We start from the raw sequence: 62,380 nt of genomic DNA, 5'->3' as shown, positions 1-62,380 counted from the left end.
TGTGGGTGTTAATAAAAGTTACAAAGTTACAAGTGGTTGATATCACAATATTGCAAAAAGTCATCCTGGCATCCTTGTCAAACCTCCTCTTCGCGTTGACAATTGTCTAAATATCTATAAGTAGAAAACTATACAAGTCATGTGTAAGGATATTCTTGAATTGAAGTATGAGGTTAGATGAGTATATTTTCTCTTACAATTGTATTATCTTTAGCTATTTACGTTTCAGAATCGTATCCACTCTGCGGTGTAATAACCTCGCCATAAATAACGGCGTAACAATTTATTTTCTGTTATGTTTACGAATGGCCTTTCATGTCACAAACTTTATTCACAGTGCATGTGCATTTATATCACAGTATTAGTTCTCTGTTAGTTTTACGATTTCCTTAGAAAGATCTTAAGGATATTCTGGCCGCTTAAGATCACCAACAAAGACCTCCATGAAACAACATGGAGACTCTACTGAAGCGAAAAAGATGGAGATGGATCATTGGCCATGTTCTAAGAAAACCATTAGAGGACTTAACCAGGGTCGCCTTAAGATGGACACAAGAGGGGAAAAGAAAGAAAGGACGCTAAACATAACTTGGAGAAGAACAGTTGAAGCTGAAATGAAAGAACATGAAATCAGCTTGAGCGAAATAGAAAAGAAAGCAAGGACAGAGATAAGTGGAAAGATCTAGGCCTTGCCCTATGTGCCTCTGGGCATAGTAAGGACTAGGCAGGTAGATAGGTAGGTTTACGATTGGGCATTTGTGTCACAGACTTTATTCACTGTTAGGTTTACGATTGGGTATTTGCGTCACAGATTTTTTTGTCGGTTAGGTTTACGATTGGGTATATGCGTCACAGACTTTTTTTTCGGTTAGGTTTACGATTGGGCATTTGTGTCACACGGTTTATCATCTTTTAGGTTTAAGATTGGGCATTTGTGTCATAGTCTTCATTGATTGCTAGGTTTACGATAGGGGCATTTGTGAGTTTCACATACTTTATTTTCTGTTAGGTTCCAATTTAACTTCTGTGTCTCAGACTTTGTTCTCTGTTAAGTTTACGAATGGACATTTTCGTTACAGTCTTTATTCTCTGTTAGGTTTACGATTTTTCATTTGTTTCACAGACTTTAATCACTGTTAGGCTACGATTGGGCATTTGTGTCACAGTCTTTATTCACTGTTAGGTTTACGATTGGGCATTTTTGTCACAGACTCTCTTCTCTGTTAGGTTAACGTGTGGGCATTTGTGTCACAGATTTTTATTCTCTGTTAGGTTTAAGATTGGCCATTTGTGTCACAGACTTTATTCTCTGTAGGGTTTTCGATTTAGCATTTTGTCTCAGACTTTAAAAGTGAAGAACGAATAACATAGCTGTTTAATTGCATGTCAATATTATATAGTAAAAAGCCAACAATGTAATTGAGCTAATTGCGTTTAATTTAAAAAGTACTTACACTGTCATTTTATATAAATTTGAAAATGGATCTGTTAAAAAATGTTCAAAAAGTTCTTTTCATGAAAATTTACTTCTGAAATTTCACCCCCGATATACAAAAATAGATGAAAATTGATACATGTGATATATAATTACAAGTCATAAAAAGTATGATTACGATGAAATAAAAACTACATTTAGAATGTGACGGTCGCTATGGCATGTATCATCCGTCCGCCATTATGTCAGAATGACACACAGTTATATATACGATCAATAATTTTACGAATCATTTCTCTATTTTGTAATTAAGATACAGGTCACAGATTTGAAAACAAATATGTTTTGTAGTGTAAGAAATCTACTGTTGACAATCTGATCGTGGTCCTGATTAATGAAATGAACATATCGAGCGCCCAGGTAATGTGATAAATTGGTAGAATGATGTAAAGTATCCAACGGTTGATTTCTCGCTGGAAAATAATCACTTTATACCTAATGGATGAGAAAGGTAAGTGTGTTTATCAATTATTATTTTACGCATTAAAATAATAAATTAATTAAAATGTATGTTATTGTACAATTCTCTATCTTCTGTGAAAAGTTTATGAAAAAATGAAAAATAATAATAAAAAAAAATGTATGAGATAGTGTCAAAGAACTGAATATTTGTTAAAAAAAAATTAAATGATTTGTAAAAGCAAGATGGACCATCATCATTAAAATTGTTAAAGCTCTGTTTGTGTGTAAGCGCGATTCATATTTTTTTCACATTACAACTATGTGCTTTATGCTGTTACTTTGAGTACAAAGGTGAAAAAGGAACTATACCCAAGTACACTCGTCCAAAAATATTTGCCACTGAACGTTAAGCAAACAACAATAAATCAATCTAGTCTTTCATGGTCCAGCTAATGATAGGGTTGGTGACATGCATGTACTTATTTTAAATGAAGAAAAATAGGTATGCATTGACCTTAAAAAAACTACGAAAATTAAATTTTAAAGAGTGTAATTTAAGTAGCATACAATACTGAGCTTTTCATTTTTGATTTTTTCTTCATATCATTGAAAAAAGCACCTTAAGTTTATAGCAAATAGCAGCAAAGTTTTTGGAAGTATGAAAAACGAACTGTACATGCAATGTCAGAAATGTACATCTCAACATCACCGAAGACACGCTAATTAATAATACGTTCATAATTCTGAGCATAGCATGCTATCCTTTCTGTACCAATTATAATGTGCTCTCTTCATAATTTATACGATCTTAGAATGTTTGTTACTTCTAATTACGTGAATTAAGACGCTGTTGTTTGTATAAAAATAAGAGAGACGTGGCATTTTTGCCAATAACTATCCACCAGAGACCAGAATATAAACAATAATAGGTCACCGCACGGACTTCAACGACCAGTCAACCCCATACCGTGTAGTAAACTATATAATTACAAGTACTAGACGATATTTTTTAAATATATGTATATATTATAGTGAATACACGAGTTAATTAGTTAGTGTATTTGGTAATATATACATATATTAAAAAATCTCGTCTTGTAACTGCGTATAAAATGAATCAGTAAATGTAAAAGAGAAAATCAACGGTCTTGTTGAAATCTAAAGATTAGGGAATAATGCTAAAAATATAAAGAATATAGATAAATCAACCTATAAAAGGTAAAGATTACAGAAATGAAGGACTCCCCTTTTTAGCCCACCTGGCCCGAACTTTTCTCATCACTTGGCGTCCGTCGTCCGTCGTCGTTAACTTTTACAAAAATCTTCTCCTCTGAAACTGCTAGGCCAAATTTAACCAAACATGGCCAAAATCATCATTGGGGTATCTAGTTAAAAAATGTGTCCGGTGACCCGCCCAACCAACTAAGATGGCCGCCATGGCTAAAAAATAGAAATAGGGGTATAATGCAGTTTTTGGCTTATAACTCAAAAACCAAAGCATTTAGAGCAAATCTGACATGAGTAAAATTGTTCATCAGGTCAAGATCTATCTGCCCTGAAATTTTCAGATGAATCGGACAACCAGTTGTTGGGTTGCTGCCCCTGAATTGGTAATTTTATGGAAATTTTGCTGTTTTTGGTTATTATCTTGAATATTATTATAGATAGAGATAAACTGTAAACAGCAATAATGTTCAGCAAAGTAAGATTTACAAATAAGTCGTCAACATGACCGAAATGGTCAGTTGACCCTTTAAGGAGTTATTGCCCTTTATAGTCAATTTTTAACCATTTTTCGTAAATCTTAGTTATCTTTTACAAAAATCTTCTCCTCTGAAACTACTAGGCCAAATTAAACCAAACTTGGCCACAATCATCATTGGGGTATCTTGTTTAAAAAGTGTCCGGTGACCTGGCCAACCAACCAAGATGGCCGCCATGGCTAAAAATAGAACATTGGGGTAAAATGCAGTTTTTGGCTTATATCTCAAAAACCAAAGCGTTTAGAGCAATCTGAAATGGAGTAAAATTGTTAATCAGGTCAAGATCTATCTGCCCTTAATTTTTCAGATGATTCGGACAACCCATTGTTAGGTTGCTGTCCCTGAAATGGTAATTTTAAGGAAATTTTGCCGTTTTTGGTTATTATCTTGAATATTATTATAGATAGAGATAAACTTTAAACAGCAATAATGTACAGCAAAGTATGACCTTAAAATAAGCAAGGAGTTATTGCCCTTTATAGTCAATTTTTAACAATTTTCATAAAATTTGTAAATTTTTACTAACTTTTTCCATTGACGCTGTAACTACTGGGCCAAGTTTATTATAGATAGAGATAACTGTAAGCAGCAAGAATGTTCAGTAAAGTGAGATCTACAAACACATCACCATCACCAAAACCCGTTTTCGTCATGAATCAATATGTGTCCTTTGTTTAATATTCACATAGACCAAGGTGAGTGACACAGGCTCTTTAGAGCCTCTAGTTTTATACCCTTCTACATGGAACAGTGATGTAATAGTAGAATGTGAGAAGGAAGTCTAAAATCAGTTTGAAAGGGCTTGAGTTGTCAGATTGTTACTAAGCACAAAAACTAACAAAAGGACAAAAGGGACAAAAACCATATCCAAGAGTACCCGCAAATACTTCATCATGTTTTGACAGATAATTGTAATATCTGCCTTCGATATGCACATCTGGTGTAATCACATTTTTTCTGTTTAAGTTATTCCACGAGTCTTAATAAACTGAAAAGCGCGTTTGGAGTACTAAACAAAAAGCAAAATAAAAATAAATACTGAACTCCGAGGAAAATTCAAAACGGAAAGTTACTGATCAAATGGCAAAATCAAACGTTCAAACACATCAAATGAATGGATAACAACTGTCATATTCTTGACTTGGTACAGGCATTCTCTAGATTCTGTAGAAAATGGTGGATCGAACCTGGTTTTATAGCGCTAAACATCTCACTTGTATGACAGTTGCATCAATTAAATTATATTGACGCGGGACAAAAATGTCGTAAATAGGGGTACATAAACAACACGAACCCTACAAAAACTGGGGGCGATTTCAGGTGCTGCTCCACATGTGGCACCCTTCGTTTTGCTCATGCTATTACAAAGCCGGTAAATAGTCTAATTCGGTGGGTCCCATTCGTGGAAAGGGAACGGGATTTTAGTTACGACAGAAGGAACATATCTGATAGCATCTGTAAAACGGATATTCCAAAACGGTCAACCAACTCGTGATGGCGTCTGTAAATTCTCTTTTGTCGTAAAGTTTTGTTTTAACCGACCCCCATACAAATGCATAGTCAATTTCTTGTTATCAGTTCTAATCAAATGGCAAAATCAAAAGCTCAAACACATCAAACGAATGGATAACAACTGTCATATATTCCTGACTTGGAACAGGCATTTTCTCATGTAGACAAAAAAAAAAACACACTGTATTTTTTATGATACTGAGTATGCCTGAGCCAATGCGTTCTTGCTTAATGTTCTGTCAAATTAAACCAGGAGATGTGGTAAGAGATTGTTTAACCATCCGTTAAACAGTCATATAATCACGGATCAATATGACATTTAGTTTCAATTAGATAAATGAAGACCGAATCAAATGAATGATACCTATTTCTGTGCTTTCTCAATGTGTAAATGGTAGATGTATAATACATAAACAAACAACGGACATCTAATGAGGATGGTCAAGTCCAAATAGCAAATTGCGAACAGCATCTGTATGCAATAATCTATTATAAACAAATTAACAAATGAACAAATAAACTAAATGGTAGGTGAATGAACCGAAGGTGATACAGTACACTATAATATGAAAATAATAATGCAGCTTAGAGAATTTTGTATTTGTAATTCAGTGGTTGTCGCTGTTTCATATTTGTTTTTGTTTATTGTTTTGTCATTGATCAAGCCGTTGTTTATTTCGTTTGATTTTTTTTCACATTTTGTTTTGATAGGACCTTTTATATCTGACTATACACAGTGGGTTTTGCTCGTTGTTGCCTGCTTAAGGCCAAACGGTGACCTATAATACTTAAATCCGCTCCAATTGACCTATAATACTTAAATCCGCTCCAATTGGACTCTTTTATATAGTTGTTCCCTTGGTTATCATACTACATCTAAATTTTTTGTATTCCCTTAAAGCTCGGCTTTCCTTCTGAAATATAATAGAAGTGTTTATATATATAGCCGGAATAACAGCAGGAGTTTTTCTGTGCAAATAAGCGCGAGTTGTCATCAAAATGCGCAGTTTTGAGACTAGGGCTACAAGCGCTAAAGCATGCAGTTTGACGTCGGAACCTAATTAGTCTGCAGCACTGGAAAAGTGCAAAGTTAAAGACTTCAACCATATCTAAATGGCAATATATGCATCAACTGTCTAAATAACGTTTACCGCTTATCTCATTTCAATTGTACAGTACAAAAAGGTACACATATTACATCAAGTACTTTTTTTCTTGCACAAAACATAGACTTTATTCGCAAACAAATGAACTGTCATATTAATATGAAAAATATGTATATTACATTTCTACTTTGTCAAGTGAAATATTTTAAATTGTTCTTTTTGCTTATTCATTGCATATTAAATTAATTTAAACAAATACCGACATATCTTATCTCAAAATACAATCTCCATCTTATACATTAGAAAGCAAATAAAGTAAGGCTTTGTTTGGTAATAAACATGCGCTTGTTTTAAATGGAAATACGCGACCCCTCCCAATATATGATATACAGATGATTTAGATCAAAAGGTTTATGCATTGTGTAACAAATAAGGTTGTTATGTTACCATAAACAGAAACTTTTTTTTAATTCAATATACTGAAATTGATTTCGACAATCAAAAAGGTCAAACAAACACAAATAAACTGTGACAAACTGTTGAGTTTAAGCCACGAATCATTCAGTGCGCGATCAACGCCCGATCCGAACAGTGTTAAATTGTTTTTGATAATATTTTGTTTTATAATTTTCACAGCAATTTACATTTGACTGTGCCTTTATTATTTCTAATTCAATCTACGAAAATGTGTGTATCCCATATCTGAAAATTTAAGATTTTTAACATATATAAATAGATATTGGGTAGGTGTTTCAACGTCAGCAAGCAAGCAACATATTATAAGAACACAAAAGACGTCTATTAGTAGAAGATATGCTGACTTTAATACTTTGAACAGGGTATCGAGGGTAATGTTTTCAGAGGACGATCTATGAGTGTTGACTCAAAGGTGAACGGTATACGGGGACAACATTGAACCGTTTGATATTCTGGGGGAGGCAAAGAGAGTTTTTGCGAATTGACTATCCGTATTCGGTTTCATCTGGTGCTATGCTTACTTATGTTTTGTTTTAATTTGTTTTGGTTTTTTTGTTGCTGTGGGAATATTTATTTTCAGTTTTGTACATATTAGCATCTCGTGTTTTGTGTAGCAGGATATTATTTGCATCCTGCCTTGTGAGCAACGTTATTCGTTTCAACCTTTACCAGGCCAGGATATTCATTTTCAAAATCCCCTCCCCAATCTCAGAAAATTACATCGTCCGATAACAAAGACAGACGCATACGAATGACAAACAAGAAGTAGTATTAGATTCCACAGAACGGCTAGCACGTAGGAAGTATTACTTTAGGAGCCACAGAACAGCTAGCTAATGCATTATTGAACTAAATTAAAGTGAACGTTCAGTTAAAGACCGTCAAAATTAAGGGATAGTAAATAACACAACAAGCAGTATTATATGTTTACCAAACACTTCCTGCAATGTTTACTCAGAATTGTGAACCATCTGTCCATTGGGCACTCAGTTATTTTCTGGTGACTTCGATAAATTAATGATATTGGATTTTGTTTTTAGACGCTAACATTGATTATTCATTCATAGAGTATTGTAATCGTTCCATGAGATAACTATCACTATTCATTCATAAATAATTGTAAATGTTGTATTAGAAAAATATCACCACAAGTACATGCGAAAAAAGTGATGTTTCAATTGTACAAAGTCCAACGACAATCTTTCATTGATATGCAGGACAATATCATGATAAACAATTAATTGGTCTATAAAATTCTGAAAAATGGGTCGCAAAAGACGGATGAAAGAAAAATTTGTACTGCTGATGGAAAGAACGATCATTTTATGATGCCATCGACGTAGCGTAGGGGGGGGGGGGCATAAAGTTTTATCCTTGTTCGACTGTACGTCCGTCCCAAAGACGGTTTCCATTCTCTAACTTTACAAATGGTAGCGTCACTTTCACCGTTCCTCAGTTGGTTCCCTTTATAACAAAATAAAGCAGAGACATACTGATCATCTATGTCCCATAGACATATTCCCAAATTTATTTTACAATTATAGATCCGTCAAAATTCTTGCAAAGGTGCATTTACGTACAGTTAGTCTGCTATCTATATCGTCCCTATTACGACCAGACATGACAGTGTATTTATAGATTATGATGCCAACATCGCCAGTAAGTGTCACTGCCGGACGGAAGAAGTGCTGAACTGTGTGTCAAAAAGAAAATATTACGACTAAAATTAAATGTAAAAATTTATGATCAACAAGAATTTTTTGTAAAACGCAGACTAGGTGACAATTTTATACTTTGCACTCAACAAATTGGATTTGACTAGTGGTAATGCAAATTCTATTTTATTTGCAATGTCGAATTCGCGGAACTTTATGTTATCGATGTACACCATTTATTGCACTCAAACATAACTGCATATAATAGATGTCTTTTTAAATTTTGTTGGTTTGCTGTCTCATTGCCGTATAACCTACTTCCTGTTTCATTTTACATGTATCTAAATATTTCGACGATTTCGGTCTTTTGGGTATCCTCTCATATTTCTTTTTAAACTTTTGTCTTTGATACAGTGTGTTTTATACGTAATAGTAGACTGAGGCGTATGGTGATATTGTATTATAGTGTTATTGGCTGTTTCTGTTTCTGTATTGGTATAAATTCAAGGCCCAGAAACAGCCAGTTCATAACACTTTTATGGTCTTTTATTAAATGATTATATAAGAAAATTAAAAACCGTAATCAATACAGGGCCAATACGGCTTCCCCCCCCCCCCCCCCCCCCGCTTTTTCTGTATTGTCCCTGTTTTTCTTTGGAAGAAGTATGATGTATGACCTAGAAGCAGTTGTATTGTTTTTGTTATTTATACTTTGTCATTGATGGTTCTGTGTCTTTTTAAACTAACCAATATATTTAATTAAGATAGTTTAAACAAATTGAAAACAACACGTTTAATAATTTCTTTCGTCCGAAGCGCTTTTCTGGATTAATCTTCATCAGGAACGCTCAAAGCCAAACATTTGAAATCCGAAGATGAATAAGGACCGCCGTTGAAGAGCTTTATGTAAAAAAAACTGAAATAAATAGCCAAATTCATCTAAAGCCAACTTTGCCTGAGGGAGTTGAAACCTTAGTTTCTTAATAATTTCAAAATTTATAAACGGACAATTTTAGTTAAGTTTGTTAAATCATGTCAGTACCGAAGTACTAACTACTGAGCTGATGATAACCCCGGGGACTGATAGTCCACCAGCAGAGGTATCGACCCAGTGATTTAAAAAAAATGAAAACAACACGTTTAATAATTTCTTGCGTCCGAAGCGCTTTTCTTTTAAACAAACGTCATAAAGAGATATTGTAGACTTACTTTGTACTACCATTATTGAACTACAAATCTTAAGAATTATCTAGCATATCTCAAAAATAAAACTAATCGATCCTGTTTAATTTTCAGTTCTTAAATAAATATTGTTTTCATAATTATTTGCCTTCTGGTTTAAAATCTGTTTTCCTGGTTGGTAGTTTCATTGTATTTGCCGTTAAACTTTTCCAATTGATCTGGACGTGCCTGTTTATATCCATGAACTCAAAGAGAAACAAATTTAAAGCAAACGAAAGAATTTGGCTATAGGACCACATCCCCTTTGCACTAAATGGACTGAATATTTATCAATTTTTCCACTTAATACAATAAAGTTCGTAATAAAACACCATTAGCTTTTACTGTTATACTTTACCATGTTGACAACCTGAAAATGCATAGTGTACTAGTATTACATTTGATATATATTGTAGTGTGTGCCGAGTTTCGCGATGAAATGGTTAAATCCCATAATACACTGCGAAATCACCATGGAAGTAAACAACTGAGAATATCTGAGGACCTGAACAGGGATACTCAGATGTGGGCGAATATCATCGCAGACAAAGGATATGTTCAGTTTAGTGAATTTCCAGGTATACTACTTTTTAATGAACTACTTATCTAAAGAAGTAACTAGCCATCTCAAAGGACAGCAGGAAATGGATTGTAAACTCTGTTATAGCTATCAATCTACATACATCTCCTTAATCTTTACTATCAGACGTCACAGTATAATTGAAAAAAATCAAAAAATCTATTGGCTGATTAAAGGTGGTGTGCATTAATTCGTCATTTACAATATCAATTCGAGATAATAAAATCACGACCCTATGAGTTGGGGATATCCAAATAAATTATCAACCCTAAAGAGGCTGACAATTTTGTATACAATGTACCTTCTCCTTAGACGGCCGTATTGTATAATGTTTGTGAAAAGCGGTATACTCGTAATATTTGTGTTTTTTTGTTTTTAATTTCGAAATTTTTCGTTCTGTCACCATACTAGGAAAACTTTACAATTCTATGTAGATATCCAATATTCATCTAAATGATATCATGATTTTCACACATTTTGAGAAACAATGTTGTTTGATTTTCTTGCATATTTATAAATTTAAAAGGTAATAATAGTCGAATAGTATTAGAGCGGGAACTTTCAGATTATTTGTCACTGGAAGTAAGGGTGACAGAAAATTTGGGTTGTAGCAGAGAAAGTATTCACAACCTTTAATAAAGTTGTTGCAAGGGATCTTTAAGGTGTAGTAAACTATACATTTTTCTATACAAAGCATCGGTATTTTAACTTACCAATTTCGAACAAACGTGTTTGTATATTTATACATCCCGCAGAATCAAAAGTACAAACATTCATAGTGCTGGATTCACTCTTAGTCCAGGTCTCATGCTTTTTCCATGAACTGGAAAGTGAAACCCCAAAAATAATGACAAAAAGGAGGCGCATAATGGCATTCATTGGATGATGAGGATTCTTTGAAAGTTTCAATAAATTCCTATAAGAGATTTAGGAAATTTGCGGATAAAAAGAAATTGGTACATTGTACCTCTAGTGCAAATTATGCAACATTAATGAAATTAAGAATGGAAATGGGGAATGTGTCAAAGAGACAACAACCCGACAAAAGTTAGTCTATATGATTTGCTAAGTCAAACCCAAAAATTTTATCGGTTCAAAACCAAAAGGGAAGTGCAAAATATTCTATATGATTAGGATTCACAGAAAAGGGTCAATACGTTATAATACAGGATTAAGGGTCAGTTGATGTTACAAACGAGTGGTCCCAGATAAAGCAATTGGCAAAGTCCTTTATTTGCAAAAGAACACCCCAAATTGATTTGGATCAAGTTAAGAATAAACACTATGTTTCTTGAGTACATTTCAATATTGTCATATAATGGTAGTTCATCATCCACGCAGTAACATTGTACACAATAATATATATACAATGAAATCTGGTGAAGAGAAATTCAAGCAACTTAAAGACGATGATGCCAATCAAATTGAATTTTCAAAACATTTAAAACGCGCACTGCAAATTTACTACATGTAATTGTCTGATTTGATCAACTTATTTTGTCATTTCATGTTGAAATAGAAGACATCTCTTAACTTTATATACACATTTACATCATTAGCTCCGTCTTTCAGTCCTTCAGGAGTCTAGAACCTTTTAAAACTACACATTTTTATGCGAGATTGGTTTTAACCATTAAGTTTTCAATTCGTGTTTGCTGCATTTCAAAACGTTTGATTTGGAAAGCACGATATAACAAATTGATTTGAATATGATAGCTTTTTATACTCAAGTGAGTAAATTTACATAACATAAAACTGAGTACATAAGCTCCATTTTACAAACACCATTGAAACAAGTGGTCATCCGAGATAAAATAGCAATGGACTAATTAAAAGGCTACCTCCATGTGTCATCACATTTTCAATAACCTAGTTAGGTTTTGTGTGCAATTTTTGTCCGGTCTTTAATAATCACTTTTTCCAATGTTCATTGAGCAAACAACAACCAATAAAAATACATGTAGTCTATTCTCTTCGTCGTGTTCTATAAATCTTAATCACACAACAACTGTACAACATCGTCCAATACCCGATTAATCTTTTTTTGAACATTTTTCAATACAAAATCTCCTTGCCTTAGGTAGAGGTGAAAATGTGATATTTGTGGAAACGAATGGACAAAGGCCGAGTGGAGATACCGTCACAGAATTATGGTATAAGGAAATTGAAAACTATGATCACCTACATCCTAAATGGAATAAAGGTAACAGGCCGTTTCAGAATCTAAAGCACTATGGGTAATTTCATTGTTCGTACCCCAAAATGAAAATAACGTCACGTCATTGGCTGAATTTTTTTGTTTGGGACATTTTAAACCAATCACCACGTTTTGGTGTACACTTTTGAAAATATTACCCAGAATGTATTAGATTCTGAAACGGCGAATTGTAGGCACTTATTTACTTATAGTTATGCTTGATTGATTGGTTGGTTGATGTTACACGTCAAGGACTATGTCGCTGTGAAAACTAATTGTGTCAAAGATGAACTTTAACTAGTGGCACAGGAACAGTTTCTTTAACTGCTGATCCTTCCGAAGCACCTAATTCTGTTTTCATGATGGGCTCGAGTTGCCGTCGGTGTTTTTGATTGCACCCTTATTAGTGATACTGTTCCCAGATAATACATAATCGAGAAGATGTGGAATTATTGTCAATGAGACAACTCTCAACCAGAGACTAAATGAAAAAGAATTAACAACTTTAGGTCACCATACGGCCTTCAGTGAAAAGAAAAACCAACTCACCGCATAGTAAGCTATAAAAAGTCCCGAAATGACAAATTTAAAACAATTCAAGCGAGAAAAACTAACGGCCTGACCTATGTACAAACAATTATAAAAAAAAATGATATATAGCAACAATCGACAACCAATGATGCACATGCTTTTGGATTAAGACAGTCGCATTTAGAATACGGCTGGGTAAAGCGTGTTTGCTTGACACCAACCTTCCCCTTACTTGGACAGTGGTGTTACAGTACAACATAAGAAAGAAAAAAAACCATAAAAATCGATAACTATAAGCGCGTAAGGGCGTCACTCATCAGACCTTCATAAAGCATATACCAAACGCTATTTGAAGTTCTACAGTTATTATAGAGACACGTGTGTTATCACAAAAACTCATGCAAGTATCTTAGTTGAAGATTCACTGCTTTAAAATAAGGTGTTAAACGCTAACCATCTTTCAAATACCTGCAAATACCAGGAATGTATACTAGTACAACATTGGTCCTACGCCTGAGAATTTTTATTACAAATCAAGGAATATCCATTTAACTGCAAGATGTATAAGTACGCAGCCACGTCCGACAGTTTGTCTCTCGTGACGCAAAAAGATACGTATATTTGAATATAAAAGAAACCACGAAAAAATCACAATAAAAGAGCGGCAACTAGAGTTTAATTGTTGTATTCCGTTTTAGCTTGTCACATGTTGCAGGTCTTTTTAAACATTACATGCAAATTTATGCTAATTTATTTTCTTAATTTTAAAGGTGTAATCCTAATATTATAATTTGCGTTGTTGATGCTACACACCAAGCCACTGAAAGCCGCAATATATATTCATGTCAATCCATATACTGTCCAAAATGTGTGTCTTGTGTCTACACATGTCAGTTTTACGATGTTTTTTCACTACATTATATATATATATGTGTAAAATACTGTTCCCAATATCTTATTTTGGTTAATCACAGATATGTTTGGGAGTGCCCAAGAAATATGTGCCTATGGACCATTGCATACCCCACCCCTTACCTATCGACGCGAATTATTTCAATTACAGGTTTATATAGGGAAATATTCATTTATATATTTATTGGTCCTAGTCGTAATTTCTTTTCTAGATTCTATGAACTTTACACAGATGATATGGAAATCTTCTAACGAGATTGGTATCGGCATCTCTAAAGTTAAAGGACAGAACAAATATGTTATTGTTGCTCATTACAAACCTTCCGGTAATATCAATACTCCAGGAGAGTTCCGTAAGAATGTATTACCGCCAAATTCTTAAAGTAATACAATTGAAAAGTCGAACGAAAGGTACCCAATGCAATGTAGAAAAATTTGAAAGGACTTCACTGAAGGTAATTTAGAAGTGGACATGCAATTATTGCAATATAAAGGCAAAGTTGACCAATCAAGAAAATATCGCCATCATATGTAGGTTTTGTGAAAATGCTTCCATGCATATATGATATGTAATTAACGAGTGTATTGTTTTTTAATTGTCGTTCATTGTGTATTTGAACACATATATGTAATAAAAATAAATATACAAGCCATTTAAGCATATATAGGTATTCTAGAGCTTGTAGCTGCTACTCAGACTGAAAAATATCACATGTGTCTGAGAAGAAAGTCGATGAACTAGGGGTATGTCAAAGAACATGATAAATATTCCGTATCAGCTTCACAAATGATACACCATGGTCTTGATGTATAGATTCAGTGTACTGACGTTGATTATCAAGTTAATAACGTGTTATGACATTGGTGTTCTCTTATTTGTCGTTATAAATATTACTTATACTGTTTAGTCTGTATTTGGTGATATTGTGACAATAATGCAGAATAAGTATAAGACAATAACAATCAAAACCAACGAGTAAACAAAGACTCACAAAACCAAGGGACATTTACATCATCAGTTATAAATAATAAATAAGAAACAACACGAACTCCACTAAAAACCGTGAGTGAAATCAGGTGCTCCGGAAGAGTAAGCATTTCCTGCACCGTATACGGCACCCGTCGTGTTATTTTTTTTTTCTCAGTTCGGTAATGATGGAAGGTTATTATGACTGAGGAAGAATATCAGATATGATTTCTGACACACTTTTGTCATAATGGCCAATCAGCTCATGATGGCGACCGTAAAATTTCTTGAGTGATGACCTTAATTTGATTGATTCATAGCCCTGTTTTAGCAACTTTTGAGAAAGCAGTATTCCTCGTTCAACAAAATCAAGGTACTTTGAGCTAGCTCTAGAGTAACGTATCAATTGAGACACATATACGTCATATGCTGGTGCGGCTGGGATGTTGCTACACAGAAGTGGAAAATTGACTATAGGAAAATTAAAATCATCGCGTTTGTCATAATTTTTGGTATTCAACCTACAATCAGTAGTCATTTCGAGAAAAAGGTCTCAATATGAAGAAATTTTTCTGTGTCGGTAGTATCTTTAATTTCAAGTTCACTTGGATATATTAAATGTAAGTGATCACTGAATCTATTATTATTAATTAAGAAACAGTACATCATCATTATACCGAAAGGTGAAATTAAAAGACTGGGATAAATTCTGCTTCATAGGAATACAAAAACAAACCTGCAAGTAGAGGAGCGCAATTGGTACCCATTAGGATTCCAATAGTACCAAGCCTCCACATTCAACAAATATGTTGTCAATTAAAAAGTCCAGCATGGCAGTGATATCCTCTTCGGTGTATTTTTTCAGTTTTTGTAGTTCATTGTTGAATTGCTATTGATATATATACACAGATTCATAGTGCAAGTTCGCTCATTTGTTATTTGGCTGTTGATGGATAAGCATCGGAAAGTGAATACCAGCAAATAAAGAAGGTAGAATTATGAAGTTTTTTATACCTAGTTCGAGTTGAAAGTTTGTGGTTTTGAAGCAAGTGGTTTAGAAGTCTTTACGATTGTTACAAGCTACTGGGTTGTTCTGAAACTGTAATGTCCTACGGGGTTTGTCGCAGTCCCTCGAACAGGTATTTTGTAAAATTCTGGTGACTTCGGTTTTTCGGAGATAAGTTGTCTCAGGAACTAGGTGCTTCAAAAACTAGCTGTTTCAGAACTAGTTGCCTCAGGACCTATGGCTTTGAAGCTTGTCTTCTTATAATTTTTGAAAGGTTATAAGAGTTGAGCAAATCAGTTGGAACCTCGGAGTAAGTGAAAGGATTAAAGACAAATTGAGGTTATAGTTTTTAAACTACTTTTTAAGTTAATTGTGTAAATATTGTTGTTTCTTTATTAAGTTTCAAAGTTTAAAGGTTGGTCTCGTAGTTTTTTAGTAAAGTCTTCAAGTTGCAATTAGGTTTTGAGTTAATTGAAAAATTGATATTTGAGTATCTCAGATTTTGTAAAAACGGATACGAACAGATGTATAATCCAAACACGTTACAATATCCAGTTGACGTGGATCGGTACTTAAACATCCCTTCATTGTGTAATTGTAATATGATACATTTTTGTATTCTTTTTTATTCATTCTTAGCTCACATGGACCACAGGGCCAAGTGAACCTTCTTAACACTTGGCCCAAACGAGTTTTTCTTATCACTTGGCGTCCGTCGTCGTCTGTTACATTTGGAAAAAACCTTCTCCCCTTAAACTACTGGGCCAAATTTGGCCACAATCATCATTCGGGTATCTTGTTTATAAATTGTGTCCGATGACCCGGACAACCGAACAAGATGGCTGTCATGGCTAAACATAGAACATATAGGTTAAAATGTAGATTTCGGCTACAAAAAATGTATATCTCTGAAACGAAAGCATTTAGGGCAACTCTGATACGGTGTAAAATTGTTTATCATGTCACGATATATCTGTCTTGAATTTTCCAGACGAATCGGACTACACGTTGTTGTGTTGCCCCTAAATTGGTGATTTTAAGAAAATTTTGCAGTTTTTGGTTATTATCCTTAAAATGTTTATAGAAGGAGATAAACTGTAAACAGCAATAATGTTCAGCAAAGAAAGATCTACAAATAAGTAAAACATGACCAAAATTTCCAATTGACCCCATAAGGAGTTATTACCCTTTAAAGTCAAATTAAATAATTTTTCGTAATTTTTTGTAATCTTTTACAAAAGTCTTCTCCTGAAACAACTGATACAAATTTAACCAAACTCGGCCACAAATAAGCTTTAGGGAATTTAGTTTTTAAAAATGTGTCCGAGGACCCTGCCTGCCAACCAACATGGCAAACATGGCTAAAAATAGAACATAGGGGGAAATGCTGTTTTTGACTTGTATCTCTGAAACTAGAGCAAAAGTTTAACGGTTGCATTCTCCTGATTATTTCATGCATCAATTGTAAATAAAAATATCTTGTTGTTAATGTGCTTTGTATTCCTTTTTGTGTTTCTTTGGTACAATGTACATATGATGTGGCTCTGTACTTATACATCCCGTCAATGTGTTATGGTAAATTATGATGCATTTTTTGTGTTTCTTTCTTACATGTTTTTTTTGTTTTTTTAATGTGATTAAGATTATAACACAAACGGCAAATTTGCAACCTCTGATTGGACGAAGAGTATACTAGTTATTTAAATCAACGGCATAAGACCTTGTCTAGTTCTGCTGTAAACACCGTTTTTCTCAAGAAACGTCTTTTTAGTTAATCTAGTACAAAGGAATACTTCGAAACAGTTTGAATATCGTAGATAGGGTTTTAAAAAATGGACAATGGAAGCTATCATAAACAATAAATTAGAAAGATCATATAATAGGGAACATGTGTACTAGGACTTCAACTTCATTAGAAACTACCTTGACCAAAAACTTTAACCTGAAGCGGGACAGACGGACGGACGAACGAACGAACAGACGAACGGACGCACATACCACAAATGAGGCATACAAATCTGATGTTCATGTCTGAAAACAAATTATGATCTTTGATTTTAAAACAAGTAAACTGCGGTTGAGGAAAAATAATGCGCCATTTAAAGTTAAGTTGGCATTGGTTGTATTATGTAAACATCTTGAGCACATTACCACAGCCATATTGACGATGAGCTTATTCAATACACAAATATAAGGATAATTCCATGTGTTAAAAAACAGATTACCCACAGTTCGTGCTTTTAAAAACTCAAGTTATACTCTAAACGCATATTGTATATCAAAGCGATGTAGACTTATCTGTTTTCTGGCCTATTTCTATTTCTATATTCAAGAAATTTGCAATGGATATCACATTTTTTGGTTCACACGAGACTTCTTTGTCGCCACTGTTCTTTATGCAGAATTTCTTTGACATCTTTATACAATGAATATGCATAATATCTCGGAATCTCTTGGCAAATAAACAGTATATGACAAAGTTAAATGCTGACTGGATGATATACAACAACCGAATTATGACGGACGTTCGGGTAATTGTTGTGAAATCTTCTAAATATACCTCCCTCGTAATAAAAGATATAATTATCACAAACACGTTATGTGGTAATTGGAAAAATATCAAAACAACAATAAGCAAAGAAACATTCACTTCGTTTCGTTCTACCTTTTTCGTATGCTTTGCCATTCTTAGAGACTTTCGGTATGACTTTATTTTCCACAGCAACAAAAAATTCAAAATCAACATGAAAACACATATAATTAAACTAGAAATAACGTAAAATCTCTCGTAGGTTGAGCGATAAGAAAGAATTAAACCGTTCCCAGACTCGAATAATTCACTTGGATTCTCGTACAATAGATATATTTCTTTAATTAACTGTGGACAGTGAACCAATATACTCATACACACGGCTAATATGATTACTATTCGAGTACGCCTTATTGTCAAGCAATTTCCAACTTTCATTGGAAATATCACTGCTATACATCTCTCAGATGTCAAACAGAATGCAAATAAAAGCCCGATGTAAATTATATTATAACCAATAAAACGCTCTATGCTTCGAATAATGAATTGTTTACGATCGTCATTTGTAATTGAAGGAAATGAATTCTTTATGGTGGACGATAGTATATTCTTAGAAGTTGTTATCATAGAATCATAATTTGTCAACTCATTTCTCGAATTTGTTTTGATGGAGTGTAAGATCAATGATTGATTCATCTGTGTCTCATAATATTGCAAAAACTGTTGTAAAGACGTAAAATTAAGTCCTTCCAAAGATGACAAAACGTCATCTTGAGTTTTCTTCCTAATTTGTAAGTTCTGTACAAAATTATTGGCTTTATTGTAACTTTTTATAGCTGGATAGACATCCGAATAAATTGCATACAACATATTTAAAATATCATGTATCGCCAAAGCCTGAAGAAGACAAACTGGGGAACTACGTAATGATTTCCTACATAGTACAATTAAAATAACAATATTCCCGATCAATCCGAGTCCTATAAAGACTGGCATTACAACTCCAGACGTAATGTACATAAAGTGTATCTCAGATAGAATATCATCAATAGATAAATCCATTTTTATGTCTTTCTGATGAATAGGTTATTTCCCTGATAGACTATCATAAAAATAGACGATCAGACGTTTCCTAAGCATGATGAAACACCTTTGTGGATTTATTTGACTAATTTTGCATTCCCAATGTCTTTCTTAATAGGTTCTGTCAGATAGCTTGTAGATGAGAGATGTGTAAATCAACTACCTACAAAAGAAAGTCAAATGAAAAATAGTTTTTCTATCATCAGAAAATGTGTACTTACTCTTACAACAATTGCATAAAAACTATCATTGTGTCCTAAGCCAGTTATACAACAGTTGTGTTCGTGTTTATGTATTGTACAATAATTATTATTGCTTTCTTATCGCTTCTGTGTGTTTATGTGACCGGGTGTTTATGTGAGGAATATAATCTTACTTTAATTGCAATTGACATGCACATTGATTATTAGTTGTAATATTTAATTCACAGTTTGAACTAATTTTCAATTTTTCTGTTGATAAATTAAGAAATACTTGAGAAAACTAAGATTCCAGTAACCTCTGTCAAAATTGACTTTAGATGATTTTTTTCATATTAGTTTCGTGTCCCATTGGTGATAAAGCTCTTCGTGTGTCTTATATACATCTTGCTTTCAGACGTTTGGGATTGAGGGTTTTCTGATCAACTTGAAGGTAAATCATACGTCTTTGGATTTACCAGGCTGAGAAGCAAATCCATAACCTACCGAACGTGAGAGGAGAATGAGACCATGAGATAACCAATGTGTTGCTGAATTTGGTAACTCAAAACTATCTTCTCCAGATCTCATAATTTTGGAATACTAGTAAATAAAATGTATCTTTGATAAATAAAAAGGTTTCTTTAAAATCACATAATTATACCCATATGTAGTTTCCAATTTATTTATAAAAAACCTATATATGACACCGGGATATCGTAAATAGCGGGGGGGGGGGGATTCAGAATAATATTTTTAGGAAAAAGCATACCCCCCTTTTTTATGTTAAATGGTTTTTTTTTTTTAGGTGCGCCAAGGAAAATTGTAAGATCATATTTTCTGTTGATGGAACTCATCGTATAGGTCTTCAGTTTATTTAACGTCAACTATACAAAATGTATAACATATAGTCACTAAAAGTGTATTACCGTATAATAGAGGCACCATACTACAGACTCAAAATTATAAGCCTGATAAATCTTATGAGTTGTCAGACATCATGTAAATCGTGGTATCTATTGCAGCACAATAAATAAGTTATATACATTTGTTTCAAGAGCAAAGTTTACTCAAGTTTCTCGAGGTTATCCTTTATGGTCTTGTTAAAAAGGAAATAAAAAGTCTAAAACACTAGAAATATAAGTATTTTTATTAATGGATATTTTGTTAGCCATATAAAACTGCTAGACCACTAATAATTTCGAAAAGGGTCTTAAATATTCCCTTAATCGCCCTAATAATTAAGTAACGGACAACTGAACACTTCTATAAAAAAACAGATAGTTAAACTAATTATGATCGTTTAATATTTATTTATTGAATAAATTACTTCATATTTATTTAATTTTAGATATTTTTTTGAATACTTATCACTTACATGTACCAGCTGTAGATTTGAATTGAATTCCACAAAATATGTTCCACATTTATTTAGAATAAGACTTATTCCTTCAGGAATCATAGATCCGCAGCCATTTAGTTCCAGTTCAAAGCCAATCACATGCCATAATGATTTATAGTATTAAACATTTCTCTGATGTTATGATGCGCTCTAACAGATAATGAAATACTTCATTCCAATTTCATAACCACTTTACAGAGGAATCGAACAAACAATAGATTGCGAGCGAAGAAATAATTAGTCTAATGCATTAAACGTGACGTACAATATTACAAGGTTAAAACAACGAAGATATAATGACATAAATGTGAGATCAAAAATGCGTGGTTAAGATTTGTCATTCGAGAATTGTGTAACAGTATGAGATATGTTTCATATTTGGTTTCTATTTTCACCTCTGCCGTCTTTCATTGAAAGGGTACATAATGTATTGCTGGTTTGTGTGAACGTCTTTCACTGCAAGGGTACATAATGTATTGCTGATTTGTTTGAACACCTTTCACTGCAAGGGTACATAATGTATTGCTGATTTGTGTGAACGTCTTTCACTGCAAGGGTACATAATGTATTGCTGATTTGTGTGAAAGCCTTTCACTGCAAGGGTACATAATGTAGTGCTGATTTGTGTGAAAGCCTTTCACTGCAAGGGTACATAATGTATTGCTGATTTGCGTGAACATCTTTCACTGCAAGGGTACATAATGTATTGCTGATTTGTATGAACGTCTTTCACTGCAAGGGTACATAATGTATTGCTGGTTTGTGTGAACGTCTTTCACTGCAAGGGTACATAATGTATTGCTGATTTGTGTGAACGCCTTTCACTGCAAGGGTACATAATGTATTGCTGATTTGTGTGAACGCCTTTCACTGCAAGGGTACATAATATATTGCTGATTTGTGTGAAAGCCTTTCAATGCAAGGGTACATAATGTATTGCTGATTTGTGTGAAAGCCTTTCACTGCAAGGGTACATAATGTATTGCTGATTTATAGCGTGAACGTCTTTCACTGCAAGGGTACATAATGTATTGCTGATTTGTATGAACGTCTTTCACTGCAAGGGTACATAATGTATTGCTGATTTGTGTGAACGCCTTTAAAATTCACTGCAAGGGTACATAATGTATTGCTGATTTGTGTGAACGCCTTTAAAATTCACTGCAAGGGTACATAATGTATTGCTGATTTGTGTGAACGTCTTTCACTGCAAGGGTACATAATGTATTGCTGATTTGTGTGAACGCCTTTTACTGCAAGGGTACATAATGTTTTGCTGATTTGCGTGAACGTCTTTCACTGCAAGGGTACATAATGTATTGCTGATTTGTATGAAAGTCTTTCATTGTAAGGGTACATAATGTATTGCTGATTGGCGTGAACGTCTTTCACTGCAAGGGTACATAATGTATTGCTGATTTGTGTGAACGCCTTTAAAATTCACTGCAAGGGTACATAATGTATTGCTGATTTGTGTGAACGCCTTTAAAATTCACTGCAAGGGTACATAATGTATTGCTGATTTGTGTGAACGTCTTTCACTGCAAGGGTACATAATGTATTGCTGATTTGTGTGGACGCCTTTTACTGCAAGGGTACATAATGTTTTGCTGATTTGCGTGAACGTCTTTCACTGCAAGGGTACATAATGTATTGCTGATTTGCGTGAACGTCTTTCATTGCAAGGGTACATAATGTATGGCTAATTTGTATGAACGTCTTTCATTGCAAGGGTACATAATGTATTGCTGATTTGTGTGAACGTCTTCCACTGCAAGGGTACATAATGTATTGCTGATTTGTGTGAACGTCTTTCACTGCAAGGGTACATAATGTATTGCTGATTTGTGTGAACGCCTGTCACTGCAAGGGTACATAATGTATTGCTGATTTGCGTGAACGTCTTTCACTGCAAGGGTACATAATGTATTGCTGATTTGCGTCAACGTCTTTCACTGCAAGGGTACATAATGTATGGCTAATTTGTGTGAACGCCTTTCATTGCAAGGGTACATAATGTATGGCTGATTTGTGTGAACGTCTTTCACTGCAAGGGTACATAATGTATTGCTGATTTGTGTGAAAGCCTTTCACTGCAAGGGTACATAATGTATTGCTGATTTGCGTGAACATCTTTCACTGCAAGGGTACATAATGTATTGCTGATTTGTTTGAACGTCTTTCACTGCAAGGGTACATAATGTATTGCTTGTTTGTGTGAACGTCTTTCACTGCAAGGGTACATAATGTATTGCTGATTTGTGTGAACGCCTTTCACTGCAAGGGTACATAATGTATTGCTGATTTGTGTGAACGCCTTTCACTGCAAGGGTACATAATGTATTGCTGATTTGTGTGAAAGCCTTTCACTGCAAGGGTACATAATGTATTGCTGATTTGCTTGAACGTCTTTCACTGCAAGGGTACATAATGTATTGCTGATTTGTATGAACGTCTTTCACTGCAAGGGTACATAATGTATTGCTGATTTGTGTGAACGCCTTTAAAATTCACTGCAAGGGTACATAATGTATTGCTGATTTGTGTGAACGCCTTTAAAATTCACTGCAAGGGTACATAATGTATTGCTGATTTGTGTGAATGTCTTTCACTGCAAGGGTACATAATGTATTGCTGATTTGTGTGAACGCCTTTTACTGCAAGGGTACATAATGTTTTGCTGATTTGCGTGAACGTCTTTCACTGCAATAATTAATGTATTGCTGATTTGCGTGAACGTCTTTCATTGCAAGGGTACATAATGTATGGCTAATTTGTGTGAACGTCTTTCATTGCAAGGGTACATAATGTATTGCTGATTTGTGTGAACGTCTTTCACTGAAAGGGTACATAATGTATTGCTGATTTGTGTGAACGTCTTTCACTGCAAGGGTACATAATGTATTGCTGATTTGTGTGAACGCCTGTCACTGCAAGGGTACATAATGTATTGCTGATTTGCGTGAACGTCTTTCACTGCAAGGGTACATAATGTATTGCTGATTTGCGTGAACGTCTTTCACTGCAAGGGTACATAATGTATGGCTAATTTGTGTGAACGCCTTTCATTGCAAGGGTACATAATGTATGGCTGATTTGTGTGAACGTCTTTCACTGCAAGAGTACATTAATGTATTGCTGATTTGTGTGAACGTCTTTCATTGCAAGGGAACATAATGTACGGCTAATTTGTGTGAACGTCTTTCATTGCAAGGGTACATAATGTATGGCTGATTTGTGTGAACTTCTTTCACTGCAAGGGTACATAATGTATTGCTGATTTGCGTGAACGTCTTTCACTGCAAGGGTACATAATGTATTGCTGATTTGCGTGAACGTCTTTCATTGCAAGGGTACATAATGTATGGCTAATTTGTGTGAACGTCTTTCATAGTAAGGGTACATAATGTATGGCTGATTTGTGTGAACGTCTTTCACTGCAAGGGTACATAATGTATTGCTGATTTGTGTGAACGTCTTTCATTGCAAGGGTACATAATGCATGACTAATTTGTGTGAACGTCTTTCATTGCAAGGGTACATAATGTATTGCTGATTTGTGTGAACTTCTTTCACTGCAAGGGTACATAATGTATTGCTGATTTGTGTGAACGTCTTTCACTGCAAGGGTACATAATGTATTGCTGATTTGTGTGAACGTCTTTCACTGCAAGGGTACATAATGTATTGCTGATTTGTGTGTACTAATCATGAAGCGTATGTAGTACATGGTATTTTCTGTTAGTAGTCAAAGTCATTTGACTAAATTGACTATAACACTTTGAAGAAAAGACCAGTTTTGGCCGTTGGTCATCTCAACGAGAATGATTGTCTCGTTTGAGCCGATACGGCGAAAGTGATAAAAGCAATAGAGTTGGGATGACCAATCACAATTTGTTTGTCGCTTTTTTACCTTTGACGACGTTGTTAGTTTAGTTTAGTTTTTTAATTTCATTGACAACTCACGTTCGCCCTTACTTTCTAGCGATAACTTTCATATCAATCTACTGTGCTGAGAAAGGAAATTATGATGTTCAATAGGGTTAATATGATATTATCTCCATTATGTACCAGGAATCCTAGTGGATGGTCCTATAATGATCAATTTTATATTAATAAGTCTGGTGAAATTTAAAGCTTTGGAAAAAAAAAAACCAAAAAAAAAAAAAATCAAAAACAATTTGAACCAATGAAAGTGTTATAGGTCAAAAGAAAAAAAGGAGGAAAATTAGAATCCATGTGGACATTTTTTTGAAATTTGAATGAAAGGTCAAAGTTATTTTTGTTAACCATACATCTAACAAGCCGTTTTGTTTCATTTCAATTTTCGTAAAGTTCAGTCCTCTTTTTCGTCAAAAGTTTTTTTGCCAGTTCGGAACTTGGAATATTAATGTTCCTGCAAAAACGTTCACTACTGGAACTAGTAATAGTGTCTCATTCAAATGAAGCTTTAAAATTTTTCGGTTGTTTCAGACAAAGATAAAACTGTATCAAGTGATAGGATGTGACAGACCCCGTACTATTGAAGACGCGAATTATTTGCGTATTATATAGACACTAAGTTGTAAATTCCTCATGCATAGATGTACTCAGGTGAGGTTAGGTAAAAAATAAAAAATTAAGAAATTAAAATTGATACTATAAGCTGGTAGAGCATCAATTAAGGATAAAGATAAGCTAAAAATATTGATAGGTCATGGACCTCCTTTTCGAGATATTTGAAATTTAAAATATGGCGGGAAAAGGCTGACTCGGACTTTTACCCTATATTTGCATTGGTATTATTTGGGAGTCAAAACAAAGAAAGAAAATCAAGAATCTTCTAAAATTTTGGTAAATGACCTTTCATGAGCTATTAAGTCTTATATGAAAAAAATAAATGGGTGTTATGGGGCAAAATATTTTACATTGTATTGTATGGAAAAACATCAAGGATTCCGAACATTTGAACCAAATTCCAAAACCTCACCTAAGTATACATCCTTAAGGTTAAAACAGAAACGTTTTAGTTTCAAATACCAAATGTATAGGGTAAAAACCTGTGAATTCCGAAATGACAATTAAGGAATGACTGTAATATTTTTTCTGTCTATGAAAAAATAACATAAAAAATTTGGTGCACACTGAATAACGCGCGTAGCGGGTTATTTAACAGTGTGCACCACATTTTTTATGTTATTTCGAATAGACAGAAAAAATATTACAGTCATTTCTTATAATTTAATTCTAAATTCCATTTTAAACCGTAGAAAACCATAAAAAACGTTGATGACGTCACAGTCACATGTCTAAATTATGTCTATGGGCTCATAACAAAATAACGTCAGCCAATCAGAAGACGCGTTACATCCAAAATTAAATTATATTCCAATGTCCTAATCCTTCACGATAACATTAATACTACAGTGGTCAAATGTATCGTCAAAATGTTACTTGTCTCAATTTAGATTCACTGGTCTCGGTAGTATTAATATCGAGATTAATATTGGGTTACATATTATTGATAATTCTACTTTTCCATTAGATAATGTCCTGTATTCGATTCCAACTATAGCAACAGAATTAACAACCTACACAAATATTTGAACATAAAAAAAATATACCATCAGAATGAATATGTTTTTATAAAACAATTTTATAATTAAGATTATTTTAATGACGTCTTTCACTGCAAGGGTACATAATGTATTGCTTACTTATGTGAACGTCTTTCATTGCAGGGGTACATAATGTTTTGCTGATTTGCGTGAACGTCTTTCACTGCAAGGGTACATAATGTATTGCTGATTTGTATGGAAGTCTTTCATTGTAAGGGTACATAATGTATTGCTGATGAAATGCATAAAACAGTTCATAATAAAGTGAAGTTACAAGCTACTACATATAGTCTAGTCAAAATAGCATTTGACCTCAAAAAAATTGCAACAGAATATTTTTTTTCGCCATCCTTTAGGGATATGCCATAAATAAAACATACCAAAAGTCTACCAAAATCAACCCATGGGAAAGTTGTCAATTTTATGATATAAGATCGCGCATGTTTTCGCGGATTTTACGTTACAGATGGGATGCCGTACACAGACGATTTATCAAAGGGAGACAATATAAGTTTATTCCCGCTATGCATTCAAATATAAAAACAAACAGATGATGTTATAATTATGAATTTGGTAAGTATATATGAATAAAAACTAAAATATATATAATATTTGTCCATCCTCTGAAGATATATCCCCGAGGAACCAGTAATGACGCACCTAACGTTGTGTTTGTCTCTGCATTTAATCTACCATTTAAAAGAAAAAGAAACACGGAATAGAATGAAAGATTGATCACTTGTTAATGTATTTCAATCATTAAACAGTTGATTTTTGAAACAGTAAAAGCAATAAAAATCATGTTTGCTAACATTACAAACGGACTGTCAACTTATGATGGGTACCAGTAATGACGCACTATAAACAAACCAGTAAAAACCACTTGCAGTGTACCTGGTGTTCGAAAAATTGCTTCAATCCGGATAATTTAAAGTTAACACTATTCAACAAATTTAATTTTAATAACAAATGTTGACATTTACAGTCACTTTTATGATCATGTTGATAGCAACACAATTTTTTTCATTAATTTAATTGTAACCTATATTTTATTTCAAATTTTATATAAAATTGTTCAAAATTTATCAAAGTGACATATATATTCCATATACTTGAAAATAAGAAGTAATTGCATTCATAAAACAACATTGACATTAAAACATTTATCAATGTATACTTCGTACAATGAATGAAAAAAATCGATAAACAATAGAAAATTATATAAGCGACGATCATTTGTTCTACAGTGATTCCCGCTTAAATGTAAAACTATGTCACATGACAGTCATATGATTTGAAAAACACAAACTGGGGAAGCATGTGCTTACATACTTTTGCCGGCCAAAGTGGATTTAGGACTGATAATCATTCTGGGAAGGGTCGACTGTTTTTTACCTTAATAAAATGGCGGAAATTGCATTATCTTTACTAATTCAAGCAATAATAACATTTCTGGACAGAGTTTGAGGCATCTATGTTGTAGTCATATGACCTTCACCATCATGTTATGAATAGTAATTATCGATGACGTCACATCTTTTGTTTAGAAATATAAAACCCAAAACTAAATTGGTGCGTCATTTCTGGTCCGCGTCAAAACAGGTACCAAGACGATATGAACAAAAAGATCTCTATTTAATAGTTGTTTCTGAAAAAGATAATGTTTTCGTCTGCTATGGGTGGAAAATACGAGAATAACTTCCTATTTCATTGTTCAAAGATCTTTTTTTACATTAAATTTACATAACATTACACTTGAAAAAAGAAATATTTTTAGACTGTTACACGCAATTAAAAATTATAAAAACTGTTTGAAAAAGTAAGGAAAAACTACGTCAGATTTTTTTCTATGGAACGCCTGTTTAACAAAAGAATCTCAATATTGAACGTTATTTATTACAATATGCATATTTCAAGGGATAACAAGAGGTACACTATATTGCATTCGAAACGATAAGATGTAAAGAAACTTTTCATCAAATAAAGGAGGCCTTGTGTCTATGGAACACCGTTTTTTACCATACTTGCTACATTTTTTATTTAATTTAAAATATACGAGGTTTCAATCTTTATGAAAACCAGTATACATATGTCAACAAAATATTACAGGTATATATATATTTCGGTAAAATATTTAAAAACAGTTATTACAATATATTACTAGCAATCAAACATAAATACCTTAAAATTTGTATGCAATAAATAAAAACAATACGTTAATATTCCTGTAATAATTACTATTAATTTATTTTTATTTCAGGAAACTTGCTTAAAAGAGGAGAAGTGTGTGATTTGTCAAAACTCAATTTCACACGAAGACACTGTAGTAGTACTAGGTGAAAAGGGCAGCCAGAGTGTCAATAAAGCAAGTAAAAGCCGTCAAGACAATGTATTCACCAGCGCAGGACAGAAGTTACATCAAAATTGTAGAAAATCATATACATTAAATTAGGAAGTACCCATGCAGCAGCAGTAAGAAGAAAGTATGTTTCAAAAACGGAAACATTTTCCGTGTAAACTACCGGTTCCAAGTCCGAATAAAGTCATTTTTTTGTCTAATTGGCGCAGTCGCATGTTTTATTTTTGGCGCATATGATACCATGTAATTTTAAAACAGGTGGCGCAGCATTGGAGAAAAAAAGTTGTGGCACAAAAGGACGCATTCTTGGCGCAAACCGATCTCTCCCGTCATATCAAGGTTCAAAATGTGTAGAATGATTTGCTTTTAGTTTTCATTCCCTACATAATGTCGGGTAAATCAAATGAATTGGAAAAGAAACAGATGATCAGTACATTTGATACAAAATTGAAATACAATGCCATTCGTCCTACTCCGGTGTGAACTTCCACATCAAACATTTTAAAACGTTTTGTATACCGGTATATGTCATAATGTCATTGAATGTAAAATAAGAATACTTTACAATAAGACGGGTATGTATACACAAATATCCATTAAATAAATCAATAACGACACAGTGCTTTTATTGCTGTCATCTATGAATATATGAATTTCGTGTGTAAAACATTGCCTCCAGATTTACAAAGACTTTAAAAAGACAACTGCTATTATTATTGAACCTGTGTTGTTGCTGAGCTCATAGTAAAAATGAAAATGACAAATAATGCTCATACTATGATGATGTATATGTGTATAATATGAATGACGGTGTTGATTTTAACTGCTCATGATGCTCAATTTTGGGAGTTTCTGTGTTGTGTGGAAGGGTTGTTTTTGAGTCGAAGATTCTGTTGGTTGCTATCATTTCACTAGTGCCCTTTCTTTTTTTCTTTTTTGCGCATGAATCAATGAATAGATTCGTCATATTTTCTCTTTGGGAAAGCTTACAGAGAAACAAACAAAAGAAGATCTATTTTGGAATGGACAAATGATGCAAGATGCCTCAGCTAGAATAACATTTTTATTAAAAAAAAAAGAAGAAGGTGTTTTAGTTAATATCGTTGACATTTCCCAAATTCTTTTATTGAGATACATCGGAAATTGCTTATCATATTTATCGACTTCATCCATCTACATATACATGTAGTACATTTTACAGTTCATACAATCCACATGATGTATTTTTTTTAATCGATAAGTTCAAATGATTGGGATATATTTAACATTTATATCATTTTTTGGTATGCAGCATAGCTAATAAACAGAACCTGCATCACCGACATCTGTCAATAAACAATAACAAGTTACACACTTTTAATTTGGTATGTAAAATTGTTTGGAACATACACGAGCATTTCTTCTGTCAATGGTTAAGGGTGAGATGTCGTGACAATGATGCTCTCCACTTGTAAGTCTTGTCACATTCAGAACATGCAAATATTTTCTCCAGATGACAAGTCTGTATATGGTCATACAACATACTATCGTTTCCGAACTCTCTTTCACATTTTGGACATTTGCCAAAATCCCCAATACAAATCTGAACATGTCGATTAAACATGTATCGAGAGGAGAACTGTTTGCTACATTTACCGCAACAAAATGGCTTCTTCTTCCGGTGTTTATTGATATGATATTCGAAACATGTAAATCGGTCATGAGAGTAAGAACAATTGGTGAACGGGCACTTAAACAACCTGTCTTTACGATCTCTATGTGAGTCTACGTGTCGTTTTAATTCAAATTTATTCGGGTAAGCTCCTCCACAAACGTCGCAATAAAATCGTGAATGGAAATTAAGAACATGCTGGTTGTACTCTTTGAATGTATGAAATATCTGCATACACTTCAGACAACAGTTTTGGGTACCATGTTTTCCCATAACATGTTTTATAAGGTAGGCTCTCCGAACGTAGCACATGTTGCACTGAATACATTTGAATTTCTTACTCTGAGCTCGAGCTTGAGTATGCGTTATTTCAGCCGAAGGTACTGGTGCCGGTGTAGAGTTCACTGTTGTTGTTGTAGCAGTTTTTGAGCTGTGTGACTGTTCGTTAACAATTGGTGTTTTAAGTTGAAGCGTAATTTTCTGTGACGTAGATTTTGAAGAGTCGTCTGCCAGAGTATTCTTTGATGTATGTGGAAACTCTTGTACCTTGACTGTGTTACTTTTAAGAACATCGTTAGAAACAAGCGGAGTTTGAGGACAGTTTGTCGGTTTTCTTAATTTTGATAGAAACAATTGCGGCGTTATTGTTGAAGGGCGGGATTCGTCTTCACCTTCTTTGATTAGTGTCAGTGACATTTTAATATGAGCCTCTTCATCATGTACATTCGTATTCAAGTAAATCTATAGGGATTGTGACTGACAGGTTAATCTGAATATAGAAAGACAAAAGAAATAGAAAAAGAAAGAAAGAACGGACGAACGAAAAAAAAAAACACCCAAAAAAACACCGAAAGAACAAACAATACAATACAATAATTCCTAATTTAAAAACGCATACATGTGAAACAAGAGGTAGAAATATATACAAAATACAATCACTAACAATGAACGAACAAAAGAACGAGCGAACGAACGTGTTGAATGCTGTCTGTTACATTTTTTTTTCGTTTAATTTTGTAATTTTAATCAGTACGTTGATTTTTTTTCCTTTTTTCTTTGAATTCTTTTAACATGTATTTTATATCCGGTATTTATAAACGGTATCATAGAAATATTGGGCATCCATCCATGAGACAAAATCAGTTCATGCACAGCAAAAACACCCCTAAAAGCAAAGCAACGGTGCTTTTATTGTTGTGTTTCATCTTAAAACCAGTGACTCACAATGAGGACTTCAATACGGACATTATAAAATAGAGAATGGAAATGGGGAATGTGTCAAAGAGACAACAATCCAATACAGAAAACAGCTGAAAGCAACAAAGTCACTTAGTTTTGGTCATTAAGTCGAAGGATGTAGGATTGTTGTCTCATTGTTGATTGTATCATATCTTCTTATTTTCAATTTTGATAATCAAAGTCCAAAAGAAAACGCTGATATATTTCTATGCTTTTACAAGATTGTAATCTGGATAACGACAAGCAACCTTATTTATAATTAAAGCAAGGACTCAATTGGATACTAATATGTATATTTATATACATATTTAATAGATATGTATATTCTTTCTTCTAATCGTGCATTGGCTTCTTCTGTTTGGTAGTAAAACCCTTTCCGGATTTGCGTATACCGTAGCAGCTGGAATAACACACGCTTTTATTAAGTTCCTTTCTTTTCCATGTTCATTGTTTGAGTGCCTTCTTTTCTATTCTATGTTGTTTTTGTGTTTTGTAAATTGTTGTTTGTCTTTTTGTCGTTTTTACATTAATATTTTTTTGCCATGTACGTCATTGTCAGTTTTTTTTTCGACTTATGAGTTTGCGTAACCCTTTGGTTTCTTTATAAGTCCAGGGATGATTGGGAAAAGGCCTGCATGCCGATTGCCTCTATCTTTTGTAGAACTACACATTGTATAAATCATCTCCTCCTGAAATATTTACCACGGGACATTAAGCAATAAAAAATAAATAAATATTTGTTTTCTTTTAATTTAATCTGAGACTACTATATTGTGTTATAGTAGTTACAGATTTAATTTACTTCCAATAGGCAATTTTTTTTGTAACACATGTTAGTAATGCGCATCACACGTACTATATGTATATATAAATACCAATTTTGAGGGTTAATTTTGATTAAGATTAAGGATTATGTCACGAGTCATTTTCCATAGGGAATTCTTTTCAGGCCTTGTTTATTGAAATTCATTTCTATGAGGTAGACTTTCGGTATTAATGTGATGCGAATTGGGACCGGAGTATAGAGAATGTGACTGATTTAGCACCGGCAAACTATGTAGTGTGTGTAGTCAGTCAACGCAACATGAGAACACGCTTTAAAAAATAGGTTAGAAAGGAATCAAATCATCAGAAAAGTACTTGAATCAATTTTACCGTTTGTCCTTCAAAGCTTTTTTGCCTATTTGGCCGCCGGCACAAAAGGGTAGGAGGAGCTGATGCTCAGTGGTGGGGAAAAGAGGGTGGAGCAAAACTATGTTTTTTCTCCTCACTCTTTGGCAAATAAAAATTATAATTAGGCTAAATGGGCAGTTCTGTTGTTAGTTAACATCGTGCTACATACATGACTTTTGTAACACAGAGGCAAAGGAACACTGAAGTAAAAATGATAGTAAAGCCAAAAATATGTAATGACAACCTGAAATATGTGGGTTTAAACTGTCTAACTAAGTTACAACAATACTGAATCTAAAGCAGTTAACTTTTTGAAAATGCCATTTATTTATGAGTTTTTTCATTTGATTTAGAAAAAAACCTTTGATTTTTCTGTTTTAGATCTTTTTATTTAGGCTACAATAATCATGACAGAACAGAATATTTTTTTATTTTTTTTTTAAAGTTAAGCTTTACAAGTTGAATAACTCAGTCTTTCAATGTTATAAAGGAGTATCGGTACAGTATTTCTTTTTTCAATTTTGTATTAACCATGTTAAAATGTACGGTGCAGAGCTACATGATCATCTATCATTTTTTCCTTATTTAATTTCATGAATCCTTTTTTTGAATAGAAATCAGAAGTTATATTCATTTAGATTTCTACCTGGGGACATAAAAACACCTTTACTTTGCATAATCCTTACAAAGTGCGTTATTTTAGGGAAGTGTAATCGTTTATAAATACATACCTATCACTTCTCTAAAACACCCACTGGTGCCTCCCAAGAATGGTTGTCATTAGTTACAAGTCAACGAGTTCAACGGAAGTTGATAAATTTACACATCCGGAAAATTGCTTTGTGGGATAGAATTCCGTACGCTAGAGCTTTGTAAATCACCAACATTCTGAAGAGTAGTTTGTTTTTGAGATATTACGATAACAGATGGAATAAGGAAATCTTTCATCACTATTTTTGCAAAGTTATCACTTCAAAACAACCGACAAAATGTCGTTAGACCCCAAAATCGTGAAAAAGACCCAAGATTCGTTGGGGAAAATAATCAAGAAACCACCGCTTACAGACAAACTGTTAGGAAAACCCCCATTTAGATTTCTGCATGATATAATGACGTCGGTAAGAAATGCATGCTTAAATGAACAGCTTTGATGAAGGTTGAAATTGTATATTTGTGGTAGGAAATAAACATATACACGATGTACGTGAGCGTCTATTTATACTTGTCATCTTGTACAGGTCTTCTTCTTCTTTCAATGATTTGCATACCAGTGACCACCTCTGGTGTATTATCGCAAATGACTATTTACACATGCCTAAAAGAAACATCTTTCCAACATACTATGTACACAAATCCGGGTAAAAGCCATTGTGCCGTGGTTTTATATACAAGTAAAACTGAAATATCCAACATGAAGCAGGTGTCTCAGTCTGGAGGCTGTCTTTGAATCCTTCCAAAGTGGAAGCTGTGACGACAGCAGATAAAAAAAATGATTGCTGTTGTTTTTGTATTCTCGAGTAGGGTAGTAGGAATCTGGTGTCATGTCCTCTTATTGCAACAAGATGGTGTATTATGCGGTAGAGCTTGATGATCTTTACTCTCTTTCTAGGTTTTTTTCAATTCGAATCATTGCAGGGCTATAAGCATTTGGGTTACCCTTCTTGAAACACTTTTAAGAGATTTTAAGACAATTTAAAAAGAATCATTGAACAATGTTGAATATTGTCAATAAAAACCAAAGCAACACTTTTTTTTCTTCTGCAAAAAAAAAAATAGAATTGATTTGCACGAGGGTGTAAAATAGACCTGATGTTCAGGGTAAGGGGAAACCAACAAACATTTTCGCATGGCCTCATTGAAAAATCAATTCTTTCTAGTTATCTGTGAATAAGATAAGCATCATGAACTTTGTGACATCAGAAATATAGACTAGTTTAACTGGTGAAAATGCAGGGATGTAAATGTCTGTTAATGAATCATGTATAAAAGCTTTACCTTATAGACCTATTAAAAAAGTTCTCAAATATTACCAGTGAAAGCAAGGGAGTAATTCTCCAACATAGTTCTCTCTAAGACTATACATTTGTAGCTATCCATCTTACATGTAGCCTATAACTCATACATGTAGATACTCATGATGGATTTGGATTTGGGAACAATATTTCCAAAATAAGATAGTGTTTCCTACAGGTGGTTTTGGCGTGTAATGGCGCCCTGCCGCGATTTCTCGACGCCCTGCCCTTTTTGGGAAAAAAAATTGGCGCCCTGCCCTAATTTTGTCGAAATTCCTGACGCCATGCCTTTATCGTCGTAATAAACAACCGGTACTGAAAGACATATTTTATGAATACCGCTCGAGTTATTTCCCTTCAAAACAAAAGTTCACTAGGTCGCCATTTTGTAATCGATTTCGTAATCAGCTGATTAGCAAACTGCAATAGATTGAATTATGAATAGTGAATACAGATACTAATCACGGGTCCTGATTGTATCCCCCAAGTCCCAGAAACATCGTTTTGCCTAGAAGATTAATGATAAAACATCGATGTGATGCTTAGATAATTTTTTTTTACAGCTGATAGATTTCTAATTTACATAATTTACATTGTTTGCATGGTTGAACAAGCCAATGAACGGCGATCATGAGACATTTGTCAAATTAAAAAGTAAAAATTCTTTGCAAACTATTTTTTAAATACAAATGCTTGACTGTACCTTAAATGAAATGAATAAAAATCCAAACTAAATTATTAAAAGCAGAATAATCCAGAAAATAAATGAATTCCTTGATCAAATGTTTTCTTTTGTTTACAAACATGTCACATGATCATTTTAGGCGGGAAAAATACTTGGGAAAACACCTAAGTAACAGACAACTATGTCTGGCTATTTATAGACATTTAAAATAAACAGCTGATATGGTAGTGCCATGAAAGTAGTAAAACTTGTTGTATCTATATTAATTTAATTTGGAAAAGGGTGTAGAGGGGAAGGGGTTAATTTGTAAAGTTATTTTTTTTTGTAATTTAATAAATTTTGGTTACTAAAAATGAGCCTGGATATCAGGGAATGTGTCAACCTGTTTTTAGGGAAAAAAGGAGGATTTGTCAATGACAATTGATATGATCAAAGCAATATTTTTATATACATGTATATGACATAGTGCTTTCTTGTTTTTAAAGAACTGATTTTGTTTTTAATTGTGTTTATTGTTTTAAATATTTCATATATATATGTTTTAAACACTTTTTCTTGTTTAACAATTTGTTTTAATGATTGATTACAGATGTATATGTCCTTTTTATAGTATTAAACTAGAATGTTTTAAATGAATCCATTTTATAGAAATTGCCTGTTTATGTTAAGTAAGTGCCCTAAAATTGTTGTCCATCGCGCTTAATGTGCCCTCTGAGCTAACAATTACCCTGCCCTTTTTAAAAGCTGCAGGAAACACTATAAGATATACATGTACTTTCCTAAATGTCAATGTCATTTATAGTACTGTCATGACTGTACATGTTCTGATGTTCAGGTTTTGCTAAAAAATATTTGTATGGCCAAAACAAGCTTACTGTGTTGTGTGTTCAGTGCTGGCTTTAACCTGTTTTCACTGACATTTCACTGCAAGAGCAGTAAAAAATCATGGTTGTTTTCCACTAGAGTAGATGACAGGACATTTATTTAGAACAATTAAAACATATTTAAACACACATTTATATTTCTAGTTGCATCATTGTTATTTTGTATTCACAGTTACAATGTACAATGTACCTGATGCATTTAAGACTAATAAAATGGTATAAAATGTATTAACATGATGAATTAATTTTATAAAGTTATTTGTTATATTATAGGTTATCAAAACAACAGGCTTCATGAAAGGACTGTTCACAGAAGCTGAGATGAACTCTGAGAATGTTAAGGTAAATAATACACTAAGATTGTTTATGTGTAAAATTGGTGAATTAGAATTAGGTATCAGAAGATTGAAAAGCAGGAACAAACATAATTCAAAACTTCAATTCTGAATTAATTTCAATGGTACAAAAAATGAATATAACATTTTCATTACAATGTAAACTACAAAAATACTTGAATACCAGATTCAATTTTTTCAATAGAAACCAATGATAATTATTTCCATACATGTTTGTAAGTGTACATTTTTGTAATAGAAAAAAGGGTAAACAAAATAACATCCGCCAGTATTGCAAATTCCAATTGCTTCATACATGACTCAAACTAAAAATGGTTAAGAGAGCAAAAAAAATTAAGTGCTCCCTTAAATGTTCATATTGTTAAAAAACAGAAATGTTAATAGCAATAAATTAAATATTTCCAAACAAAATTCTGTGAACAGATTTCCAAGAAATAACAATTGGAAGTAAAAATGCATTTTATGTGCACTCTATACATTTACAGACATACAGGTGCAATACATGTATATTTCACAATTTTTATAACAGTATAAATGTTGCATTTGTACATATGTCATAATCTTTCATAATTTTGCAGGACAGAGATAGTAAAGTTGCATTTCTACAGAAGGCTGTAGATATGGTCGGTATGTATATATTTATTTTGTTTTATGTACAATGTACTGGAATTATTAAAAAAGGCATTGGTCCTTCATTCTCTAAAAAACAACACTTGCAATATATGAAAACACTGAAATGGCTTTTATCATAAACTGAAGAATTTTTTTTATGTCATAGTTTTAGCATGTGAAGTATGTTGGTGCTAAAATACGTTGTAACTACAATATGATAGCCCATAATTAAGACAGTTATCTGACAAATATCAGAATACAGGGATGTGAAAACTACCAGTCATTATATGGCCTTCAACAATGAGTAAACCCATAATGAAAAGTATGTTAATTAAGCTCTTTAAGCACACAACAGACCCTTCAGTAGTACTCTCCCCTCTAAAAATATTATTAAACCCAATGCCCTGGTTGGAAAATGAATGTATCTTTTCAAAATACTGTTGTTTTTATTTACAGCTATAGCCACTAAAAAGTCTATGTCAGTAAAACCAGCTAAGATTGTAGCAGGACATGAACCAGAGAAGACAAATGAATTTCTACAACTTTTGGCAACAGCTATAAATGCAAATGTAAGTTATGTGGATTATAAGTTACATAGTGTGCAAGTGACCAAATAGGGTACATGTATATAGGGGGTCAGTAAATTCCATATAGGGCTAGAGCGAAACTCTTATCCCCATACTGAATTTACTGACCCCATATATACCATATTATGTCATTAGCAAACTATGTAACAAACTTATCTTATCAACTATCTTAACATGTGGTATTTAGACTAGTAGCCTATCAAAGTGAGCTAGTCTGCAATACCATTAGCATTAAGAAACTACTTCCATTGGTCATACAAAAACAAATGCTAACAAAAACAACTTGTTAGCTTAAATGTGTTTTATGAATTCATTTTAATCTTTCATCATCAATTTCTTCAACTGTTGAAACCTTTAAAAATTTTCTTAGTACATTTTTTTTTTTTAAAGGGACGTAACACCACTACTAACCTTTTATTGAAATAAGCCCCGCCTAATATGGAATAGGCATAGTCTCTGCATGATTGCTTTTGACCAATCAAATTTCTAGAAATGTGTAGGAGGTAAGATAATTATATTTATCTCCCCTCTGCCTCATTAAGTGTTACTCCCATCCATACATACGTCTGAAAAATAATTTCCCTTCTCTAAATTTAGTTAGTCTCCACCTAATGTTATGTAACTCATACCCATAATAATTGTGCAGTTTCTTCGTGAAAGTTTTGATAAAAAAAAAACCTCTATGAATTGTCAAGATCTAATTGATTAAAGAGCATATTAAAAGAAATAAAACTTTTGTACTATTTTTTAGGCTGATAATGGAGCAATTGTTGACAAAGTATTAAACAAAGCAGGCGATACTGCGGAAGAACCAAAGAAAGAAAAACCGAAAGAAGAAAAAAAGAGAGAGGTTAGTTTATTATGAATTGTAGATGTACAGTGGTGTCTCAAATTAGACTCTTTATAAATTTTACTGTTATTCTGCCCATGTTGCAGCTGATTTTTTTCGTTTCTATTCATTACATGTTTGAATCAACCAAATGTTATGAAACTTAAACACATTGCCTATTACCACAAAACTATCAAGTTATAATTTGAGTGGTGTCCCTTTTAGTGTTTTGAAATGATGTCCATTTATAACGCAATATACAAGATAGAGTGGCGTCATCTGTATCCCATGGGGACATTCTCTATTTATCTAGAGATGGTCTTAATCTTCTAATTACAATTGTTTGTATGAAGCTCTAGTCAACACATACTCAACTCATAATATTCAAAGGGTTGTTGTCTTATTTGGCGCTAAACCCACAATTAGAAAATGTTTTTCCAAGTGCTTAGATATGAAGTAATTGTAATACATATATTATCCTCTCACTGTAATCATGTTAAAGTTTTACAGTGTCAACTCTGAGGCTCCTGCATGTCTACACACAGATAATGAGGCATAGTTGTCTTTTCATGATTTGTAGATACCAAGTAAATTGTACTTACAATCTTTATATGTTTGTCTTTTAAAAATTTATAGAGCCGGGAAAAAGATGAAAGAAGAAGCAAAGATGACAGAAAAGAAAAAGATGAAAGAAGAGAAAAGGATGAGAGAAAAGATAAAGACAGACGAGACAGAGATAGATCAAGAGACAAAGATGACAAGGGAGAGAAAAGTAGAGACAGAGATAGGGAAGAAAGACGCAGGGACCGGGAAGATAGACACAAAGACAAGGATGACAAACATAGAGACAGAGAGAAAAGACATAGGGATAGAGATGAAGAAAAAGAAAGAAGACGAAAGGTAAATTATAATTTTTCAATAGGAATGAGTATACTTGAAATAATTTCATTATATGCATTACATGTATTTTTGATACACCTACCTTTTGTAGAATTGTGTGTTATGTATATATTCTCTTAAAGCTAAGTTTAAAGAAAATCAAAAGAAAAGGTATTAAACATGTGTGGGTTTCAATAATTTATGAGCTAGGCTGACAGATAAGCTTTTCTTATTTGTATTAGATGAGTTAGAATGTGAAAATTTTTGTTTTAAGAATTGTTCCTTCATCTTTGCTTACCATCATGTAAATATTCCTAAATAGCGAGCTCCTGTTAAAAAAGAGGACACATTTGCTGAGTTCTTGACTGCTGATGATGATGGAAATACATCCTGTTCTAGCACTGATCTTATAACAGGTTTTGCTGAAGACGTCAACAAGAAATCAGATACTTCAGGTCCAGGGGAGAGTAACAGTGGGGATAGGGTTGATAGTCAAAAGTCCTCTCGTGCCAATCGTCCCAGAGGTGCCAAACCTAGGTCTAAAGGAAAGACAGATTTAGATAAGGAAAACTCTGAAAAAAAGTTAGAATCTGCTGTTTTACCTGAAAAAAACTCTGAAACAGCTGAAAATGAGGTTGCTTCAGCTCCAAAGGTTCCTAAAAAGAAACGAAAATCAGGTACAAAAAGCAGAATGGCTATGAGGGATCAGGAATCTGAGCCAAATATAACTAGTCCCCAAAGAAAGCCTTCGAAAATCCCAGTGAAATTAGACAAAGAAGGTAATAGAAGTCCACCAAAATCAAGACTTGGGAGACGCAGAAGTAGCAGTGATAAATTGCCTCAACCACATTACCCAAGCTCTCCTGTTAAAGGGAAACTTTCTAGAAAGAAATCAAAAGATTTACATATTGGCAATTCCTGGGCTAATACTGAAAATAATGAAAGCAGTACAAGTCCTAATCCAACTGTAGTGAGTTCAGAAAGGTTCTGTTCTCAAGTTAGTTTGTTCATGTTCAGTTTATAAGTTGATTGTTTTTCTTTTTTGATTTTGTGTCAAAAAAATTCTTAGAGGTTGATTGAGATACCAATATTTTAAAAATGATTTATGGAATTAGTCCAATTCGAAAAAAATGTCATTAAAGCAGAAAACAGACTATGGACACAGATTAAAGATATAAGCTTACGGCACTTAACACAATTTTGTCTAAGAGACAACCATTGCAGAAAATATAAAATATTACGATAAATCGTATATTTTTGCTGGATATATTGTATTTTTATTTGTAAAAAAATGTTCTTGTACATTTTTTTGCATTAAAAAGTATTTTCCAGTAGATTTTGTTTGCATTAAAAAGTATTTCCTTCAGAAATTGAAAATAAAAGAGTAGGACTCGTACTACAGACGAGAAAGCTGCTTTTTTAGGCTCTGTAGGATGCTATTAATTCAATGAAATTTCATTCAGATTCACTAGTATTTACCATGTTTTTACATGAATCACTGTTTATATTTACATTTTACTTGCTGTTGATTTTCTTTTACATATTTTGTTTGTTTTTTTTTTTTTATATTTTTATGTTATTTTATGTTATCAAGATTGTTTTCCATATTGTCTTGATGCTGAGTATTTTTAAAAATATTATGTCTTGAAAATAAATCTTATTTAAATGACTTTTAAAAAATGTTAGTTGAGATCTGTTAAAATCTTCATTTGTCTTGAGAAACATATTTTCTTTTATCCGTATATATTTTATGTCATAATTGTAGTTTTAAACAAGGTAATAAAGTTTTCATAATCACCACATATAATTTTTTTCCTTAAAACTTATATTTTTATATATACTTATAAACACATACATTACTCCAATAATGGTAGTCAGTTTAAAATATTTTTTGCTTATTCTTGTGTAATAAATATATTGAAGTGTACAATATGTATATTTAAATTTTTGTTGTTGATGTACCTGATTTTGTTTTTGTTTTAAAGATCCAATTCCCTTTCTATTATAGGAGAAAGAAGAGGAAGCAGGAAAAGAGAACGAACCAGCTTTAATGAATGGTGGAGAGGCAGAGGTAGCTATTATACTTAAAGCTTATCATAAAGCTCCTTAAAGCTGTTCAATAAAACATACATTGGACCCAGATAATAATTTATTTGAACTGAAGTGTAGGTGTGATTATATTGTTAAAGTTTGACATATAAGCAGGTTATCAATTGGTGTAACAGAGGGTGTCTTTCTGGGTACCAAATATAGCGCTCCAGAATTATAAATTTGTTGAAATTTATTTCGAATCACTTTCGCTGGGATACACATAGATTTTTTTTTAATATTTTCAAACAGGTTGATTTTTTTTACTGTGAGTGGAGGTCACAAAAAGAAGGATTAGTATTGTATTCACATGCAATGGAATTGAACCATTCTTCTAGATCTGCTATCACTGCTTTGACAAATTAGTTTTGTGCATCTCGGATAGCAGATCATGATGGCTTTTGCAGGACTCCCTTCTGGGAATGCATGGCCTATCAAACCATGTTTCTGTCCCTGCTTCAGTGCTGACACACAGAACAGTAATATCCTTCTGTGATTAGCTATTTAAAGTCCTGTTCATATTTATCAGGTTGGGAACCACCCCTCAAATGAGGGGTGATCTCTCAATGTAATGACTGTCCCTTTTATGAAGGGTACATTTCAAGAAATACAAATGAGCACATATTTATATCATTTACAAAAACTTTTCCTAAAGAACTATACATCTATTTGGTATTATATGGTCAAAACATGTTCAAGAATTAGATAATTTTCCTGGACTTATATCTTCTTTGTCATTATTGACATTAAAAATAATTGGACACAAAAGTTGTACCAAATGAAACGATTTTCACCCCTTTTAAGTTAACAAATCTAAAGTTGTTTTTTTTCCTCAACAGTAAAATGGCCCCTTGCCTGAGTGACAGTCCCTCAAGCAAGGGGTTTCCCTCATTTGGGGGATTGTTCCCAACCTGTATATTTTCACGATCGTGACTGCCGATTGGAAAACACTGCTTATGCAAGTTAAAACATTAACATAGAACAAACTTGGATCCATTTATGAATAGATACCTCAACAAAATCACAACAAGTCAAAAATGAATTATTAGCTTCAAGCAAAAGAACAAAAAATTGCCCAATTGGTCATCAATATATCAAGTTTATGTCTTATTTAAAGTTATATTTCTATTTCTAGTCAGAACAGCCACAGAGAGTTGCCAGACCAACGTCAGCTAAAGGTTCTAGAAGAAGACATGGAGGTATTTGATTAGTGATTTTGACATCGTTAGCTTGTTTCTGTTTGCTGTGTTTTGATTTATTTCTTCATGATCTCATGTTTACACACAACATTGAGTGGTAGCATATTGATTTTACCATTTTACTTATTGATAAAATTTAGATCTTTATCAAATGACACGAGTTAACATTCACTGTTTATTTCCTGATTTAGTATAATATGCACTTAAATTGAAGTCAGTTTTGTCAATACAGGGGAAAAAAAATATTTTGTAAAAAAAAAATTGATACTGAACTATTTTTTAACAAAACAAAATTTCACTGTAACATTAGATTAACATTCTTAAAAGATAAATATACTCAAATTAAAAGAAATGCATATACTGTTTTTCAACTCAATATAAAACATCTTCTCATCATAAGAAAACAAAAGCTTGGTATTTTTGTAAAGTAGAAAGGGTGAGATACGTATACTATGGAGAAAATTTTAAAAGATTATATTTACTCTTTGGTTATAATTATCAAATTATAGTAGATTTAAACATGTAAAGAGATATTACAAGATTGTTTTTTTCCAAGTGGGTTATATTTATCAATTATAAATTTATTAAGTTAAGTAGGTTTGCATATCGAGAAAAAATTACTTAAATTTTAATAAGCAACAATTTTAATAAGGCTAAAAATAATTTCTTTTTGCATGGAGGAATTCTTTCATTTTAATTCTTAAAGGGATAATTCGCGATTTTTCACTTTTCATCTTATTATGTTCATAATACCATAAAAAACATATTCACCAAGTTTTATTTTGATATGAATTTTAATAAAGAAGAAAATTGGGAATTATTAATTTTATTTTTTGAAACTTCCTGACTTATGTGACGTAGTTTAAGTCTTTGATGCATGCCGGGAGTGAAAATATCTCATTTAAGTCTTGTTCGTTAACCATCTAATAACGCGATTTAAAGCGCATCGACGACTTTTGGTGTAGCTATTAACCAACGAAAAATAAGTGATAGCCATGCAACTTTTAAAATTAGATCGTGTGGATTTTTTAAAACGAATTTTAATAATAAAAGTAAATCATACAATAGAACATTTTTATGATTTTTTTTTCTAAAAATACTTTAAACAAACATATGAAACTGACATGATCGATAGTGTATTAAAAATACATGTTTGTATTCTGACCTTTTTGCTTCATTCCAGCAATCATTTTCACTTACTTGTACGGTGGAAACAATAAAATGTGTATTGTTTTGTGACACCTACAGAATGTGGAATGCGTAGTTTAACTCAAGGTAATTAAAAGATTAGCATTATGTAATTCTAATCTTTTGATCATCATTCAGTGAAATCTAGGCGTCACGGTTCACTGGCATTTCAGGTGTGAATAACATTTCGTATCAATTGAAAACGGGAGTCAGACAAAGTTTCAGACACATGAATGTAAACAAAAATAATTAAAATTAATTAACGGGAATAATAAGATCGCACAATAACTGGATAGCTGTTGTATATTTTTATATTTTGCATAAGATCTCTTTTAATGAATTATGACTTTTGAATACTTTAGTAACGATAAAATACTGAATTATTTTAATTGAAGTATTTATAAATAAAAATAGCCTTCTAAACACGAGTTTATGAACTAAAAATTGTACTATTTCAAATTAGGATCGGCAGCCTTAAATATTTCAAACAGATCATTAACAATTGCAATTATATATTTTAGTCAATCCAAAGTGATCTTTAATTACCTATTTAGGAATTAATGTGCTCATCAAAATATTTTAAATCTCACAACACATGAATACTTCAGATATTTGAAAAAAGATGTTTTAAAAAATTGACAGGAAATTAAAGGATCTAATTGGAATGGAATCAACAAATTACGAACAGATATGCTTTTCAAATGTGAAAAACATCAACAAAATTTATACATAATCGGGAATGTCCTTCTTAAAATACTCTTCGTCTCACACCGTAACTATATATAATACTTTAGCTATTTGACCAACGATGTATAAGAAAAAAAATGAACGAATTAAATGTCATCTTTCCCTATTTTTTAATGTAATTATAAGTCTGTTTCAACTGGCAAGAATACCAGTAAAGCGGACAAGCAGTTTATTCTGCAAATTGCTGTCATTGAATATCAAGAGAGAAAATAAATCCTGAAATTGATTTGAAACTTTGATACTCTATAGTTTTCCTGGAAAATATTCACATCCCTCGGTATTAGTGTACTTCCAGTTGCGTATATATATTACATACATGTCGGAACAATTGTGATGATGGCGAATTTCTTCCTTTTTTCGAGAACAATCTAATTGATATATAAATGTCCATAACTTCGATGAGCCAAATATAGTTATATATCGACCAGTATTTAAATCTCTTCTTCTTCTTTTGGTATACAATAGTCTATCGACATTTGATGATTACATACTGTTGGCATACGTGAACTTGTCATTTTACAAAACTTTTACACCAATTTACGCAAAATGTATGTTTCTTTCTTATGTTCTATGTATACATGTATATATTTTATTTTGCGCTATAGTTCCGTAACTTATAATCCAGGCGTATATACGAATGGTCAACATGCGTACATTTTTTTAAATCAATATTCTGGCCTTCACCATTGACAACGAGTATATATTACATTTTACCAAATTTACACTTGGAAAAAATACGTATATAGATTTTTATTTCATCAAATCTGTTTTTTTGTTTTTTTGGTATTATTTATATTTTATAAATAAATTTCTTTTCACCAGAAATGTTATTCATAAACAAGCGTATGAGTTTAGTAATATCACTTTCGGACACGCAAGATAGAGATGTATATTATCAGAGACATATAATATATGTATTATATGTCTCTGATATTATACACCTAATAGTTCAAAATGGAAAGTTATAAGTTATCGGCCGTGTACACTTATCAATACACTAAGAAGTGAAACGATGCATGAATTTGCAAACTCGACAGGAAATCGCTTGAATACCTGGACGTGTCACCTCACACCCCCTCCAATACCTTTGGGAGTAATACCTTTAGCCATGCGGGTGATCAGTGGAGCGAAGATCCTAATTTATTTGAATAAAGTTTATTACATAAAAGAATTATGAACTAATTAGATTTTCGAAAACAATTCAAGTTTCACGGAAGACTTATTTATGATTTGAAATTTTGACTTTTTCACTAATTCCTATATTATCAGTCTAAAAATAACAGATCCTGGTTATTTAAAAAAAAAGAATAAAATTTTCCGTATCAAGTTAGTTAACTAGTCGGATAAAACAACCGTACGATTGACGAGATATCGACACGCAATTACGACTACATCGGGTTACTGTTGTTTTGGTCCTTAGACATATCTTGACTGCAAATCGGAGAAGGTGACAAAATGGCCGACCGCAGAGAATTGATACTCTAAATTTAAAATCGATGGTGATCTCTTATCTAGCAGAATAAAACTTTAATATCTATGAATTTGAGAATTTTTATACAGAATAAACATAATATCAATTTTTGATTTTTTTGCGAAGTTTCCCTTTAAATCTGTCCAATATGTATTTACTAGGAAAATAGTATTTGTACAATATATTTACTAGGAAAATGGTATCTGATTTCGTAATGCATGAAATATTAACATTTCACAAAGTTTCAAGATGTTTAAGTATATCAGTGTTCTAGGATTTTTTTGGCACCTTGACTTACCAAGGGTAAGATCAATAAAAAAATTACTTACCCACATCTAAAAGTTAAATCCGCCAACCAATGCGGACTCATTTTGTTTTTATAGTGACGATTGAATTTTGTACAAAATTAAAAAAAAAAACGATTTCTTACTAAATTTGACAAATATGTTATAGTTATTACTATGTCATTTATTAAGAGCTATAATAAATGCAACTGTAAGTTTATTTTCCTTCGATGACAAGAAAAAAAATCGTTTATGTCCCGATTTAAGCACCAGTTATCAATCCGGATTTTCCAATTTTACCGACACCGTGACCGACTTTTAGAATGATAGGAGAAGAATGTGGTCTCTTTTGCGCTTGATTACACCTAGTAAACGAGTGCTTGAATAAAAGCGCCGATAGACATCGACAAAATCTTCGATCTTTTATCAAAGTTTTTTCTTGTGATTTAATAAAAATAAAAAGCAGATATGGGAAAATTGAAGAGGACCAGGAAATTTCAAGAGTTTTTCGGCTTCCCCGAACTTGAAAATTGACTTACCACCGGGTGACAAAGGCTAAAAAATGACTTACCCGTTGTCCTAATCCACTTACCCCGGGTAACGGGTAATGGGAATCCTAGAACACTGTATATGTAGTATGACATCTAAAAAAAAAATCTTCATGGCAGTTCTTATTTTTAGTTTGTATTGATCACATTTTGCACATGCCTGTACATAAAAATCATACTGTTTGTTAGCAGCTCTACTCAACTTTTCTCTGCGTTTTGGTAAGAAGTTTAATGGAAAAAACTTTAAATTTTATTTTGAGTTATATAACAAAATTATTTTTTTGAAAGATAAAAATATTGATGCAAATGATGCAAGTGAAGTTTTGTGTACAGCTATTCATTCAGTAACTACTTTGATTATTTTTTTTTTTAATCTGTAATAATTTTAAAAAATTAAAAGGTTTATTGCAATCTTGAGAATGAAAAAAATTAAAAAATTGAAGATGAGGGTTCAACTAACCCCAAAAAGTTACACACACTGTGCTTTAATCCTCTCTTATTGAACCCCAATTTCACTAGCTGAGTAGCTGCTTTTCACATTTTAGGGTTTTTATTTGCTAATTATTGGCATATTTATTTTTGCCCCATTAACAGGACGACACGTTGCTTCAAGTGATGAAGGTATGTTTATTATCAGGTCACAATTAATGTTGTAGATAGATAGATGTAGAAAGTCTGTCAGAGCTGAGCTTTAAAACTTGATTTATTGTATTTTTCAGAGCAGAGTATTTAAAAATTAGTTAATTCTTTATATGTAAACATTTTTTTTATCTGAAACATGTTCATGAAATAAGTATTCTATACATTCTTGTCATAACTATGACCACGATGACAGATTGCAGTTTTAAAGCTCAGTGTTACTGTTCTTTATTACTTTGTTGACAATCATGAAATGAAAGCTGCTTTTTGAAAATTGTGGTATGAACATTTGATTTAAAATTTCAGTATATATAAGGGTTTACTCTTGATCATCCATTTGTTGGTATTAACAACTGCATTATTACTTCTACTATTTATCGGTACATAAAACATGTTTTTTGGGGGATCACAAGGACCTAATTTTATTGTTTGGCTGGGCTTATACAGTTGGCTATAATAAAACCACTTCATTTGAACTTTGGATGATAGTAAACTCAATGGCAATCATATCACATCTCTTAATTTTTATAATATCATAAGATTTACTTAAGTAGTTTTCATAAATTGATTTAAAAATTAAGCTTCCAGGTTAAATTAACGATAATTAATAATTGAGACCTTGAATAAAAAAGATAAGATAACATGGCTTGCTTATTTATGATTGTCTACAAAAGATATGTCTTATTTTTTCTTGAATAGAATAGAGATTTCTCCTTCCTTTTACATGTACATGTAGTTTAGAATTTCTAGAATAAAATATATATTGCTTATCAATGAATGCTGAATATATTTATTTTTCATTTCTATGTACAGCTTAGTTAGTCATATCAAGGCTGCATTAGTTAAAAGAGAGTTTTTTGTTTGGACAATTAAATCATTTACTTGTACCAGGATTTTAAGATAGATATCCAGTTTTTGAGCTTCGTTTTTTTATTGTTGGCAGAAATATGATTGTATTATTTAGATGAAAAGTCTGAAAGTGAAATACAGCAACCATTCATAAATCCCCAGTAAAAAAGTGGCTGCTTATCAAGATGATTAGTTTGCATCTCATTTTGTCCATTGGTAATCTGATGATAAATTTCTAACATCTACATGATTCATTCTGTTTTTTAGGCCAATTAAAATTAATTGCTAGATTTTCATCCCCGCCCGCCCCTCTGAAATTGTCCCGCCCCGATTTTTTTTATTTAACAAAAATACGATTTCCGGATTTTATCATGTCCGTTACCGGGAACCATCGATAATTTCGTTTCTTTCAACACTTCCTGTTTCGTTTTTGTATTTCTCCGCGTAATCTAATAACGATATGATTGAGACGACATATTCTGCTGCTCTATTATGACGACATCTACCGAGAATAGAGATTGATAACGAGAAGGGCATGAAATATTCGAGTAACAAGTAAAACGCCTTGTCATTTAACGCAAATTGCGGTAGTCACAAGTGAATCGAAAACCGTGTTTTTTCTTTATTTATACGATGACTTTGTGTCAGGAAATTTGGACTGTAATTGATATCCAAAGCGCAAGAATCGTAGAACAAATTGGTACAAAAAACATGACTGGATTAAAGAAATTGACACAAGCACGAATTTGTTTGATTTATGACCGTATATTGAGAAAAAAAAGTCGACACACGCATTTCAATTCCCTTATATTTACCCATGTCTGTTGTTTTTGTTGACAAACAGCAAACACCCTCTGTAACTGTCCAAATACCCTCAATTTGGTCATTAAAAAACTACTTTTTGGTTAAGTTCATGTTTTACATCACATAATTACTTTCCACACTGAGTTTACATTTTATTTTGTACTCATAATACTTGTGTTGCATAAATACTTGTGTTGCATACAATTGTACCAATACATTTTATTGATTTTATGTGGACTACAAACCATTGCTTAAAAAGCAAAATAAATTTGGTGTAGGTCTAGTCCAACTGAAGAGAGCATTTCTCTTCCCTTTGATGTATACTATAAATAGGTTTCTAAAGCGGCAATTACATGTATAACAGTGGTTGCCAATCATGGATTTCTTTTAAGAGTTTAAAAAATAGTGTCAGATTCCTTATACAACATGTATATACATTATACAAGCTTGTTTTCCACTAGCATATACCCCGCGGTATGAAGAACTTGTGACAAGGGTTTCATATGAAATAAAATTTAAAAAATAAAATCCTCCCACCCGCCCCATGTTTTTCGAAAATTTGGATGAAAATCTACTAATTAATTTTAGTTGGCCTTAATTCAAATTGGGAAAACTAAACTAGGATAGCTGATTGGTGATGGGTTTTGCTCAGAACTTTTTTCTCTAGCCTTTGAGTTGATGGTTGGGGGTGTCTATCAAAATAAGTTTGCCACTGTCTGAAATGAGTTTTATTCCTCAGGTTGTATAAGAAAACATGTATGCGTTTTATCATAAGATTAATTTTACACTTAAGATTTTTTGTGAAAAGGGCTACAAGTTCCTATAATTGTGGCTGTAATCAGTCATGCATGCAACACACTTAGTTTTAAAATGAGTTTATCAGATGTTGTATAAGTATGTGTTTTTATTTCTCTAATTCTTCATGAATTTATCCCTTTCTGTACCCATTGTAAAAAAAAGTAATCAACGTGTGGTTCGTTTGATCTCAATTCATCATTGGTTTAAATCGATTATGACGTCAAATTTTTTTGCTTTCTTCTGAATTTCCTACTGTGACGGCATGGAAAAAGGCGACCATGCCTGATGACGTCAAATAGAAAAAAACATCGTTTTGCAGATCATTCGCGAAGAAGGAATAAGTTTGCCTGCATATTGTTTGAAAATCGTTAGAGAAACAGATTCCACCACCAAATCTCGTGTAATACGATATTTATCCACTCTCGACAGTTAAATTTTAAATATTTAAAACGCTTGGCGAGCCTAGCATTTTATATTTGAAAATTAAGTGTCTCGAGCGGATAAATATTGTATCACACTCTATGCAGTGGTAGAATCTATATGTCTTGATTTTCTCAATTTATCAGCACTTTCTGGAAAATTTATCTCCATGTATTATATTTAGAAAGGAAAGACAAATTTGGATAACTAAAAAATTTGAAAAAAAACCAAGTCCATTTATTTTCTGTTTATTTATATGATGTGTTCAAATTTAAACGTACCAAATAGTGTTCAATGAGTTAGACTTAGTTGCTTTATAAATTTTCATTTTAATAAGGGTCTGCCTGACAGAAATCTAGGAATAAGTATGAAATTTTTAGGAAAATTTCTATTTGAAGAAGATAAAAACTTAATAATTTTTTTATCAGTTAATGAATTCCACTAGATTTTGTCCATCAAAAATGATCATACTAAATTAAGATTAAACTAATAATTTTTTTATTTTTGTATCTTAACATATCCAGATAAAGCTTATCTGATTTCTTATTTTTCAATTATTCTTTCTTCTTATAGAAGATGAACCTAAAAGACAAATTCAGGCCTCAACAGAACCTTCTATGGGTGAAGCAGATTCCACCACCAAATCTCGTGTAATACGATATTTATCCACTCTCGACAGTTAAATTTTAAATATTTAAAACGCTTGGCGAGCCTAGCATTTTATATTTGAAAATTAAGTGTCTCGAGCGGATAAATATTGTATCACACTCTATGCAGTGGTAGAATCTATATGTCTTGATTTTCTCAATTTATCAGCACTTTCTGGAAAATTTATCTCCATGTATTATATTTAGAAAGGAAAGACAAATTTGGATAACTAAAAAATTTGAAAAAAAACCAAGTCCATTTATTTTCTGTTTATTTATATGATGTGTTCAAATTTAAACGTACCAAATAGTGTTCAATGAGTTAGACTTAGTTGCTTTATAAATTTTCATTTTAATAAGGGTCTGCCTGACAGAAATCTAGGAATAAGTATGAAATTTTTAGGAAAATTTCTATTTGAAGAAGATAAAAACTTAATAATTTTTTTATCAGTTAATGAATTCCACTAGATTTTGTCCATCAAAAATGATCATACTAAATTAAGATTAAACTAATAATTTTTTTATTTTTGTATCTTAACATATCCAGATAAAGCTTATCTGATTTCTTATTTTTCAATTATTCTTTCTTCTTATAGAAGATGAACCTAAAAGACAAATTCAGGCCTCAACAGAACCTTCTATGGGTGAAGCAGATCTACCTCCTCAAGTAGTGGCTTCGTAAGTACAGAGATATATACATGGCAGAAGCAAGGATTTTTTGGGGTTTTTTTTGGAAAAAAGGAGGGGGGGGGGGAGTGCTCTGAAAACAAAAAGTAGTATTCATAACTATTAGATTCAGATTGAAATACAATTATAAATGTCTTTCTCAGAGTCATCCAGCTTACTAGCAGGAGTCATAGTTGTGATTTTAGACATCAAACACTTACATCAAACACTTTCAAACCTTCATAGAATATCATATATATTAGGCAAGCTTGTCAAGATTAAGAAATAGCTTCTGAAGGAATAAACATCCCTTGCAAATTTTGATTTAATATAGATTTATAGAGATTCACTTTCCCCTTATTCATAATTTTTATTTTTGGTCAGACGGAAAGCTGGACGACCAAGCAGTGCTAGACCTGCACCTCCTAGGAGGAAAGAACAAACCATGGTGGAAAATGAACCAGCTATGAGGTAAACTGAAGATTATGTAATAGTATGGCACTACTAGGTCTGTAGACACAGTTATATATAGTGAATTTCTTTTAGGGGGAAAAATGCAAGTAAAAAAACTCCTTCTCTTTCCAAAAAAGATTTTTACTGTGTAGTGTACTACTTTATATATCCAGATTATTGAAAAGTTATGGACTCTAAATCAAAACAGGGATTGCTTGTTTTAGTGACAAATGTCTGAGTTTATCCTCTGGCTTTCTTTGCCAATATAATCTTGCCACCATGATATATATAGCCAGGGCGAATGCCAATTGCTTTAATAATGACACCAATACACAAACATACAGCAGACAAGATGATTTTCTCTAATTTATTTTCTATTATTAGACTGGGCAGTGGACAACCTACCAATGTTATTGTGGACGATGGTCAAAATTCTGATGATGAAGAGGATGAAACTTTTGTCGTAGAGGAAACTGCCCCACCCCCACAAGATAGTGACCAGGTTTGTACAGTTTTCAATGTTGAACATATGAATACAAGGATATCTAAGGCTAATGATTACGTAGAGAGCATGCTCATAAGACAATAAATCATAAATTTGCTGTGATGTTGTTTGTTCAATGTCATCTTTTAATCATTGTAGGTTATATACAGTAAAACCTGTATAAACCGGCTGGCTACGGGACTTGAAAAAGGACCGGTTTGGACAGGAACCTGGTTTATGAAAGTTAATGACTTGTGACATCCGATATTTTGCATGTAAAAGTTCTCTCTGATTGTAAATTAAATCTGATAAATGAAAATACTTTCACTTGATTTTTCATTGTTTGCATCATAATACTCGCGTTGTTTGGATTGTGAGAAGAGAGTTATGATTTACTTCCATGATAGTTAATTTAAAACATTGGAATGACCAATTTTAAAAAAAAGCCAGAATATTATCAAACGTTATTTCATCACTATCGAAATGTTGTCGTACAGTGTACAATACCCATTGATTGTTGTCATCCAGGTGTTTTTCATTATCAAGATCATTTGTTTAGGGGTTCACAACAGGGAACCCAGGATTTCGAAATCACGATGTAAATTTCTTACTCTGCAATTTAAATTTGTTTATCAAAGTTACAACGTAAGTTCAATCGGAGATATATTCGGCATGCCTTTTAGCTTAATTGATATGTTAATAATGTTTTAATAAATAATACAGCTCACTACTGTACAATTGTCAGTTCACAGTTTAACACCTGTCTAATTAATTGATTATCCTGAAGAGCCATTTTGTATAAGCAATAAAATTGAGAAAGGAAATGGGGAATTTGTCAAAGCGACAACAACCCAACCATAGAGCAGACAACAGCCAAAGGCCACCAAGGGGTCTTCAATGTAGGGAGAAACTCCCGCACCTTGAGGCGTCCTTCAGCTGGCCCCTTAAAATATGTATACTAGTACAGTGATAATGGACGTCATACTCAACTCTGAATTATACACAAGAAACTAAAATTAAAAATCATACCAGACTAACAAAGGCCAGAGGATTCTGACTTAGGACAGGCGCAAAATTGCAGCGGGGTTAAACATGTTGATGAGATCTCAACCCTCCCCTATACTTCTCGCCAATGTAGAAAAGTAGACGCATAACAATACGCACATTAAAATTCAGTTCAAGAGAAGTCTGAGTCCAATGTCAGAAGATGCAACAAAAGAAAATAAATAAAATGACAATAATACATAAATAACAACAGACTACTAGCAGTTAACTGACATGCCAGCTCCAGACCTCAATTAAACTAATCGAAAGATTATGTCTCCATCATATGAATATAAGGCACAATCCCTCCCGTTAGGGGTTTTGTATCATACTATCATAAAATATATGAGTAAAACATAATCCGTGTCATGCCAACAACTGTTTTTTAAATAAATGTGTTTAGTTCCGATGCAAAGACCCTATAAGTGAAGCAATATTAAAGCCAAAATATGCAATCTTTAATGACCTGACAACAGTATCGTAACTATATCCCTTCTTAATAAGTCTGTTTAAAGGTTTTGTAAGCTTATGAGGTGAATACTGACATTTTTGTGCTTTGTAAAGAATATTACCATAAAAGATTGGATGTGAAATACCTGAACGTATAAGATGTCTGCAAATATGTTTTGATTGCATATCGATTATTGAAATAAATTAGAAAAAACGGTTTTGACAGGTAATAATTAATGTAATTAAGAGTATTCAGACTGCATAACTAGACCTGAATACGGAATACACAGGGTCTGGATTACAAAGAGTATTTAGCAAAGACTTTGAAGGGAAAATTATGGAACTTTCATTTTCGTCCGGAATGGATAGGAAACCGGTTTATTCAGGGTCCAGTTTAATCAGGTTTAGCTGTATATATATATTGATTAAGGATATGACATGTATGATAAGAATAAAAATGTCAGTTTCAAAGATGTAAATTGAATTCAAATTTCTTTTCAAATATTCATTATTACAAAAGGAAAAAAAAGCAGTATTGTATAGTGCTACTTGATGTTTGCAGCAGTCACATCTTTTGCATTTACCAAATAAGTGCCAAGGATTACTGTAACGTTTATTTATTTACGCTGAATTATTTTATTAAAATTTGCATTGACACTTTGCATTGATTAGGAAGAAACGGCACCTGATGGGGTAAATAATTTCAATTAATGTTGTACTTTACTCTTTTTTTTTTAATTAAGTCTCCCAAACAAAGTTTGGAGACTTATTGTTTTTGCTCAGTTCTTATTATTTTTATTATTCTTCTTCTTCTTCCGCCGCTTTAAAAAATGAACTTGTCCGCAGCGTTTCTCCAAAACCGCTTGTCAGATTGACTTAGGATTTCATAAAATGGTAGACTAATATGTCTAGGTGAGCCATCAATCTTTCGTTTGTGCATTGGGGTCTATTAAGGGGTGTTTTGGGGGGTAGAAAGCAGGGAGGGTTTTACTATAGAACCCTATGGGATTTTATTTTCAAAATTTTTTAAATGAATATAACTTGAAAACTATAAGTGATAGATACATGCAGTCTTCAGAAATGATTATAGGACAATAAAATAAATCACATGAAATATAGGGGGATGCCCTGGGGGGTCACCCCCACCCCGTTCAATTTGAGAATGTGCTATTATCTTGTAAACGGTCCAGATCCCCACCCCTAAACCATATATATTCTTGTATAGGACAATGAAACAAATCACATGTAATTAGATGGAAGTTCCTGGGGGTCATCCCCACCCCGTTCAATTTGAGAATGTCCTATTATCTTGTAAACAGTCCAGATCCCCACCCCTAAACCATATATATTCTTGTAGGGGACAATAAAACAAATCAAATGAAATAAACGGGAAGTCCCTAGGGGGTCACCCCACCCCCTCTTGTTTGAAAACTTGTAAACGGTCCAGATCCCCACCCCTAAACCATATATATTCTTGTAGGGGACAATAAAACAAATCAAATGAAATAAAAGGGAAGTCCCTAGGGGGTCACCCCAACCCCTCTTGTTTGAAAACGGTCCAGATCCCCACCCCTAAACCATATATATTCTTGTATGGGACAATAAAACGAATCACATCAAATTAGATGGAAGTTCCTGGGGGTCACCCCCACCCCTTCAATTTGAGTATGTACTATTATCTTGTAAACGGTCCAGATCCCCACCCCTAAACCATATATTTTCTTGTAGGGGACAATAAAACAAATCAAATGAAATGTAAGTAAAGTCCCTGGGGGTCACCACCACCCCTCCTGTTTGAAAACTTGTAAATGGTGGAGATCCCTACTCGTAAGCCATATATATTCTTGTATGGGACAAAAAATCAAATCAAATGAACATGGGACCATATGAATGGGGAGTTGTCGGAGCTTTGTTTGGGAGACTTCGTAACAGCATCCTGTTACAATTACTTCTTGTTACTATCTCAATTCTTATTATTTACATGTAGTTAGACATCAACATTTTATATTCGTTACTAACTGTATTTAGTAGTTTTCTTGTTGACTCCAGCAAAAATAAAATGTTCAGAAGATGCATCAACTCACATTGTCTCAAAGTTCCCTTTCATTTGGTAATCCCTTAACCAGATATAGATAGGTTGAATCATTGCAGAGAAAAATCATCATCAAAAATGGAATTGTGGCTAAAATAGAATTCAGGGTAAAATATTTTCTGAACAAGCTGTGATATCATAGTTTTTATAACAGCAAATTGAAATTTTTAATCTTTTACCTCCCTACCCCTGTATTATATTTTAATTCACATTTCTTATTACCCTGGAAAAATACTTTGACCTCCTAACCTCTGTAAATTGTCATGCATATATTCTTTTATCCTGAAAAACAAAGATTTTTATAGATTCCATAGTGTAAATTTCGGCTAATAATTATAAATTTTGTAAAATTTGGGTAAAAATAAAACTATAGTTTTATTTGTTCCTGTAGGAATCTAAGCATTAACAGAAAAGAAAATATGGTAACAATACTAAGCAACTAAATAGATTAAAGAACTTAAATTCTCCCAATATTTGAAAAAAAGATAGTGCTCCCGTTATTTAAAAAGGAATCCTTCCAATATTCATATGAAATGAGGTAGTTGAGTTGAGATGCATAATAAACTATTGCTATAAATCCTTTGTTTTTCTTCTTTTGTTATTGTTTGTTAATGCTATTCCTTATGCATTGACATTTTATGTTTTATATACAACTACTTAATAATCACTTCTTATTTAGATAGATTTTATTATATTCACCAAATTTCAGCACATGAATCATAATATTAACACATGAGAGGCATTGATTTTCATTTTATGCAGAAGCCTTGAAAATGCAAGATACCTGGTAGTTGAAAACTTAAAAGATGTCCATATGATTTTTTTCACTTTAAAGTTTTTTTAAAACTATCTTAAGTCAAGATGGAAGTTTTAAAGATTAAGAACTGCCAGAACACAAAGAGCCTCATTAGATTTGTTATATATCTATGTGGATTGTTTGTGTCTTATTACTATGAATTCATTATTTCATTATTGATCTTGGGATACCAGTTTTCATGTTTATACAAATGTAGGTTTTACCATGAATTAAAGTTTAAATAAGTACAATTGTTTTAAAGACTTTTATGCAGATTTGTGCAAAACCACAAAATCAAATATCCTCTCAAATACATATCTTTCATCAATCTGTGATAATATTTTGCCAGGAATCCACAGTACCAGGATAAGATATTCAGTAGTTTCAGATGATATTCTTATTTCTAAGATACTCTCAAATCCTTTCTATAGTAAAAATATTGCCTTTAGGAACATCCATTGATTGATAATACTTGCCTTTAGGAACATCCATTGATTGATAAGACTTGCCTTTAGGAACATCCATTGATTGATAAGACTTGCCTTTAGGAACATCCATTGATTGATAAGACTTGCCTTTAGGAACATCCATTGATTGATAAGACTTGCCTTTAGAAACATCCATTGATGATAAGACTTCAGCATATTTTATGACTAGGTAAACACTTTCTTCATGAAGTATCATAGTTTGATTTAAGATGTTAAAAACATAAAATGATAAGTATTTGGAAAGGAGCTTTGAGATATGATTTGAATTATTCAGAAGAATCAGAACAATGTGGAAAATCAGAAAATAAAGTTAATTGATCTGTGATATTTAAAATATGATTGCTCATTTTCAGGCCTTATCTCGACCGCTAGAAGACGGAGATGATGAGGACCATGGTGGATTAGTTAAAAAAATATTGGAGACAAAGAAAGAACTAGAGGGTCCCCAACAAACAAAGAAAACAGAAATTGTAAGTAGAAGCTTTAGTGTTGACACTTTCTTTGTGCCCTAACTGCAAATTTTTGAAAAAAATCTTAATAAACATGGTGAATTGAGATTAGAAAAGAATTGACATAAGTTTTTTTTGTAAAACTTTAATTGATTCCCAAATCTTGAACAAACAGTGGTATAAGTAGTTTATCTTCTATATCTGTAGCCTATCAAAACTGAGGTTTTAAGTTGGATCTAAGCATGTGGAGGGTGTGTTTGAATCCAATCTTAATTGATAAGGATTACCTGTTTTTCTGCCGAAGGTCAGTGATTTTTTCCAGGCATTTTGGCTACCTCTGCATTGTAAAACAGAATGCCACCAAAAACCTGACAGTGCTGAAAGTTGTATTTAAACACCAAATAATTATTAATTGTTTTGTATAGATAAACTTGCACATTAACAGAAGGCATTTACTGTCAGAAAGTTTATAAAGCTTTAGTTTTGTAAATATTGTACTCCTTCGTAATCAAGACATTTTTCTCAAAGATGGAGTCTCAATTTGATTTCAAAATTTTTGACATAACAAAATTAAATGGCTGATAATTTCAGAACCATAATATAATAAACCTGTTAATTCTTGCATTACAGGAGAGAAGTGGAATGTCCGATGCACAGCGCAGAAAACAACGTGAACAAGTTCAAAAGGAAGTAGATAAGTTACGAGGCTCCATACAAACTTTAACACGTAGTGCCAATCCACTTGGTAAAATTATGGACTATGTTCAAGAAGATTTAGATTCCATGCAAAAAGAATTACAAAGATGGAAAACAGAAAACAAAGAACATCAGGTGGAATTGAAAAGGGAAAAAGGGTTAGTTTGTCAAATTAAAAAAAAAACAGAACTGAAATCTTAATATATTTGATATATGGGTCATTTTCAAAAAATGTCGAATTTTGAAATTGAAAAAAATATTAAAAGTTACTTATTCAAACAACCCTCTACATAAGCAAATGAAAACAAACAGTACTTTAAGAACAACATATTAAAAGATGCAATCTTAATGATGTCATACAAAAATATGTTGAAACATTTTTTGATCAGTGGTACATTATTTTGTCTATCCTGTTACCATTTTCAAAAGAAATTTTGGGTTATTAAGAAAAGGTTAAGATAAAATGTTAAGCTTGTTTTACGTAGACAATTAGATGGTTTTCAAGAGAATAAACTTCTATATATATTCATTCTGTAATATGATAGACTATTTGCCAATTTTCCAGGTTGTATTGAAAAATGCCTCTAAAAATTAGTTTTCAAAGGTTGTAAAAATTACCACCAGTAATGCAAGTCTAAGATAGCAATTTATATTGTTCGGCATTTTTTCACCCTTTCAAATAAACCCAACATCAAGTAAATCCCTCATAAGTTAGTTTACTTTTCTCTATATTTCATTGGTAACAGGAACGTACGTTTCTGATATATTACTATATAAAAGTCTATCCTGTTACCTTTTTGTCTATCCTGTTACCGATATCAGTATTGCACCTGCGAATGCTTAATTGGGAAGATTAAGACGTTATAACATTAAGATGACTTCAAACAACGAAATATTTCATTCGTTTTGCACCTATATGTTAAGATAAAAAAATTAACGACGTTTTTGTCTACAATTGTCTATCCTGTTACTGTAACCATAGCAACCATAGTAACAGGATAGACATAACAGGATAGACAAATTTCTTCGTTTTTGATTGCTGTTGTGAAATAACTACTCCCTTTGGTGAAGTGATTATGTTTTTCTATTGTGAATTTGGTTTCCAACACGTTATTACACTTTTTACAGGTATACTGTTGGTGTATTTAATAAAAATTGGTGGTAACAGCATAGACATGAAAAAAAGTACGCTATATTTTTTTCACTAAATGTCTTGAAATTTCTTTTCTCTACACTGTCGTTCAAGAAACGAGGCGTTTTAAATGTAAAGATTACTTTGTACTTTTGAGATCAACACTGACTGATTCAATATTCATAGGGAGAATAATTTAACGGCTGATTTAAGTAGCGGTAACAGGAAAGACATGAACCTCCTGTACGCAGATTCGATTTAGTTTGTAGATAATATGTTACATACAATGATATAGAAGCTACGATTTTTCGTTAAAGTAATATTTAACGTTCTTAAAAAGTCCCTTTTGCAGATATCAAGCCGATCAGAAAATCGCAAAAAAATCATTTGAAATGTGTTTTTCTGACACTGTACGCAGACAAATACCCCCAAAATGGGTCTTAAATGCAGTTTAATCTTATCAAAATAGATGTAAGGTGTGTTTATTATTAATGTTCTGAATCACAAATCTGACAAGCTTTCATTTAAACCATTACAACTGAAATTTCCATTAGAAATAAAAAAGTTAGCATGGGTGTACTGAAAATTCGACATTTTTTGAAAACGACCCATATCAGTGATTAAATTTAAACTATTGAAATAATTTTGAAGTATATAATCATGTTGGGTTCACAATAAAAGTATTTTAATTAGAGTAAATGTAAGTCACAAGGCATGAAATGGGTCAATTGGATTAGCTGGATGTGTCAAAAGGTATTTTACTCTCCTAACTAACAATGTAAATTGCACTACAAATAATACAAGTGACAAATTTGAACTAATTTCCACAAAAATAAGATATGCATATGCTTTGGGGGCCTGTTAATTCAAGGTATCAATCTGGCAGTTGTATGTTTAGAAAATATATGATTTATTAGTCTAAAACTTATTGGCATTTGCGATTGAAGGAAAAGTGCTATTATTGCAGTTCTTCATCTAAAAGTCACAGTGAGAATCAGTGTGTAGCAAAATTAACTTTGGAAATTTTTTACTGGATTCATGCAGGAGAAACATTAGATTGCATGAAAGCATTTTCAAAATTAATAGTGTTTTTGTTAGTAAACTATGATTAGCAAAATCACTTAATTGACTTTTTAAAGTTTATCAATGTAGACCCCCTTTAATATATTTTTTTCTGTTATATTTTCAGAGTGACAGACAAAGCAGTAGAACCGCTTAAAGCACAACTATCAGAAGTTGACCAAGCTATTAAGGATCAACTAGATCTGATTGCAGCCACCAAGTCTAATATTGCTAGAAATGACCAAAAAATAGATAAACTCTTACAGAGTGTAACACGATCTTGAAAATTTAAATATTATTTATTATTTCTTTAGAAAATTAAGATATAAATTGAGCAAAAAAACTGATATTAGTTGCCAGTTCAGCGTTCTAGGCAAATAAATTACACAAAGTTGAAAAATTCAAAGGTCTCTATATTTTCTACTTCAATATTTTTTCTTGTTATTTTTTTTTTTGCTTTTTAAAAAACTAGCAAGATTTATATTTGATATGGTGCATGCTATGCGCATTTCATGTACACACTGTATTGGTGAAAAAATATTTTTAATCTAATGTACTATGACGGCTTTCATCATTGTTAAAGTTGAATCTGAGAATATCAGCCTTTTAAAAAACATTTTCAAATCATTTAAAAAAAAATTAATATAACTACATGTCCAATAATTATGCATTTTTATGTAAATGCAAATGCATAGTTGACTGGCAGAAATACATGGGAATTTATATGTTATGTCATGCATTTTATTAAGCTGTAGAATATAGTCTAGTAATATTTTTTTATAAAGATCTGATTCTTTGACAGTTTGAGTGAATGTACAATGGTATGTCTGGTTTGAAAGTGTGAAAGTTTATTTGTGACGGAAAAGTAATAGTTTTCATACCAAGATTGTTATCCCCCCTTTTCATTGGGTTTAATTTATCTGTTTTATGTTATGCATCCATATAACTCAATTTTTTTTCAGAAGGAAAATGAATCATTAAGTTGAAAGTTTTTATAAAAACTCT

The 62,380-nt window shown here is 32.5% G+C and overlaps 2 protein-coding genes across 5 annotated transcripts; both read left to right on the top strand.

Annotated features, from left to right (window-relative positions):
• The first annotated feature begins 1,724 nt into the window (after positions 1-1,724).
• Positions 1,725-14,514, top strand: LOC143063064 (Golgi-associated plant pathogenesis-related protein 1-like). Its single transcript, XM_076234990.1, has 4 exons — positions 1,725-1,946; positions 10,048-10,209; positions 12,292-12,414; positions 14,064-14,514. The coding sequence occupies exons 1-4, from the start codon at positions 1,934-1,936 to the stop codon at positions 14,231-14,233; spliced, it is 468 nt and encodes a 155-aa protein (XP_076091105.1). The 5' UTR covers positions 1,725-1,933; the 3' UTR covers positions 14,234-14,514.
• A 19,346-nt stretch (positions 14,515-33,860) lies between these two features.
• LOC143063063 (TRAF3-interacting protein 1-like) lies at positions 33,861-61,765 on the top strand. 4 transcript variants are annotated; one of them, XM_076234985.1, is made up of 16 exons: positions 33,861-34,155; positions 36,892-36,960; positions 37,553-37,601; positions 38,043-38,155; positions 38,925-39,023; positions 39,639-39,902; positions 41,890-41,952; positions 43,105-43,168; positions 48,001-48,027; positions 52,160-52,241; positions 52,614-52,700; positions 53,067-53,184; positions 55,333-55,353; positions 58,390-58,506; positions 59,116-59,339; positions 61,503-61,765. In XM_076234985.1, the coding sequence occupies exons 1-16, from the start codon at positions 34,027-34,029 to the stop codon at positions 61,657-61,659; spliced, it is 1,683 nt and encodes a 560-aa protein (XP_076091100.1). In that variant the 5' UTR covers positions 33,861-34,026; the 3' UTR covers positions 61,660-61,765. The 4 variants fall into 4 exon arrangements, with proteins under 4 accessions (XP_076091100.1, XP_076091102.1, XP_076091101.1 ...); XM_076234987.1 differs by lacking the exon at positions 48,001-48,027; XM_076234986.1 differs by lacking the exon at positions 55,333-55,353.
• Positions 61,766-62,380: the final 615 nt, after the last annotated feature.

This window comes from Mytilus galloprovincialis, chromosome 2, assembly GCF_965363235.1.
Source record: "Mytilus galloprovincialis chromosome 2, xbMytGall1.hap1.1, whole genome shotgun sequence".
Taxonomy (NCBI): domain Eukaryota; kingdom Metazoa; phylum Mollusca; class Bivalvia; order Mytilida; family Mytilidae; genus Mytilus; species Mytilus galloprovincialis.
This window is presented reverse-complemented; position numbering and strand designations above follow the sequence as displayed.

Excerpts from the sequence above, each read along its gene's own strand:
- LOC143063064 (XM_076234990.1), top strand. Across the intron at positions 10,210-12,291 it reads TCAGTTTAGTGAATTTCCAG|GTAGAGGTGAAAATGTGATA; the intron begins GTATACTACTTT and ends TCCTTGCCTTAG. Across the intron at positions 12,415-14,063 it reads ACATCCTAAATGGAATAAAG|ATTCTATGAACTTTACACAG; the intron begins GTAACAGGCCGT and ends TTTCTTTTCTAG.
- LOC143063063 (XM_076234985.1), top strand. The coding sequence starts at position 34,027 with ATGTCGTTAGACCCCAAAATCGTGAAAAAGACCCAAGATTCGTTGGGG. Across the intron at positions 34,156-36,891 it reads TGCATGATATAATGACGTCG|GTTATCAAAACAACAGGCTT; the intron begins GTAAGAAATGCA and ends GTTATATTATAG. Across the intron at positions 38,156-38,924 it reads CAACAGCTATAAATGCAAAT|GCTGATAATGGAGCAATTGT; the intron begins GTAAGTTATGTG and ends ACTATTTTTTAG.